Source organism: Lucilia sericata, unplaced genomic scaffold, assembly GCF_015586225.1.
Source record: "Lucilia sericata isolate MDLA Ls3-8-SP2 unplaced genomic scaffold, ASM1558622v1 Contig000032F_arrow, whole genome shotgun sequence".
Lineage (NCBI taxonomy): Eukaryota > Metazoa > Arthropoda > Insecta > Diptera > Calliphoridae > Lucilia > Lucilia sericata.
In genome coordinates, this window is record NW_023994070.1 from 860,571 (window position 1) to 932,659 (window position 72,089).

Sequence of the window (72,089 nt, forward strand, 5' to 3'; positions counted from 1 at the left end):
CTCGTTAGATAATTTAGAAAATAAAAAAACTAATCTCTTACATTTGTTCATAAACGGGAACTCCAACGATGAAAGATCTTTCAGGAAGGAATATCGGGAATAAACAGGATTTTTGAATTCAGGAAAAATGTTATAAGGGATATCTATGTATTTATCACATTTTTTTTCTTTAAATTATTAAAATAAAAAAAAATATTACCAGTATTATAAATTGTTAAGATTAATTCTCTTTTTTTAGTCTTTCTTTGGGTTCACGTAAACTTTTTATCCGGACTGTACTGTTAACAATTTAAGCGACCTTTTAACGGTGGACCGATCACATTGCTCATTTGACACATTTAATTTAAGAGATTTCTGATAATAGATCTCTTTTTTTATTATTTAAATTTTGTAATTATAAGTTTTTTTAATTTTTTTGACATTTTTAAATAAGTGTTTATTTTTTTTTCGATTTTTTTTCTCTTTCTCTATTTAATTGTTTATCTTTTTCCGAATTGACAGTTTATTTATTTTTGACACTTGTTTTTAATTAATTTCTTTTATTTTAAACGTGATTTTTGCATTCACAATATTTTATAACAAAAATAATAAAGTAAGAAAGTAAACTAATTAGCTCACAAATTAGAATTAAAGTATATCAAATTTAAAATTAAATTAACTTAAAAAAATCCTACAAGGCTACGTTAACATGGATAATTTCAACAATTTCTTTTCTGCAGTTTCACAAAAAAAAAAAACCCGGGTGTTAAGTATTTATATATGATTTATATATGATTTAATTTAATTATTCTTCTTTCAGACAAAAGAAAAGTACACTATACACCGGAATTCAATTAATCGGCACAGCACAGTTTTTCTTTTTGTTTTAGGGTGCAATTAGTAAATATAATATGTAAATTCTAAATTTTCAAATAATTTTCTATTTTTCTTTTTGATACAGTTCTATTAAAAATTTTATGGAAATTGCAATAATTACTAATTTTTCCCTTTTTTCTTTTCTGGAAAAACTCACGGCAATATCACAGTTTTATGTACATTAAGGAAAGAATGCCTGTACTATAAAATCCTGTCTCCTGACACGGATTGTTCTTCTATCGATGGCGAAGTACAAAAAACGATCCTCTGCCTATATCACTCCAAATAGATATAATTTTACACCTGTGAAATGTAATAGGATACAAATACCGAAATTAGGTTATCCATTTCTGTTCCTATGCAAGTTAAGGAGTATGTACGGTGGATTTCGAACCAGGTATATTTACCTTTCTTCTCTAAAGGGAAGGGTGTGTGCAACTCCTCTTTTCCTGCTCTGCCAACAAGTGAAATTACACAGTGAAGACGGCAAAAAAATAAATAAATCACATGAAACAAAACTGCTTTTTAAATTATTTGTTCCTTTTTTTTTACTTTGAACCGTAATGCCCCTTTTATACCCATCTTTATGATAAATTCCTGGAAGAGTTATGTTATTACCCATACATACGTACATTTTTCATAAAATCAAAAGCTGCCCACTTCACTACAAATACTCGATAATGCATAAATTTAGTAAACAAACACAGAGTAGTTTTCATGTTCCACATTAATGTTATTAACATTATCGGGTAATGCAGTTTTGTAAAAATTCAAAAAAAAAGAAACACATAATCAAAGTTATCAAAAAAAAAATTAACTAAATCTAACTAAAAGCAAAAAAAAAAATGAATTCGATTTATTCGACATTAATTATATAGGCCTTTGTTTTATCCGGTTAATAATCGGATATTTTGAAATTATTCGATTAATAAAGTAATATAATTGTATGGTTTCCTTTATTAATTCTACTAATAATTCCTGCTAATTAGATCAATATTTTCCACTTCTAAAAGCTAGAGCTGAACTAGATCTAAAATGATTGTTCTCTTTTTTTCCTATATTGTTATTTCATATTTTTCTTCAAAACTGAATTAAATAAATCAAAGTTTTATTCTGCCCAGTATTCTTTTATAATTAAATGAGATAAAAATATAATAAAATATAAGAATAAGGATGTTTACTTCAACCGGTTAATTTTTGGAAAATTAATCGTTTCATTACTCTTTTGAAATAAAGAAGAAATATCCATAAAAGACTGATTTGAGTTGCTACATGCGCCCTTACATTACCCCCCTGCTAAGGTCAGATTTGGCGGTGGTAGAACGGCAAATGTGATACCGCATGTAGCATAAGAAAATAATAGAAATTACAATAGCAGTTCACTGTCGTATGTCCCTAGCGTGATAGACACCAACTAACCGACTCGCAAGATCCTCTAACTCATATTAACAAGTACCAGTTTTCTTCCTTACCCTGGTCTTTACAAACGGTTGAGATAATTTAGCATTGAATCCTTTTTCAAAATTGCTTTGTTTAAAATTTCTTCTATGTATATACCTCTTGTCCTACCTGGTAATTAACCTCTCTAGAACGTAAATTATATGATTTTTCATTTCGATGTTGCTGCTTTACCATATTCATAGCTGCTCTTGCCCGAATCAAATCAAACGAATCCTCTCGATTAAAATTAATTGATCTATCGTCCAACAACTCCAGTTTACGAAGCAATTCATATGATTTACCATTGTTAATCATATGTTGTCCAAAAGCCATATATTAAGGTGAAGTACCTATCGAAGCATGTACAGCTGAACGTAAAGCGCAACTAATACTGCTAAGATACTCATCCCAATTAGTTTGGTCATGTTTTATATATGCCCTTATCGCAGTTAATACTGAACGATTGACGCGCTCAGAAGCATTTGATTGGGGCGAATATATTGCCGTATAAACATGGTTAATGCCGTAATTCTGTAACAATTTATTGAATTGGTTTGATTTGAATGCCGAGCCATTGTCAGATACTATAACTTCGGGAGTACCAAAAGTATGAAAAAGCTCTTGTTCTAGATATTTAACCACAAGGTCAGCGGTAAATTTCTTTATAAGTTTTAAGAAACAAAATTTCTAAAGTGGTCCATTACTATGAAAATTCCTATATTACCTGCTTTAGAAAGTGGGTAAGGGCCTAAAAAGTCTATATAAAGTTTTTGGAAAAATCTGTGGGTTTCAGATGTTTTACCCATTGAAGGTCTCGTAATAAAATTTGGATGTTTAGTACATTTACACGTATCGCAATTGTTAACGTATTCTCTAACATCGTTTAGTAGATTCGGCCAAAAGTAAAACCTTCGAATTCGCTCTAGTGTCTTCGTAATACCGCCGTGAGAAGATAGGTGGATATCATGAGCCTTATGGAGAACTTCCTTGACTAATTCTCTGGGTAACCATAACTTCCAAGCAAGATCGTCCTGCACTTTCTCACCAGAGCAGTGCTCGGTTCTTCTGTATAAGTAACCGTCTATTATTTTTAAGTCGGCAGTTTTATCAATATTTGCCCTAATTCTATCCAATAGTTCTGTATATTGCGTCCCTTGAAAATGTGTAGAATTTAAATCTACGAAAACCCCAGTATCCTCTAACACGGACACCTCGGACAAATCTTCTGTATTGGCTCTCGAAAGCGTATCGGGAACTATGTTAAGACTGCCCTTACGATGTTCTATTTTAAATCTGAATCCCTGAAGTTTTAAAGCCCATCTTGCCAACCGAGAACTTAAATCCGTTTGGGACATAAGCCACTTCAACGACGCATGGTCAGTGACGACAGTGAACTCATGACCTTCTACGTAAGCCCTAAATCTTTTTATGCTCAACATTGCTGCTAAGCATTCTTGTTCGGTTACAGATTAATTACGTTGGGCTTGGTTGAGTTTCTTCGACATAAATTCTATCGGAATCTCTTCACCCTCCGCATTTTTCTGAACCAATACACTTCCTATTCCAGTGCTGCTTGCATCACAATGTATGTAAAAAGGTTTTGAAAAATCGGGACTGTGCAGCACTGGTGTAGTGGTCAAGATGGTCTTTAAGTCCTCAAAAGCCTTTTCAGCTAACTCATTCCAAACAAATTTACGGTGAGACTTCAACAAATCTGTCAAAGGGGCAGTTATCGTAGCATAGTCTCTGATAAACTTCCGATACCAACCGGACATACCCAGAAATCTTCTTAGTTGTTTGACAGGCCTTGGTTGTGGGAAATCTATAATGGCCGAAATTTTCTCAGGGTCTGTACGAATAACACCGTTCCCAACTATATGGCCGAGATAATGAACTTCGCGTACGCAAAAATTTGACTTCTCAACATTTAAAGTCAGTCCAGTGACACGAAATTGACGAGCCAATTCACGCAACACGTGCAAATGCCTCTCAAATGTGTCGGACACAATTAACAAGTCATCCAGATAAACGAACACTTCCGATCTCAATTCTGCAGGTACCACCTTGTCCATTAACCTTGACATGGTTTGGGGCGCATTACAAAGGCCAAAAGGCATGACTTTGTAATGGTACAAGGGGCGTCCTGGAACGGTGAATGCCGTCTTATCTTTCGATGACTTGTCGAGAGGTATTTGCCAAAACGCGTCCTTCAGGTCAAGGCTACAAATGTATTCTGCTTTAGGTAATCTTGATAAAATACCATCTATCATTGGCAGCGGATAAGCATCCTTCAAAGTTACTGAGTTGACCTTCCTACTATCAAGGCATAACCTAACCTTCCCTGGTTTACGAACTAAAACAATTGGTGAGCCATGCACTATCTGACTCCTCTATAACATCCATTTCCAACATTCGATCTAGTTCTGCATATATTAATTTTTCAATCGCCGGAGGAAACTGGGAAATGGCGCTGTTTAATGGGTGCAGCATTTCCTACATTAATAATGTGTGAGATTGCATTAGTTCTTCCCAAGCCTTCTCTAGCAAAAGATGGAAATGAATTTATTACTACTTGCAATTGCCGTGCCTGTGTTTTCTCTAACTGTCTCTTGTCTGGTGATTCACATATTGTCTCTAAAGAAAAATCGGTATTTAGCACTGGGACGAGTCCACTGGGTAACAAGTTAAAAAGTCTCCAAAAGTCGATGCCTAGGTACAAATTTTGCGATAAGTTTGGGATTATGTATAAAGTTATGTCCTTCGTGTCACCGCGAAATGTTATATCGGTTTTTATTGTACCAACCACTTCCTGACACTTACCTTCTGCAGTTTTAAACTATGGACTTAATTCGTTTAAAATTATCATTAGCAGCTATATATTCGCTAGCAGCTTGAGAACCTAAACAACTCACGGAAGCTCCAGTATCCAACAACCCAGAAATTGTCTTGCCAAATAGTTGAACTTCCGCATACGGTCTAATGTCATTTGCTTTATCATACAATGTACTGAGAAGACTACGACGCGTATTATTTACCTCCCTCCAAAAATTACGCATACGTACTGTTGAACGTTTTTGTTTCGCACAAGGTAAGACTCATTAAATAACTCAGAACGTCTAGCGTTATATTCTGCTAATCTAATATGAAATGGTTTCATGTAAGTGGGCGGTGCTGATGACACTAATTTTCCCTCGAACGAGGTGTTTCGAAATGAAATTGGAATTGAACTTTCCGGAGTAAATTAGAGGATTTTTCAAGAGTTTAAGGGTGTTAGAAGGTACCGTAATGGGACTGTTAAGAGAAATAGCAGGTTGTAATGGAACTCTTAAGGTTCCCTTTTCAGAAAAGTTGGGGATTATTTCAGAATGACTTATGTTAGGTTAGATTGATAGGAGGATGTATACTACATCAAATCCGAAGAAATACACCTAGGCCACTATCGGGCCTGTTGTGCGCTCCAATTCAAGAAAAAAAAAAATTATTCACTGAGTGTATTATTTTTCCATGTTCAGAAACTCAGTTTCCTGGACGTAATTCCTAAGAATCTTCCAATCGGTGTTGGTTAAGAATGTTATTTCCGGAATAACATCACTTCCAAGATACTTGGATCTAACTTCGACGAATGCCTGACAATGGCAAAGAAAGTGCTCTGTAACGAACGAAACCGCAAGGGCTTAACTATCAAAGGGCTGCTACCTTTCAACACCGGCCGCGCTCATGGAAAATGGGGTGAATCTTGCCCATATCAAGTCAATTTGCCGTTCGAAACACAATTAAAAATTTAGGTAGCACAATACCAAAATCGACCAAAACAAATAAAACAAAAATAAAAGAAAGAGAAATATAAAATAAACTAAACTAAAATAAAGAAGAGAAGGAAGGAGAAAAGGATAAGAGAGAAGCCTGGTTGAAGAGGGATAGATGTAATTTCCTCCTCTAAATTCTTTACCCACCCAAACCATGCTATCGTATGCAATAGTCTTAGATAGCCCAAAGTTGATCTACCTTCATGATACCTTAACCTTTCGAGAATTTATTAAAACTAAAGCTCTAACAAATCATGTTGTTCTCAATAAAATAGTTTTTATACATTATAAAATTCATTAAAATACCGTTTATTAAAATTATAAATTGAATTTAAAAAAAAATTATTAGTTTCAAATACACGAAAACTTTTAAATTATAACAACCAATATCCAAATGTAAAAAAAAACAAATGTTAGCAATCTAAATTCTAATAAAAAACATGTTAACAACATAAAAACAAAAAATTTACAGATAAAATTCAAAAATTCAAAATTTACTTTATAAAAATCAAAACAAAACGAATCATGATATTAACATGCACATAATCTGTAATAATATTTTTGTTTACCTGTTGTTAACATTTAAAAATCATAGTATGTAAGACTTAATTATAAATATAAAGTACGTATGAGTTATTTAACATTCATTTCAAAGCTATTAAAATTTCATTCATATATAGTTAACATGAGGAATATTAATGTCGCTAACAGTGACTTTCAAACTATATTGTATATGTGTGTAAATTTATTTTCGAAATGTCAAAATTTTAATTATATGAGTTTTCTCCCTTCAATAATGTTAATAACATTGTGTACCAATGGACATCAAACTATTATTCCCTTTATAATTTGAAATTTCAATTTTTTTTCTTTTTTTTTTTTAAATTTATTGATATGTAGGTACTTCAAAAAAACAATGTTATTAACATATTATAACAATGAATTTCAAACTATGTATGTAATTATTTATGTATAAGTTGTGTATTTTAAATTTTCAAAGTTTAGGACTTTTAGTTTGTATTTTGATTTTGGAGTGAAAATTATAATAAAATAAAATGACATTTAACTCACCACATGATTTTCCCACGTAGACTTCAGGCCTGATGTCGATGGAATATGAGCTTGCCAAATGTTGTTATATTAAAATTGTAAATAAATTTTCACCCAATTGCCTTTTGAAAAATGTTAATGAAATGTTAAAATGTTGTATGTATGTATATGAATGTTATTTCGTCATGTTATGAACTTATTGTTTTCCTTTTCCCATACTATGATGACGTAGTATAATGTTTGAATTAGATTCTAACATTGACAGTTAAATATTATAGAAATATTTTACACTATGAAAGAAATTGTTAAAATTTTTAAAATTAAATATAAAAAAAAATGCAATTAAATTAATTAATGAATTTAAGAATTAAAATGTAATTTAATTAAGAAAAGAAAAAATTATGTTCAATATATCTGTACATATATTGATATTGTTAGATCTAGGAGTAATTTGTCGTTTCAGGTAGAGATTTCTGGTTCACAGTTAAACAAAAAAAACTGGAAATGTTGAGATAAAATATATTTGTATAAGTAAGTCCGGTTGTTTATGTTTTCGCAGTGACTTGTATTGAAGATTAGATGAGGAATGTGTTCTATATCCTCCTGACTATAGAGTCAAATAGTCGATGGACAAAAGTTGGTAATTGAATTTCGCTGATGACAGATTCTATCTGTGCGGTTTCTCTTTCCAGGTTTATAATAGCAAAATATGACACTATACTTCTTCCCCAAATGTTAAAATACTCCTGTCAACTGAATTATCCAATCGTTCATATGGGCTATCCCTGTTTCCAAATGAAACACAGGGATCCAAAGAATTTTTGCAAGAGACCCAGGCAGTGATAAATTCCAATAACCAAATAAATTTCGTAAACAGCAAAGGAAAATTAATGCACATTTATTTCAAAAGACGATTGTTATCTTCAAAAAATTATTTGCAAAACACAAGGAATAAACACAATTTTAAAATTTGACAAAACAAACTATTCAACTTTTCACAGAATAATAAAAAAAAATATTCTAATTCTGAATAAAATCTTTGAATCGAATTCCAAAGCCAACATGTTAAATAAAATAAATTTGTTCAAAGTAAGAAATCTACAAAGTGTTGAATCAACAAAAAAAAACATGCCTCACAAAACAGATAAAGTTTGTAAGATATATTCATACAAACTGAATCTGAAAAAGGCAGTCATGATAAACATGATAAACTGAAGAAAAAACTAAAACTGTTCAACACCAAATGTCCTTCGCGTGATAGGTTCCCTTATTCCCAGAATCAAGATCCTGTAGCTCGTAATAAACGTGACCAATTCTGCGCAATACTTTTGCCTTTGTCCCCACAGGTGCAAGTTTCGAATTAAAATATTCCGCTTTCGAACTTTGGTTAAATGTCCGTCTGTATACGTCCTGTCCAACAGTAAAGTCCTTCGTCCTTGATCTTAAATTGTATGTCCGAGCGTTCTTGTCGTATGCCTTTTGCATGTAGTCCTTAATTTTGTCCCTAATAATCGAAAATTCGTCCTGTCTTTCCACACACGAGTCATTGTCTGCCAAAATTTGTAATTTACTCAAAATTTCGTAGTCCTTACCATGAGTTAACATATTCTGTCCGAAAACTATCTGATACGGTGTCCTGCCAACTGTCTGATGTACACTATTTCGCAGTGAACAGTTTATACTGGGTATGTAAACATCCCAATCCCTCTGATTATCTCTCACGTAGCTCCGCAAGGCTTCATTAATTGAGCGGTTGACCCGTTCACTGGCGTTTGATTGTGGGCTATAAACAGCAGTCAAAATATGCTCAATACCGTTTTTACTTAAAAATGCCTCAAATTCTCTACTTCTAAATTGAGAGCCATTGTCAGAGACAATGGTTTCAGGTACACCGTAACAAGAAAAAATTTCAGTCCGTAAATAGTCAATAATGTGTTTTGAAATGAATTTCTTCATTGGTTTCAAAAACGTAAATTTAGAAAAATGGTCCAAAATAATACAAATTCCAATATTTCCTGATTTAGTCCTGGGTAAGGGTCCAATTAAGTCAATGTAGAGTCGTTGAAAAGGTCTTTCAGACGTAACCATCTTACCCAATGGTGGTCTTAATGTCGAAGTCGGAGTCTTAGAAGTCTTGCACAATTCGCAATTTAGAATATAAGTCTTTACGTCAGTCGCAAGTCCTGGCCAAAAGAAAAACCGTCTAACTCGATCTAAAGTCTTGGCAATACCACCATGCGCAGAATTGGGAACATCATGAGCGGAATAAATAACATCTATACGCAATTCTTTAGGCACCAAAAGTTTCCAAGAGTCGGATTCGTCCAACTCTCCTGACGAAAAATTAACCCTTTTATAAATGTATTTATCTATTACCCTGTAATCCGGGAACTCGGAAACAGAAAAATCCTGTCGTAATCTACTGTATTCATCGCTATCAAAAGCAGCTGATTCCAAATCGATAGAAGGTATGTTATTAATCTCAAGAGCCTCAACAAAAATTTCACCTTCGTGAGCACGCGATAAAGTATCCGGTACTACATTGTCCTTTCCGCTACGGTGCTCAATTGAGAAATTGAACCCCTGGAGCTTTAAGGACCACCTAGCCAGCCTACCCGAAAGGTCCCTTTGACCCATAAGCCATTTAAGGCTTGCGAGGTCGGTAACCACCTTAAACTCTTGACCCTCAATATACGCCCTAAATTTCTTGATTGCCATAACCACAGCTAGGCACTCAAGCTCAGTTATTGTGTAATTGCGTTGCGCTTTGTTCAGCTTCTGGGACATATATGCAATGGGTCTCTCTGTCCCTTCATCGTCCTTCTGCGCCAATACTGCTCCTATGCCATATGTGCTTGCATCACATTGTAGAATAAAAAGCTTTTCATAATTAGGATGCACAAGTAGTGGCGCAGACGTCAGTCTAGTCTTTAATTGATTGAATGCCACTTGAGCTTCATCAGTCCACTTGAATGTCCTCTTTTTGGTCAGTAATTCTGTCAATGGGAAAGTTAATGAGGAATAGTCCTGAATGAAACGTCGGTACCAACCTGTCATTCCCAAAAAACGTCGTAAATGTCTAATAGATTGTGGTACCGGAAAGTCCTGTATTGCCCTAACCTTGTCCTCGTCCACTTGTAAGCTACCGTTCCCTATAACATATCCAAGATATTTGACCTTATTCAGAGCAAAACTACTCTTTTTGATGTTAATGGTCAAACCTGCCTTTCTCAATTGAGTTGAAACCTCCATCAGATGTGTCAAATGTTCGTCGAAGTTAGCCGAAACTATTAGAAGGTCGTCTAAGTACACAAAAACATGTGACTTTAATTTGTACGGAATAACAACGTCCATAAGTCTGCACAACGTTTGCGGTGCATTACACAGTCCAAACGGCATTCTTGTAAACTGGTACAATGGCCGATTAGGGACTGTGAAAGCTGTCTTTGGTTTTGAGCTTTCCTCCAGTTTAATTTGCAAAAAGGCATCTTTCAAATCTATTTTTGAAATGCAATAAACTGAAGGAAGTCTCGATAAAAGTCCGTCAATGTTTGGTATGGGGTAAGCGTCCTTTACTGTCACGGAATTTAATTTTCTACTGTCCACACACATCCTTACTTTGTCTGGTTTTACAACTACAACCGTAGGAGAAGACCATGGAGAGCTAGGAGCCTCCTCGATGACACCTAGTGAAATCATTCTGTCCAACTCTGAACAAAGTTTCTTTTCGATGGCATGAGATATAGGGTAATATCTCTGTTTAATTGGCTTTGCCGTACCCGTGTCTATCTGATGTTCAATTAGAGTTGTACACCCTAACCCTTCAGTCTCCGAATTTGGAAATGAGGCAATCACGTTATCCAATTATTGCCTTTGTAAAGGTGTTAATACCAATTTGTCTGGATCAAATTGATCCAATTATATAGCTCCAATTTCTGGAACTGAAATTTTCAAGCCAAACTCTGTCCAAAAATCGTAGCCGCAAATAATATCCTGTTTAATTGTTGGAACTATTAAAAAGTCTATATGTTTCGTCAGTTTCTGAAATGTCACTGTCAATGTTATTGTCCCTAAAATGTTTTGTCTTTGTCCATCTGCAGTCTTGACATTTCCATTGCATTTTCTAAAATTTTCCATATTCTGTACCTCTGAAGCTAACGCGCCGCCAATTACACTCTTATTGGCCCCACTGTCCAATAATGCCAAATATCTACCTTCACCTATTTTCAAATTGACATAAGGTCTGCTGTCATCAACCGGTGAAATGATGGGCGATATCACAACAGAACGAAAAGATCTCAATTTCCTATAAAAATCGCGTATACGCACAGTTGATCGTTTTGGTGTCGTCGCCTTATGAAAATCCCCAAAACTTCGCTCCCGAGCCTTATTGTATTCCAATAATCGCTCATGGTAGGGTCTCATTAGCGGATGTTGGTCTTTATTAATGTTACTGTCAGGTGTAAAAGTGTTAAAGTCTGGGTTGGTAGAAATCACAAATGGTGAATTGTCAACGTCATCAGTCTCGGATGTCCGCTTTAGTTGCGACGGACATCCTTCTGTCCGTTTCCCTGTGGTTTGACAGCACATTTGGGACAAGTCGGTCTATAGGTGTCTTTTGCGCCACAACCGTAGCAAAACACCCGTCGTACGTCTAAACAGTCGTAATAATTATGTCCTGTATTGTCGCAGTTCCAGCACTTCGTTTCAGTACGAAGTGCACAAATGTCAGTTGTCGAAGTTTCTACATTGTCTGTTTCAGTTGTCTCAAAGTCTATTTCCGAAATATGTCCTTTTACCGGTCTTTTGGAGTCATGTCCTCGTATGTCCTTTATAAATTTTTCGTGCCGTTTTACCTCACGACGAAGGTGTGCTACATTCGTTATGTCAATGTGGATCAGTTCGTGTCTTATCTCATTTCTGAGATTACGTACAAGAATTGCACATAAATTAGAGTCGGAAATGGGAGTTTTTAGTCTGTCCGTCATGGCCGAAATGGAGTCATAAAAATCGTCAAAAGTCTCACCCGTACGCTGTTTCCGTCTATGTATGTCCTCCATCACGTCAAAGTCGTTGTAGTCCCCCTTATACTATTCCCGCAAAGCCCTTGTCAATACAAACCAGTCTAGTACGTTGTCCTGTCGGTGGTAACGCCAGTACCAGTCTAAGGCTTTGCCTTCAAAAAGTCCATGAGCATGTTTCGTTAAAAGTTCGAAGTCTCCGTTCAAGTTATTTGTCGTCAGTACATTAATTCTATATATGAAGTCGTCAACAGTCATTTGGTCGTCACATCCGGAAAATTTAACCCTCCAATTGCGAATAATGTTCGATACCTTTTCTCCCACAAAAGGTTCCTGACCATTATTTGTCCTTGGAGAAGAAGTAGACGAAGCCGTGTTATCACGTGGCTGTGAATTTTGAGAATCCACATTACCACCTAAATTCATACCCTGAACTAAAGTTCTAAGTTCATTTCGGATAAAATCCGTCATCTCCCCACGAAATGTAGACAAAGAACTGTTAATCATTTGTCCGATTTGTTGTCTATTAGTGTTACTTTCGGAAGTCGCACGATTATTGTCGGTTTGAGTGTTTCTACCCCTCGGTGGATTACCCGTTCAAGAAGCGGTCTGAGTTGTATTGGACTCCACCGGAATTGTAAAACTACAATTGGCTGGTTCCTCCACACTCAAGTTCTCCATACTTCTAGTAATAGGCATTGTAGAATTTTAATCAAAATCTAATACAAAAAAAAAAAAAACTAATCAAAGAAAATTTCTCTACTCGGTTAAGGAAACAGAAGGTAGTCAACTAATTAAAAAAATAAAACTAAAAAAAATAATAAAAATATACCAAGCTTCACTCAGGAAAACAAGAAAATTGAAAACAAGAATTGATATCAAAATTAGTATACATATAAACAAAACAGTTTAATGTAAAAATCTAAATTTTGATATCGAAAATGTGGAAAATAGTATGTTAAAATACAATCAGGGTAGTGTGAGAGTAAGAATTCAGTATAACCAAAATCAAAAATCTCAACCACACTTCACCTCAAGGTCAAATTTCGAAAACAGAATAAAAAAAAAACACAACTCAAGATAGAAAATAATAATAATAAATCGAAACCAAATTAATATGACAGATAAGTGAGTAAAATTCCAATTGAAAAATGTCCAGAATCTCAAACTTAACGCTGACATAAACAAAAAAAAAAAAAAAAAATACAAGAGAAAAGAAGCTATCATTTTAACAATTTGGTTAAGAATTCCCAAACAGAAAATCTCAAAATCCAAAAATATATCAAAAGGAAAAAGATAGGGAAAAGAATAGAAAAGTTTATAAAATAAATAAAGTCGATAACCCGGAAATTCTAAGATAATAATGTGTGAAAGCATCAGCATAAAAGATGTAAGTAAGAGAATAAAATGTAAATAACATAAATATGTTAACCGATATTTGCTGATGCCCCACGTTGGGCGCCATTTAATTTATGTAACGAACGAAACCGCAAGGGCTTAACTATCAAAGCGCTGCTACCTTTCAACACCGGCCGCGCTCATGGAAAATGGGGTGAATCTTGCCCATATCAAGTCAATTTGCCGTTCGAAACACAATTAAAAATTTAGGTAGCACAATACCAAAATCGACCAAAACAAATAAAACAAAAATAAAAGGAAGAGAAATATAAAATAAACTAAACTAAAATAAAGAAGAGAAGGAAGGAGAAAAGGATAAGAGAGAAGCCTGGTTGAAGAGGGATAGATGTAATTTCCTCCTCTAAATTCTTTACCCACCCAAACCATGCTATCGTATGCAATAGTCTTAGATAGCCCAAAGTTGATCTACCTTCATGATACCTTAACCTTTCGAGAATTCATTAAAACTAAAGCTCTAACAAATCATGTTGTTCTCAATAAAATAGTTTTTATACATTATAAAATTCATTAAAATACCGTTTATTAAAATTATAAATTGAATTTAAAAAAAAATTATTAGTTTCAAATACACGAAAACTTTTAAATTATAACAACCAATATCCAAATGTAAAAAAAAACAAATGTTAGCAATCTAAATTCTAATAAAAAAATGTTAACAACATAAAAACAAAAAATTTACAGATAAAATTCAAATTCTTAAATTTTTCATCAAAATTTACTTTATAAAAATCAAAACAAAACGAATCATGATATTAACATGCACATAATCTGTAATAATATTTTTGTTTACCTGTTGTTAACATTTAAAAATCATAGTATGTAAGACTTAATTATAAATATAAAGTACGTATGAGTTATTTAACATTCATTTCAAAGCTATTAAAATTTCATTCATATATAGTTAACATGAGGAATATTAATGTCGCTAACAGTGACTTTCAAACTATATTGTATATGTGTGTAAATTTATTTTCGAAATGTCAAAATTTTAATTATATGAGTTTTCTCCCTTCAATAATGTTAATAACATTGTGTACCAATGGACATCAAACTATTATTCCCTTTATAATTTGAAATTTCAATTTTTTTTCTTTTTTTTTTAAATTTATTGATATGTAGGTACTTCAAAAAAACAATGTTATTAACATATTATAACAATGAATTTCAAACTATGTATGTAATTATTTATGTATAAGTTGTGTATTTTAAATTTTCAAAGTTTAGGACTTTTAGTTTGTATTTTGATTTTGGAGTGAAAATTATAATAAAATAAAATGACTCACCACATGATTTTCCCACGTAGACTTCAGGCCTGATGTCGATGGAATATGAGCTTGCCAAATGTTGTTATATTAAAATTGTAAATAAATTTTCACCCAATTGCCTTTTGAAAAATGTTAATGAAATGTTAAAATGTTGTATGTATGTATATGAATGTTATTTCGTCATGCTATGAACTTATTGTTTTCCTTTTCCCATACTATGATGACGTAGTATAATGTTTGAATTAGATTCTAACATTGACAGTTAAATATTATAGAAATATTTTACACTATGAAAGAAATTGTTAAAATTTTTAAAATTAAATATAAAAAAAAATGCAATTAAATTAATTAATGAATTTAAGAATTAAAATGTAATTTAATTAAGAAAAGAAAAAATTATGTTCAATATATCTGTACATATATTGATATTGTTAGATCTAGGAGTAATTTGTCGTTTCAGGTAGAGATTTCTGGTTCACAGTTAAACAAAAAAAACTGGAAATGTTGAGATAAAATATATTTGTATAAGTAAGTCCGGTTGTTTATGTTTTCGCAGTGACTTGTATTGAAGATTAGATGAGGAATGTGTTCTATATCCTCCTGACTATAGAGTCAAATAGTCGATGGACAAAAGTTGGTAATTGAATTTCGCTGATGACAGATTCTATCTGTGCGGTTTCTCTTTCCAGGTTTATAATAGCAAAATATGACACTATACTTCTTCCCCAAATGTTAAAATACTCCTGTCAACTGAATTATCCAATCGTTCATATGGGCTATCCCTGTTTCCAAATGAAACACAGGGATCCAAAGAATTTTTGCAAGAGACCCAGGCAGTGATAAATTCCAATAACCAAATAAATTTCGTAAACAGCAAAGGAAAATTAATGCACATTTATTTCAAAAGACGATTGTTATCTTCAAAAAATTATTTGCAAAACACAAGGAATAAACACAATTTTAAAATTTGACAAAACAAACTATTCAACTTTTCACAGAATAATAAAAAAAAATATTCTAATTCTGAATAAAATCTTTGAATCGAATTCCAAAGCCAACATGTTAAATAAAATAAATTTGTTCAAAGTAAGAAATCTACAAAGTGTTGAATCAACAAAAAAAAACATGCCTCACAAAACAGATAAAGTTTGTAAGATATATTCATACAAACTGAATCTGAAAAAGGCAGTCATGATAAACATACTGAAGAAAAAACTAAAACTGTTCAACACCAAATGTCCTTCGCGTGATAGGTTCCCTTATTCCCAGAATCAAGATCCTGTAGCTCGTAATAAACGTGACCAATTCTGCCCAATACTTTTGCCTTTGTCCCCACAGGTGCAAGTTTCGAATTAAAATATTCCGCTTTCGAACTTTGGTTAAATGTCCGTCTGTATACGTCCTGTCCAACAGTAAAGTCCTTCGTCCTTGATCTTAAATTGTATGTCCGAGCGTTCTTGTCGTATGCCTTTTGCATGTAGTCCCTAATTTTGTCCCTAATAATCGAAAATTCGTCCTGTCTTTCCACACACGAGTCATTGTCTGCCAAAATTTGTAATTTACTCAAAATTTCGTAGTCCTTACCATGAGTTAACATATTCTGTCCGAAAACTATCTGATACGGTGTCCTGCCAACTGTCTGATGTACACTATTTCGCAGTGAACAGTTTATACTGGGTATGTAAACATCCCAATCCCTCTGATTATCTCTCACGTAGCTCCGCAAGGCTTCATTAATTGAGCGGTTGACCCGTTCACTGGCGTTTGATTGTGGGCTATAAACAGCAGTCAAAATATGCTCAATACCGTTTTTACTTAAAAATGCCTCAAATTCTCTACTTCTAAATTGAGAGCCATTGTCAGAGGCAATGGTTTCAGGTACACCGTAACAAGAAAAAATTTCAGTCCGTAAATAGTCAATAATGTGTTTTGAAATGAATTTCTTCATTGGTTTCAAAAACGTAAATTTAGAAAAATGGTCCAAAATAATACAAATTCCAATATTTCCTGATTTAGTCCTGGGTAAGGGTCCAATTAAGTCAATGTAGAGTCGTTGAAAAGGTCTTTCAGACGTAACCATCTTACCCAATGGTGGTCTTAATGTCGAAGTCGGAGTCTTAGAAGTCTTGCACAATTCGCAATTTAGAATATAAGTCTTTACGTCAGTCGCAAGTCCTGGCCAAAAGAAAAACCGTCTAACTCGTTCTAAAGTCTTGGCAATACCACCATGCGCAGAATTGGGAACATCATGAGCGGAATAAATAACATCTATACGCAATTCTTTAGGCACCAAAAGTTTCCAAGAGTCGGATTCGTCCAACTCTCCTGACGAAAAATTAACCCTTTTATAAATGTATTTATCTATTACCCTGTAATCCGGGAACTCGGAAACAGAAAAATCCTGTCGTAATCTACTGTATTCATCGCTATCAAAAGCAGCTGATTCCAAATCGATAGAAGGTATGTTATTAATCTCAAGAGCCTCAACAAAAATTTCACCTTCGTGAGCACGCGATAAAGTATCCGGTACTACATTGTCCTTTCCGCTACGGTGCTCAATTGAGAAATTGAACCCCTGGAGCTTTAAGGACCACCTAGCCAGCCTACCCGAAAGGTCCCTTTGACCCATAAGCCATTTAAGGCTTGCGAGGTCGGTAACCACCTTAAACTCTTGACCCTCAATATACGCCCTAAATTTCTTGATTGCCATAACCACAGCTAGGCACTCAAGCTCAGTTATTGTGTAATTGCGTTGCGCTTTGTTCAGCTTCTGGGACATATATGCAATGGGTCTCTCTGTCCCTTCATCGTCCTTCTGCGCCAATACTGCTCCTATGCCATATGTGCTTGCATCACATTGTAGAATAAAAAGCTTTTCATAATTAGGATGCACAAGTAGTGGCGCAGACGTCAGTCTAGTCTTTAATTGATTGAATGCCACTTGAGCTTCATCAGTCCACTTGAATGTCCTCTTTTTGGTCAGTAATTCTGTCAATGGGAAAGTTAATGAGGAATAGTCCTGAATGAAACGTCGGTACCAACCTGTCATTCCCAAAAAACGTCGTAAATGTCTAATAGGTTGTGGTACCGGAAAGTCCTGTATTGCCCTAACCTTGTCCTCGTCCACTTGTAAGCTACCGTTCCCTATAACATATCCAAGATATTTGACCTTATTCAGAGCAAAACTACTCTTTTTGATGTTAATGGTCAAACCTGCCTTTCTCAATTGAGTTGAAACCTCCATCAGATGTGTCAAATGTTCGTCGAAGTTAGCCGAAACTATTAGAAGGTCGTCTAAGTACACAAAAACATGTGACTTTAATTTGTACGGAATAACAACGTCCATAAGTCTGCACAACGTTTGCGGTGCATTACACAGTCCAAACGGCATTCTTGTAAACTGGTACAATGGCCGATTAGGGACTGTGAAAGCTGTCTTTGGTTTTGAGCTTTCCTCCAGTTTAATTTGCAAAAAGGCATCTTTCAAATCTATTTTTGAAATGCAATAAACTGAAGGAAGTCTCGATAAAAGTCCGTCAATGTTTGGTATGGGGTAAGCGTCCTTTACTGTCACGGAATTTAATTTTCTACTGTCCACACACATCCTTACTTTGTCTGGTTTTACAACTACAACCGTAGGAGAAGACCATGGAGAGCTAGGAGCCTCCTCGATGACACCTAGTGAAATCATTCTGTCCAACTCTGAACAAAGTTTCTTTTCGATGGCATGAGATATAGGGTAATATCTCTGTTTAATTGGCTTTGCCGTACCCGTGTCTATCTGATGTTCAATTAGAGTTGTACACCCTAACCCTTCAGTCTCCGAATTTGGAAATGAGGCAATCACGTTATCCAATTATTGCCTTTGTAAAGGTGTTAATACCAATTTGTCTGGATCAAATTGATCCAATTATATAGCTCCAATTTCTGGAACTGAAATTTTCAAGCCAAACTCTGTCCAAAAATCGTAGCCGCAAATAATATCCTGTTTAATTGTTGGAACTATTAAAAAGTCTATATGTTTCGTCAGTTTCTGAAATGTCACTGTCAATGTTATTGTCCCTAAAATGTTTTGTCTTTGTCCATCTGCAGTCTTGACATTTCCATTGCATTTTCTAAAATTTTCCATATTCTGTACCTCTGAAGCTAACGCGCCGCCAATTACACTCTTATTGGCCCCACTGTCCAATAATGCCAAATATCTACCTTCACCTATTTTCAAATTGACATAAGGTCTGCTGTCATCAACCGGTGAAATGATGGGCGATATCACAACAGAACGAAAAGATCTCAATTTCCTATAAAAATCGCGTATACGCACAGTTGATCGTTTTGGTGTCGTCGCCCTATGAAAATCCCCAAAAATCTTTATTAATGTTACTGTCAGGTGTAAAAGTGTTAAAGTCTGGGTTGGTAGAAATCACAAATGGTGAATTGTCAACGTCATCAGTCTCGGATGTCCGCTTTAGTTGCGACGGACATCCTTCTGTCCGTTTCCCTGTGGTTTGACAGCACATTTGGGACAAGTCGGTCTATAGGTGTCTTTTGCGCCACAACCGTAGCAAAACACCCGTCGTACGTCTAAACAGTCGTAATAATTATGTCCTGTCTTGTCGCAGTTCCAGCACTTCGTTTCAGTACGAAGTGCACAAATGTCAGTTGTCGAAGTTTCTACATTGTCTGTTTCAGTTGTCTCAAAGTCTATTTCCGAAATATGTCCTTTTACCGGTCTTTTGGAGTCATGTCCTCGTATGTCCTTTATAAATTTTTCGTGTCGTTTTACCTCACGACGAAGGTGTGCTACATTCGTTATGTCAATGTGGATCAGTTCGTGTCTTATCTCATTTCTGAGATTACGTACAAGAATTGCACATAAATTAGAGTCGGAAATGGGAGTTTTTAGTCTGTCCGTCATGGCCGAAATGGAGTCATAAAAATCGTCAAAAGTCTCACCCGTACGCTGTTTCCGTCTATGTATGTCCTCCATCACGTCAAAGTCGTTGTAGTCCCCCTTATACTATTCCCGCAAAGCCCTTGTCAATACAAACCAGTCTAGTACGTTGTCCTGTCGGTGGTAACGCCAGTACCAGTCTAAGGCTTTGCCTTCAAAAAGTCCATGAGCATGTTTCGTTAAAAGTTCGAAGTCTCCGTTCAAGTTATTTGTCGTCAGTACATTAATTCTATATATGAAGTCGTCAACAGTAATTTGGTCGTCACATCCGGAAAATTTAACCCTCCAATTGCGAATAATGTTCGATACCTTTTCTCCCACAAAAGGTTCCTGACCATTATTTGTCCTTGGAGAAGAAGTAGACGAAGCCGTGTTATCACGTGGCTGTGAATTTTGAGAATCCACATTACCACCTAAATTCATACCCTGAACTAAAGTTCTAAGTTCATTTCGGATAAAATCCGTCATCTCCCCACGAAATGTAGACAAAGAACTGTTAATCATTTGTCCGATTTGTTGTCTATTAGTGTTACTTTCGGAAGTCGCACGATTATTGTCGGTTTGAGTGTTTCTACCCCTCGGTGGATTACCCGTTCGAGAAGCGGCCTGAGTTGTATTGCACTCCACCGGAATTCTAAAACTAATGGCCGATTAGGGACTGTGAAAGCTGTCTTTGGTTTTGAGCTTTCCTCCAGTTTAATTTGCAAAAAGGCATCTTTCAAATCTATTTTTGAAATGCAATAAACTGAAGGAAGTCTCGATAAAAGTCCGTCAATGTTTGGTATGGGGTAAGCGTCCTTTACTGTCACGGAATTTAATTTTCTACTGTCCACACACATCCTTACTTTGTCTGGTTTTACAACTACAACCGTAGGAGAAGACCATGGAGAGCTAGGAGCCTCCTCGATGACACCTAGTGAAATCATTCTGTCCAACTCTGAACAAAGTTTCTTTTCGATGGCATGAGATATAGGGTAATATCTCTGTTTAATTGGCTTTGCCGTACCCGTGTCTATCTGATGTTCAATTAGAGTTGTACACCCTAACCCGTCAGTCTCCGAATTTGGAAATGAGGCAATCACGTTATCCAATTGTTGCCTTTGTAAAGGTGTTAATACCAATTTGTCTGGATCAGATTGATCCAATTCTATAGCTCCAATTTCTGGAACTGAAATTTTCAAGCCAAACTCTGTCCAAAAATCGTAGCCGCAAATAATATCCTGTTTAATTGTTGGAACTATTAAAAAGTCTATATGTTTCGTCAGTTTCTGAAATGTCACTGTCAATGTTATTGTCCCTAAAATGTTTTGTCTTTGTCCATCTGCAGTCTTGACATTTCCATTGCATTTTCTAAAATTTTCCATATTCTGTACCTCTGAAGGTAACGCGCCGCCAATTACACTCTTATTGGCCCCACTGTCCAATAATGCCAAATATCTACCTTCACCTATTTTCAAATTGACATAAGGTCTGCTGTCATCAACCGGTGAAATGATGGGCGATATCACAACAGAACGAAAAGATCTCAATTTCCTATAAAAATCGCGTATACGCACAGTTGATCGTTTTGATGTCGTCGCCTTATGAAAATCCCCAAAAATTAGCTCCCGAGCCTTATTGTATTCCAATAATCGCTCATGGTAGGGTCTCATTAGCGGATGTTGGTCTTTATTAATGTTACTGTCAGGTGTAAAAGTGTTAAAGTCTGGGTTGGTAGAAATCACAAATGGTGAATTGTCAACGTCATCAGTCTCGGATGTCCGCTTTAGTTGCGACGGACATCCTTCTGTCCGTTTCCCTGTGGTTTGACAGCACATTTGGGACAAGTCGGTCTATAGGTGTCTTTTGCGCCACAACCGTAGCAAAACACCCGTCGTACGTCTAAACAGTCGTAATAATTATGTCCTGTCTTGTCGCAGTTCCAGCACTTCGTTTCAGTACGAAGTGCACAAATGTCAGTTGTCGAAGTTTCTACATTGTCTGTTTCAGTTGTCTCAAAGTCTATTTCCGAAATATGTCCTTTTACCGGTCTTTTGGAGTCATGTCCTCGTATGTCCTTTATAAATTTTTCGTGTCGTTTTACCTCACGACGAAGGTGTGCTACATTCGTTATGTCAATGTGGATCAGTTCGTGTCTTATCTCATTTCTGAGATTACGTACAAGAATTGCACATAAATTAGAGTCGGAAATGGGAGTTTTTAGTCTGTCCGTCATGGCCGAAATGGAGTCATAAAAATCGTCAAAAGTCTCACCCGTACGCTGTTTCCGTCTATGTATGTCCTCCATCACGTCAAAGTCGTTGTAGTCCCCCTTATACTGTTCCCGCAAAGCCCTTGTCAATACAAACCAGTCTAGTACGTTGTCCTGTCGGTGGTAACGCCAGTACCAGTCTAAGGCTTTGCCTTCAAAAAGTCCATGAGCATGTTTCGTTAAAAGTTCGAAGTCTCCGTTCAAGTTATTTGTCGTCAGTACATTAATTCTATATATGAAGTCGTCAACAGTCATTTGGTCGTCACATCCGGAAAATTTAACCCTCCAATTGCGAATAATGTTCGATACCTTTTCTCCCACAAAAGGTTCCTGACCATTATTTGTCCTTGGAGAAGAAGTAGACGAAGCCGTGTTATCACGTGGCTGTGAATTTTGAGAATCCACATTACCACCTAAATTCATACCCTGAACTAAAGTTCTAAGTTCATTTCGGATAAAATCCGTCATCTCCCCACGAAATGTAGACAAAGAACTGTTAATCATTTGTCCGATTTGTTGTCTATTAGTGTTACTTTCGGAAGTCGCACGATTATTGTCGGTTTGAGTGTTTCTACCCCTCGGTGGATTACCCGTTCGAGAAGCGGCCTGAGTTGTATTGCACTCCACCGGAATTCTAAAACTAATGGCCGATTAGGGACTGTGAAAGCTGTCTTTGGTTTTGAGCTTTCCTCCAGTTTAATTTGCAAAAAGGCATCTTTCAAATCTATTTTTGAAATGCAATAAACTGAAGGAAGTCTCGATAAAAGTCCGTCAATGTTTGGTATGGGGTAAGCGTCCTTTACTGTCACGGAATTTAATTTTCTACTGTCCACACACATCCTTACTTTGTCTGGTTTTACAACTACAACCGTAGGAGAAGACCATGGAGAGCTAGGAGCCTCCTCGATGACACCTAGTGAAATCATTCTGTCCAACTCTGAACAAAGTTTCTTTTCGATGGCATGAGATATAGGGTAATATCTCTGTTTAATTGGCTTTGCCGTACCCGTGTCTATCTGATGTTCAATTAGAGTTGTACACCCTAACCCGTCAGTCTCCGAATTTGGAAATGAGGCAATCACGTTATCCAATTGTTGCCTTTGTAAAGGTGTTAATACCAATTTGTCTGGATCAGATTGATCCAATTCTATAGCTCCAATTTCTGGAACTGAAATTTTCAAGCCAAACTCTGTCCAAAAATCGTAGCCGCAAATAATATCCTGTTTAATTGTTGGAACTATTAAAAAGTCTATATGTTTCGTCAGTTTCTGAAATGTCACTGTCAATGTTATTGTCCCTAAAATGTTTTGTCTTTGTCCATCTGCAGTCTTGACATTTCCATTGCATTTTCTAAAATTTTCCATATTCTGTACCTCTGAAGCTAACGCGCCGCCAATTACACTCTTATTGGCCCCACTGTCCAATAATGCCAAATATCTACCTTCACCTATTTTCAAATTGACATAAGGTCTGCTGTCATCAACCGGTGAAATGATGGGCGATATCACAACAGAACGAAAAGATCTCAATTTCCTATAAAAATCGCGTATACGCACAGTTGATCGTTTTGGTGTCGTCGCCTTATGAAAATCCCCAAAAATTCGCTCCCGAGCCTTATTGTATTCCAATAATCGCTCATGGTAGGGTCTCATTAGCGGATGTTGGTCTTTATTAATGTTACTGTCAGGTGTAAAAGTGTTAAAGTCTGGGTTGGTAGAAATCACAAATGGTGAATTGTCAACGTCATCAGTCTCGGATGTCCGCTTTAGTTGCGACGGACATCCTTCTGTCCGTTTCCCTGTGGTTTGACAGCACATTTGGGACAAGTCGGTCTATAGGTGTCTTTTGCGCCACAACCGTAGCAAAACACCCGTCGTACGTCTAAACAGTCGTAATAATTATGTCCTGTCTTGTCGCAGTTCCAGCACTTCGTTTCAGTACGAAGTGCACAAATGTCAGTTGTCGAAGTTTCTACATTGTCTGTTTCAGTTGTCTCAAAGTCTATTTCCGAAATATGTCCTTTTACCGGTCTTTTGGAGTCATGTCCTCGTATGTCCTTTATAAATTTTTCGTGTCGTTTTACCTCACGACGAAGGTGTGCTACATTCGTTATGTCAATGTGGATCAGTTCGTGTCTTATCTCATTTCTGAGATTACGTACAAGAATTGCACATAAATTAGAGTCGGAAATGGGAGTTTTTAGTCTGTCCGTCATGGCCGAAATGGAGTCATAAAAATCGTCAAAAGTCTCACCCGTACGCTGTTTCCGTCTATGTATGTCCTCCATCACGTCAAAGTCGTTGTAGTCCCCCTTATACTGTTCCCGCAAAGCCCTTGTCAATACAAACCAGTCTAGTACGTTGTCCTGTCGGTGGTAACGCCAGTACCAGTCTAAGGCTTTGCCTTCAAAAAGTCCATGAGCATGTTTCGTTAAAAGTTCGAAGTCTCCGTTCAAGTTATTTGTCGTCAGTACATTAATTCTATATATGAAGTCGTCAACAGTCATTTGGTCGTCACATCCGGAAAATTTAACCCTCCAATTGCGAATAATGTTCGATACCTTTTCTCCCACAAAAGGTTCCTGACCATTATTTGTCCTTGGAGAAGAAATAGACGAAGCCGTGTTATCACGTGGCTGTGAATTTTGAGAATCCACATTACCACCTAAATTCATACCCTGAACTAAAGTTCTAAGTTCATTTCGGATAAAATCCGTCATCTCCCCACGAAATGTAGACAAAGAACTGTTAATCATTTGTCCGATTTGTTGTCTATTAGTGTTACTTTCGGAAGTCGCACGATTATTGTCGGTTTGAGTGTTTCTACCCCTCGGTGGATTACCCGTTCAAGAAGCGGTCTGAGTTGTATTGGACTCCACCGGAATTGTAAAACTACAATTGGCTGGTTCCTCCACACTCAAGTTCTCCATACTTCTAGTAATAGGCATTGTAGAATTTTAATCAAAATCTAATACAAAAAAAAAAAAAAAACTAATCAAAGAAAATTTCTCTACTCGGTTAAGGAAACAGAAGGTAGTCAACTAATTAAAAAAAATAAAACTAAAAAAAAAATAATAAAAATATACCAAGCTTCACTCAGGAAAACAAGAAAATTGAAAACAAGAATTGATATCAAAATTAGTATACATATAAACAAAACAGTTTAATGTAAAAATCTAAATTTTGATATCGAAAATGTGGAAAATAGTATGTTAAAATACAATCAGGGTAGTGTGAGAGTAAGAATTCAGTATAACCAAAATCAAAAATCTCAACCACACTTCACCTCAAGGTCAAATTTCGAAAACAGAATAAAAAAAAACACAACTCAAGATAGAAAATAATAATAATAAATCGAAACCAAATTAATATGACAGATAAGTGAGTAAAATTCCAATTGAAAAATGTCCAGAATCTCAAACTTAACGCTGACATAAACAAAAAAAAAAAAAAAAAAAAAAAAATACAAGAGAAAAGAAGCTATCATTTTAACAATTTGGTTAAGAATTCCCAAACAGAAAATCTCAAAATCCAAAAATATATCAAAAGGAAAAAGATAGGGAAAAGAATAGAAAAGTTTATAAAATAAATAAAGTCGATAACCCGGAAATTCTAAGATAATAATGTGTGAAAGCATCAGCATAAAAGATGTAAGTAAGAGAATAAAATGTAAATAACATAAATATGTTAACCGATATTTGCTGATGCCCCACGTTGGGCGCCATTTAATTTATGTAACGAACGAAACCGCAAGGGCTTAACTATCAAAGGGCTGCTACCTTTCAACACCGGCCGCGCTCATGGAAAATGGGGTGAATCTTGCCCATATCAAGTCAATTTGCCGTTCGAAACACAATTAAAAATTTAGGTAGCACAATACCAAAATCGACCAAAACAAATAAAACAAAAATAAAAGAAAGAGAAATATAAAATAAACTATACTAAAATAAGAAGAGAAGGAAGGAGAAAAGGATAAGAGAGAAGCCTGGTTGAAGAGGGATAGATGTAATTTCCTCCTCTAAATTCTTTACCCACCCAAACCATGCTATCGTATGCAATAGTCTTAGATAGCCCAAAGTTGATCTACCTTCATGATACCTTAACCTTTCGAGAATTTATTAAAACTAAAGCTCTAACAAATCATGTTGTTCTCAATAAAATAGTTTTTATACATTATAAAATTCATTAAAATACCGTTTATTAAAATTATAAATTGAATTTAAAAAAAAATTATTAGTTTCAAATACACGAAAACTTTTAAATTATAACAACCAATATCCAAATGTAAAAAAAAACAAATGTTAGCAATCTAAATTCTAATAAAAAAATGTTAACAACATAAAAACAAAAAATTTACAGATAAAATTCAAATTCTTAAATTTTTCATCAAAATTTACTTTATAAAAATCAAAACAAAACGAATCATGATATTAACATGCACATAATCTGTAATAATATTTTTGTTTACCTGTTGTTAACATTTAAAAATCATAGTATGTAAGACTTAATTATAAATATAAAGTACGTATGAGTTATTTAACATTCATTTCAAAGCTATTAAAATTTCATTCATATATAGTTAACATGAGGAATATTAATGTCGCTAACAGTGACTTTCAAACTATATTGTATATGTGTGTAAATTTATTTTCGAAATGTCAAAATTTTAATTATATGAGTTTTCTCCCTTCAATAATGTTAATAACATTGTGTACCAATGGACATCAAACTATTATTCCCTTTATAATTTGAAATTTCAATTTTTTTTCTTTTTTTTTAAATTTATTGATATGTAGGTACTTCAAAAAAACAATGTTATTAACATATTATAACAATGAATTTCAAACTATGTATGTAATTATTTATGTATAAGTTGTGTATTTTAAATTTTCAAAGTTTAGGACTTTTAGTTTGTATTTTGATTTTGGAGTGAAAATTATAATAAAATAAAATGACATTTAACTCACCACATGATTTTCCCACGTAGACTTCAGGCCTGATGTCGATGGAATATGAGCTTGCCAAATGTTGTTATATTAAAATTGTAAATAAATTTTCACCCAATTGTCTTTTGAAAAATGTTAATGAAATGTTAAAATGTTGTATGTATGTATATGAATGTTATTTCGTCATGTTATGAACTTATTGTTTTCCTTTTCCCATACTATGATGACGTAGTATAATGTTTGAATTAGATTCTAACATTGACAGTTAAATATTATAGAAATATTTTACACTATGAAAGAAATTGTTAAAATTTTTAAAATTAAATATAAAAAAATGCAGTTAAATTAATTAATGAATTTAAGAATTAAAATGTAATTTAATTAAGAAAAGAAAAAATTATGTTCAATATATCTGTACATATATTGATATTGTCAGATCTAGGAGTAATTTGTCGTTTCAGGTAGAAATTTCTGGTTCACAGTTAAACAAAAAAAAACTGGAAATGTTGAGATAAAATATATTTGTATAAGTAAGTCCGGTTGTTTATGTTTTCGCAGTGACTTGTATTGAAGATTAGATGAGGAATGTGTTCTATATCCTCCTGACTATAGAGTCAAATAGTCGATGGACAAAAGTTGGTAATTGAATTTCGCTGATGACAGATTCTATCTGTGCGGTTTCTCTTTCCAGGTTTATAATAGCAAAATATGACACTATACTTCTTCCCCAAATGTTAAAATACTCCTGTCAACTGAATTATCCAATCGTTCATATGGGCTATCCCTGTTTCCAAATGAAACACAGGGATCCAAAGAATTTTTGCAAGAGACCCAGGCAGTGATAAATTCCAATAACCAAATAAATTTCGTAAACAGCAAAGGAAAATTAATGCACATTTATTTCAAAAGACGATTGTTATCTTCAAAAAATTATTTGCAAAACACAAGGAATAAACACAATTTTAAAATTTGACAAAACAAACTATTCAACTTTTCACAGAATAATAAAAAAAAATATTCTAATTCTGAATAAAATCTTTGAATCGAATTCCAAAGCCAACATGTTAAATAAAATAAATTTGTTCAAAGTAAGAAATCTACAAAGTGTTGAATCAACAAAAAAAAAAAAAACATGCCTCACAGCTCCAGAGTTTCACTGTCCACATGCTCTACATTCGTCTGAATTCGCACGTCCAATTTTGTATAGATGTGCTCGTAATCCTGTGTGTCCACTGAGAATACGTACCATCATACTAACCTCAGACTTGCTCATTTTGAGAAGATTTCTCGTCTTGCTCTCATCAGGGTCACCCCATAGAATCTTTGTGGTTCTACCCACCGTTTCATTATTCCAAGAGGCTTTATGGGATTCTCTCATCCATATTTTTAATTCAGCTTTTGTTGCGTCGAATGGTTTTGCGTTTGTCAGGTTAACTTTAAAGCTTTCTTACAATCCAATACAGTCTTAGATTTCGCACAATTTGCACCTGATATCGCACAAATTGCCTTCTGGCTGTCGGTAAATATATTAAGCCCTGTGGGCGCCATATTTATTCTAATCCAATTTACACATTCCGTTATTGCTCGTACTTCTGCCTGTAAGCTTGTGTTATGATTAGGTAAACGGTGGTATATTTCTGTTTCTGGGTCTTCAATATAGAACCCCAGGCGCACTTTGTCCCATAATTTAGAGCCATCCGTGTAGCAACGGATTCCTACTGGTATTTGCTCTAATCTTCCGCTTGACCAAGACATTCTATCTGGGATTAGCGTTTCAAAGTTTCCGACATATTCAGTGTCTGGTATGCGATCAGGCACGTCCGATGAATGTGTATAACCTTCCAATGTGTCCAGTATACATTGATGACGTGTCCTATAACCGTTTTTGGCCAGTTCGCCTAAAGTAAAGAGCCGTTCGGCTGTAGGCGCCGCCTCATATCTTATATATGTTTCAATGGGTGGAATATCTAGCAACGTTTCCAGAGTCTTGGTTGAAGTAGTACACATGGCACCACTTATACCCAAGCAGCATGTACGCTGAACTCCCTGTAGTAGTTTGATATTACACTTTTTGTCCAAAGCAGTCCACCAGATTATTGAAGCATAAGCTAGAATTGGTCTAATTACACTTTTATAAAGCCAATTTGTCATAGTAGGACTAAGACCCCATTTCATGCCTATGGTTCTCCTATATATCGCCCAGCACCGATGTGCCTTGTTGATCCTATCCTCTATGTGGTGTCTCCATTTTAATTTCCGGTCAAGTATTACACCTAAGTACTTAACTTTGTCTGTCACCGGTATCTTCTTGCCCATGAAGCAAGTTTCAGTATATGTAGAAATTTTTGTCTTTCTTGTGAAAAGACAGATTTCCGTCTTCGCCGGGTTAACATTGAGGCCTCTCGGTTGAGCCCAGCTCAAGGCCGTATTCAGAGCCTCCTCAGCTCTTCTACACAAGTAATTTGGATCCTTTCCCTTTAAAAGTATTACGACATCGTCTGCATAGCAGACAGGTCTAAGTCCTTTCTCGGTTAGGGTCCTTAGGAGGCTATTAATCGTGGTAACCCAGAGTAAAGGTGACAGAATGCCACCCTGTGGTATACCGCGAAATACCTTTTTCCTGATAGTTATATCGTACATCTCGCAGCTTATCCATCTGTTCCTTAGCATGTAGTTGATCCAGTTACGGAGCACCCGGTCAACATAAAACTGGTCTAGGGATTGGATAAAGGTATCAGTGTGCCTGTTATTGAAAGCGCCTTCGATGTCAATGCATACTGCCAGTGTATACAGTTTGCTATCGAAAGATTCACCTATGTAGTGGACAACTTCATTTAAAGCGGTTTCCACCGATCGTCCCTTTACATAAGCATGCTATCGACTATCCGTTCCAAGGTTTTAAGTAGGAAGGACGTAAGACTTATCGGTCGATAGGACTTTGGTGTCGCATAGCTAGGTATAAATATTACCCTTGCATCCTGCCATTTAACTGGGGTATATGCCAATTTTAAGCATGCAGTGAATATCTGTGACAGATGTACGGAAACCAGTCCCGCCTCCATCTGCAAAAGTGCCGGGAAAATTCCATCCGGCCCTGAAGCTTTATAGGGAGCAAAGCTCTTGATTGCCCCTTTAACCATGTCAGTTGTAATAACTATTTCCGTGTTACCCTCCCCTTCCTCCAATATCGGTTCATCTATGTTATTCGATATACCGGGTGGGAAATGAGAATCCATTAGGAGTTTCATTGTCTCCTCCATATCCTCAAGCCTCCTGCCCGTGTCATCGATCATAGATTCCGGTTGGACATGAGTTTTGGATAGGAATTTTTTTATCTTCGATACGTCATTTACGCTATCTACCTGTTCACAGAAAAGTTTCCAGGAGTCTCGTTTGACTTTTCGAACGATTTTCTTATATTCACCAAGTTTATTACGATACTCATCCCAGTATACTGCGGTCTTTTTACGCCGTGCCCGGTTAAATAGTTTGCGAAGAGTCTTCCCAAGGTTCCGGATCTCCCCAGTTACCCAGGGTTTTTCCTGGGCAGATCTCCGCTCTCGCAGAGGGCAGCTGTCCTCGAACGATTCAACCAGGGTACTTGTGAACGTTTCCACTTTGGCATCTATATCCTCTTTATTTCGAAATTGAAAAGTGTCCTGACCTAAACGGTTCTTTAGTAAGGTCCCGAACATTGTCCAATTAGTTTTAGACTTATTCCGAAACTTTATCGGCTTTGGTGGTGGCCTTAGTATTTTGAATCTTATGTACCGATGATCAGAAAAGGAGTGCTCGTCCGAAACTCTCCAATCCTGAATTTCGTTTATAAGCTCTTCTGAACATATAGTTATATCTAATACTTCTTCTCTGATTCTATTGACGAAGGTAGCTTTATTACCTAAGTTCAATGTTATCAAGTCTTTAGTATTAAAGAAATCCATGAGGGCTTGTCCCCTGCGATTGGTGTTTGTACTACCCCAAGCTACATGGTGCGAGTTGGCATCACAACCTATTACAATTTTCTTATTTTTCCTTTGTGCCTCTTCAACCAGTTTCATCAGATCCGACGTTGGTGGTAGTGTCGGAGAATCGAAAGGCAGGTAAATAGATGCAAGGAATATGTTGCCACGACCTTGCTTCAGCACCGTTGCATCCGATGTTGATAATCCTGTTGAGAGGAGAAAACATAAGTTCTTGTGACATAAGAGCGTTGGTAGCTGTCTCGCTCCGATGGAGGTTTATTTGGATAACCTCAATCATGGTCATCCATTAAACTGTCTTCCAGCGAGTTGGTGGTCACCTCCTCGCTCTTTGGATTTGACTCCTCCGGATAGCCTGAAGTGGCTATTAATGCAGTGAGTACTGTTGATGGCACTGCGGTGTCCTTATCAGGCATAGGAATAGCAGTATTTTTAATAGACACATTCCCAATTCTGGAGAGCTATGCTGTTCTGTCTTCTGGCGGGTGAGTGATTTCCTCCTCGCTTTTAGGATTTGACTCCTCAACATTGCTAGTACTTGCTAATAATGCTTTGGGTACTGTCTTAGGTGTTTTAGTGTCCTTGTCGGGGCCGGTTTTGACAGCCCTTTCAATCGGCGCCTTTCCAATTTTGGAAAGGGCAACTACACTTTCTTCTGGCCAATTTTGAATATGACAGATTTAGAGGCGAAGTAAGCCCTACCTTTATTCTTGGCTAGACTAGCCATAGATTTCTGGTCGATACCTATTACAAATAAAGTTCCCTCAGGTTTTTCTTTCCTGTAAAAGACGTCCCATTTTTCCACGGCCAGCTCAGCATTTTGACCACCAAGAATTTCCAGTATACGTTCATTAGCCAGTTTACTGCCCCATCCTTTTATGTAGACAGTGGACTTTAGGAGCACCGGAAGCTCGCTCTTCTTTGCCAGTCCCAGCCTAGCGCCGTCCCAGGGAGGGGGGATACTTTCCACCAAGTTCTTTAGGGTGCTAACACATTGGTGAGATGCCAACCTCATCAACATCACGCCCATGCTGAACTCGCAGCTCTCGCTCTCTATTGGTTTTTTGCCCTTTGAAGCGATTGCATGGTCCACTATCTTATTGTTGACCAGGTCTTCTATTTTACTCTGTTGGTCTATTGGAATTTTGCCTGTCGGATTACCGGCATCGTAAACTGCATAGCAGAGATCGTCGCGGTGCCTACTTCTGGCAACTTTGGCGTAAGATGGCGGCTCTTTTCCTTTTCCTCCGTCTAGCTTCTCCTTCCTCGTTTTTCGGGGCTTCTTTTGAGATTCCCTTACCTTCGAGGTTGATTTCGCCGACGTGTTCGTCTTCGGAATATCTGGCTTGGCGTTGTCACCCTTACTCGCAGGATTCTCACTTGAGATTCCTTTGAGTGAAGTATGGCTTGGCTTCGACTGTGTATTAGAAGACGGGGAGCTCTTTTTCTTCTTAGGTTTATTCTCAGTTGTCAATTCCTCGGGAGACCTGATCCTTTTTGCCTCAGATCTTGTGAGAGAGTCCGATTTTTCCTTTAGAGTGTCGTGGGATTGACTAACTATGATTTCCTGAAGCATCTTTTTCAACTTCCTCCTCTGTGCTCCAGAAAGTCTTTTCTTAGTAATAGGTAGTTTAGCTATGCTATCACTCACCTCTTTCACCATTTGCTCTACTTCATCCTTTTTGGGATTTGCTATAATGGTATTATTATTACTATCATCTGAGGATTCAGAGTGGGAACCCTCACCTAAATTTAAAGGCTGAGGTAGCTTAGAGCTCTCTCCGAGTACATCCTTCTCTTTCACCCCTATATTTTTGCCAGCGGCATGCTGTACACTTGACGCATTGTCCGCCACGGAGGCCAAGGTACCCACCTCCGTAGTAGTATTCTGCTCACGATTGCAGGATGACGACGACACGTGACTCGCGAGTAGATCAACACTTGCCGCCGGTACTGGGTTATTTAGGCCCTGCACCGTAACTTTTATCTTTTTATTTTTATTTTCCATATTTGTTTTTTTTTTTCAGTTTTTTGGTCCGCGGGGAATATAATATTCCCAGGTGGTGGACAATCTGCCCTCCCTCAGCTTAAGTGAAATTAAAGCTGGGAGAGGACAGATGGTCCATCACCACCCCCTATCCGCCACCCGGGGACGCGCTCGGTAGGAAAAAAACTGGAAAACTCCCCCGAGTCAGAATGACTTAATTTAGAGTTTAGTCGGTGCTGGTTGATTGATTCCGTCTGCGTGCACTGGTTGGTGCACTCGACATGAAGTTTTTTGAATTACCATTGCATTGTATGCATTTAGGTTTGTACACATTGGCCAAGCCACAACCATAACAAAACACTTTTCTATCCTCTAGACAATCATGGTAACGGTGCCCAGTTTCCCGAAAATTCCAGTAAACGAGTGATATTGCTGAAATGTCCTCACTATCAGGAAGTAAATTTACATCAAGTTCATGAATTTGTCTTTTGGGTAGTGCCATTTGCTTTGAAATATTCTGCTTTCTACCTATGTCTTGCAAAAAGAATTCTCTACGGCGACAAATATCGCGTAATTCTGATACCGAAGTAATCTTTAAATTTAGAATTTCATGTTGTATTTCAGGTAACAGATTTGTTCTTAAAATATCCTTTCACTTAGAGGTTCTGCGAGCCTATCCGAGATATCAATGACTGCCTCGTAAAAAGAATCAAATGTTTCGTTGTATTTTTGTTTCCTATCCCTAATCATCTCACGCAGATCTATATCGGTTCTAGGGTGTTTATACTGTTTGCGCAATGCCAAACATAATTGGGGCCAATTAATTGATGGTACTGATTGATGATACCTCCAGAACCAATCATTAGCCTTGGCCTCGAATAAAGTGGAAATATGATCACATAGTAAATCAAAATTTCCATTTAGTGTTTGGTTTGTTAGTGCTTCAACACGGTAGAGAAAACTATCGACTGACATTCCACGCGTGTCACCTGAAAAACGTATCTTCCAATTATGTATAATGTGTCCTATTTTATGCGGTCTAAATGTGGATTTATTTGTTAAGTTATGATCCTCTTGGTTTCTATTAAAATTTGTATTAGAATTAGCCGATGGTAACCCAAGTAAACCTTCAAGGCTTTGTTGAGCTAATGCCTGATTTCCACCTGCTGAAAATGATCTCTCTTGCGGCTGGGAATCCCTATTACTACCATTAACATTGTTAATATTACTATTAATAGTAGTAGGAGATAGTGTAGCTATTTGTAACCTACGAAAACCTGCCTCTATATTGGTTTCGATCAGCCGGGTCAATGTCTCGCTCAGGCTAGTAAGCATTTCTGCTTGTTGGGCTCCAACCGCAGCAGTTACCATATTCCGTAATTGATCACGTTGATCTTGTGGGGAACTACCAGATAAGGACATAAGGGGCGGCATTTGTCCGCCATTGCCATCATTTGAAATCGAGGCACTTGATGACCTGTTAGGTTCGAACAGAATTGTTTTCTGAGACTGTGATCTAGTTACCATTGGAGGTGGTACATCTCTGTTACCACTTGGTGTAGCGACTGTTAGCCTCCTATGACAGACCACACAATCAGGTTTAGTTTTGATATTTTTTTGGTAGCACGATTTGTGAAGGGGGTGACCACAAGGTGGTTTATAAAGGTAGATTGAATCACTAATAGGGTGACTGCAGAGAACACAAGTTGGTAAGGTTGCACTTGAGTTAACGTTACCCAAATCTTCTGATGTAGCCATTATAAAAAAAATATATCTCCCAAATTGTAAAGCAAAAGATAACTACTCTAAGGTAAAAAAAATTAATAAAAATTCAAGATGTTCCTAGAAAACCGTTTATTGAACAATTCAAATGTATAATATAAATGAACAATAAGCCATTTGAAAGTAAAAAAAAAAATAATTATTTAACTCATTCGTCTTTCCTTTTCAAACTGAGGACAATCACGAAAAGTCCAATATACATTTCTATGCATACAATGTGAAAAAAATGTTTACATGCCCATAGGGTTAAAATCTCATGATAGTGCATAATATAACCGCTACAAACTTCGCAAATGGTTTCCGATTTTTCTGGAACCTTACTGCCCATTCTGGTATTCTAAATAAGAAAAATAAATATATAAATGCCCCTGAATAAAAAAACTGTATAATAAAAGAGTTTTTCCAGAACTTCTTCAAGCTTTTATAATTTTGTTTTCTCAAATATTGCAGAAAAAAATATCGGTATCAAATAAATATTATTAAGTTAATGTCTGATTCCTTTAACTACTGAGCTATATGTAGGTTTAATTGTCAACAGAAAAAAAGTCGTAAAAAACAGATTTGAAAACTAGTAGAGTTAGTAAAGAAAGGTATTATAGCTTTTGGGATAGGTACTAATTCGACACTAGACAAATAGTCATTCCAAACCCAAAAATAAAACAATCACAGAAGAGAGTGGGGATAAAACCATGGAAAATCTTGCCTAACGGTATGAGTCTAATATTAACCAAACTACATCAATTCCTGTAAGGTTTAATTTCCCAGTGATTATATCATAAACATACATTTATCCATGCATTGAGGAAATGTTGGTTAACATCCAAATCAATTAGACTGTCAATTCCTAACATTACAATACACAAATTTAAAGTAGACAAACTGAAAAATTTATAGTAAGCCGAAAGAAAGAGCCACACACAATAACTAGAATGAAACTCAAATGGTATTAAAAGCTTATAATTGAAAGTGTGGCCCCACGTTGGGCGCCAAAAATTTACTACCTGTAGCATGTAACGTTCAGTAAGTAACACAGCTATCATATGTTAAGGGGATCTAAATTAGCTATAGCATGCAGCTTGGTTCCGGCACCGTTTTCATCGGCAAATGGGTGGATTCGTAGCTCCTGAGACCATCCCGTGATAAGTAAACAATACTACAAGTCGTTAAATTTAGATGTGCATGCTATTTAAATAAAAGTTCAATACAGGAGTAAGGATAAATAGAAAATACGAATTCAAATCTATAAGACTTTTCATGAAAATATCTAAAGTTGACCAAGTTGTGATCGTTGTTGTCAGAAATCCCCTCCCAACCATGATCATGTAATTTCATGCTGTAATTTACATACATGATCCCATACGGTATTACCTACAACCTCAGTAGTCTTGGGAATCAAACACTTATCGGATTCAGAGATTCATTATATTAACAATATTTATTTATTCAATATAATTCCAAGCCAGATTCATTATGTAAACAATAAATTAAATTTTTTTTGTTTCTTTTTATATTTTTATCTTATCTGTGAACTCATTATCAGAAAATAAAAAAAAATATGCAAAAATCACGCCTGTTAAGGTACATATACCTATAATTCACCTTAATTAATCGTAAAAAAACTTAAAAAAAAATAATAACAAAAATAATGTTGGTCTTGACCGGGATTTGAACCAAGGCACATGAATGTTACCACCGATAAACGACATACATACATTCATACATCATATATATTAATACGCAAAGCCAAAACGATTGGGAACATTTTCCGGCTCCATTACTTGACCGATTTTCTTGATTCTTTTTTTGATGAATGCAGATTTGCGAGCCTCACTGCAGAATCTATATATGATCAAAATACACAATCACACAAACATGTGCTTAAATTAAAAAATATAAAACAAAATAAGTAAGCAAAACAACAACACTGTTTTTTTATAAAAGAGAGGTAGGTGTAAAAACATGTTACTTCTCTGTTGATATTTTTATTTTTGTATTTCGCAATGATATTTTTTGTTGTTGTTTTTAAAAAGATTTTTGTAAACTAATATGTATGCAGACGGGCTTAGGCTAAGCGAAAATATGATTTTATTGTTTTTTATTTTTTAAAAGTGTAAAGTGATAAATTGTGAATGTAATAATGATATGTTATTATATTATTGATGTAAGATACAAGAGGATGATGATGTTTGACGTGGGAAAACATTGGTGGGACAACAATTCTACATAAATGTTAGTTTTTATTGATTTTAAAGATTTTAATGATGGACAAAAACAAAGCCTGTTAAAAATTATGTAAGTAGGATAGTTTAGTTGGTTATGTCGGTACATGATACACCGTAATAAATGAATCAGTATATCGCAAATACGTAGGTTTAGCACAGTGAGGATTTGATGATATTCTTCTTTTTTTGTTATTCTTACCAATTAGGAAAAAGGCGGTTATAGAAATAGTAGTGTAAAGTGAAAACTGTAGTTTGTGTAGGCGATGGTTATTGTAAGTTTTATAAAAATAGTAAAATGTTGAAACGGTACAAATACAAATCATGTCTTCTGGGTTGAAGGCTGCCCCTACTTAAGGTGGTATTAGAGTAAAATACATGTCGTCTAATACCATCTTTAGCAATTTATCGTTTATTATTATTTTACTTGCAATTAAACTTACATATATTAATATAAGGCTGGAATTTATAGTTTATTAACGTTTTCTTTCAAACATTTCTTATGAGGTACTTAAATAATTATGAAAAATTAAATAATAACTAAATCATGGACAAACTCTTGAAGTAAAGAGGCGTTAAAGTCTTATTCTCCAGATAAAAGAATCTATCCCTGTTGCAAAATCTCTCTTGCCTATGCACTTCTATGCGAAAGCTAATAGAATGCCTATTAAAAGGTTTTCGCTTAAAGGCCTATAAGTAGTACAACTTCATAGAATATCTACTATTAAATTCGATTAAAATACATTTAAATTTAAGCCAAATAAGTAGTAAGTAAGCTGAAAGAAGTCTTTTTGAGTGTTATAAGGGAGAGTTTATACAACATAAACCTGAAGGATGGACTTTTTATACTAAAGACAGTAAAATTTTTTTATTTCTTACAGAGATAATATATACTATATATACCCCTGTTCGAAAATCCCATTCCGATCTGAAATGGAGTTATTTTGGTAAAGATATTTATTAAAACTTAAAAAAAAACAATAATTTATATTTTTTTATATAATTCCACTTTTGATCGGAATAAAATCCTTTTACAGTCCTGATAGCAATAATTGAAAAATTTAATTTTGAATAAAATTTCTTTAGATCATAATTTGCAATATACTTTTGAAGGACTACTTCAAGTCTACCTTCTGCGGAAATACATAGTTACAAAAGATGAGAACACAGAAGATATGTTGAATTTTGGTTATTAAAATCTATGTCCAGTTTTGAAAAAATGGTAATAGATTTGGATTCTGTGCGCTCCTGAGAATATTAATCTATTTTTGATTTTGTTATCTGTCAGCTAAAAAAACTAAAAACAAATTTGGATAGTTTAGTTGGTCATGTCAACAAATAATAATTTTTCGAATTCAATTGTTACAGCCCTATTGCAAATATTTTTAGGGGTTTGTAATTTTCTGATTCCTCTTAACAACAGTAAAGTAAAGAATTACAATTTCACTTCCAAATAACTATGAAAAATATATTATAAAACTAATTCTTGAGAATGACTTCAGGAGTAATGAATTTGGAATCAGATAAAAGAGACATTCCGCCTATAAATAATCTGTGCTGAAATCATCTCTTTTGTAGGTCTTTTCTTTTTTTTGTTGGGATATAGAGATATAGGTTGAATATTATTACAAGTTACAAAGAAATAGTGCTGGGCAGGTTCGACATTGTTTACGACAAGGGACATGAATGATTGCTGGAGAAATTGGCAGATTGTTAAACATAGGGAAATATCATATTGTAAGGAATGAATACATATATCATATTGTAAGTTTTGCATAGATTTTATGAACATTTATGTAGAGGATAATAAATCGAAATATTTTTGAAAAAGATGTTGCATAAATAATTTTAGAACTTAGATTTTAAACTTCTTTCAGAATTTAACCAAATTTCATCACATTTTCTAAAAGAATACGTTGATCAAAGCAAGTTTTACACTTTGATAATAGCAATAGGAATATTTTTTTTCAGACATTTGAACCATAAAAGTAAGGATTTATTTTGCAGCATAAGTATGCAATCTTTCTTTCAATGGTTCCGGTCGAATTTCGGCCGCGGGGCGAACTCTAGTACATATATAAATGTATTAAATTTTCTTTTATATATGTATATATTATGATTGGATATTCGTTTTATTTCTTCTCTTTAATTAATATTTAAATTAATATATAACTAATAAATAAAAAAAATATATATAAAAAAATTTTCCTTGATGGGATTCGAACCCGGACATAAAAAGTTACGATACCAAAGTTGTATCAAACCATAAGTACAATATTTGCAATAAACATTTAAATTTAAGTATTAATAAAAATAGACATTTTTTTATATTTTCATTTAACTTATATTTTAAAATTTAAATGATTGATTTTCACTTAAATTTAATGTAAATTAAAATCATCAATAAATTATGTGCAAAGATGTGGATAAAATACAACCCCGCAATACAAAAACAACTTCGCCAAAAATACGGCGAATTCAGAATTACCAATCAGAATCTTCCAATTTGCAAAAAAAGAAGAAGCATAACATTTTTATTAATGAAAAAAATAATTAAACATGTTTTAGTCAATAGTTTAATTAATTCTTAATGTTTTACACACTTTTTTTCACTTATTTTAAAGGATTTTTAATTTCTGATTTGATAATGGTAATAGTTTTTTTCTATAAAGAGAAGGAATGAAATTTAGGAAAACTAAAAATAAGTAGTTAACATAACAAAATCTTAACATAAGATCAACATGTTATTAGCAGGAGCACTAATACAAATGATTTCCATTGTGTTAACTTCATTACCATTAGATAGTTTATCTCCTTCCTTTTCTCGTTAGATAATTTAGGAAATAAAAAAACTAATCACTTACATTTGTTCATAAACGGGAACTCCAACGATGAAAGATCTTTCAGGAAGGAATATCGGGAATAAACAGGATTTTTGAATTCAGGAAAAAGGTTATAAGGGATATCTATGTATTTATCACATTTTTTTTTCTTTAAATTATTAAAATAAAAAAAAAAAAATATTACCAGTATTATAAATTGTTAAGATTAATTCTCTTTTTTTAGTCTTTCTTTGGGTTCACGTAAACTTTTTATCCGGACTGTACTGTTAACAATTTAAGCGACCTTTTAACGGTGGACCGATCACATTGCTCATTTGACACATTTAATTTAAGAGATTTCTGATAATAGATCTCTTTTTTTATTATTTAAATTTTGTAATTATAAGTTTTTTTAATTTTTTTGACATTTTTAAATAAGAGTTTATTTTTATTTTCGATTTTTTTTCTCTTTCTCTATTTAATTGTTTATCTTTTTCCGAATTGACAGTTTATCTATTTTTGACACTTGTTTTTAATTAATTTCTTTTATTTTAAACGTGATTTTTGCATTCACAATATTTTATAACAAAAATAATAAAGTAAGAAAGTAAACTAATTAGCTCACAAATTAGAATTAAAGTATATCAAATTTAAAATTAAATTAACTTAAAAAAATCCTACAAGGCTACGTTAACATGGATAATTTCAACAATTTCTTTTCTGCAGTTTCACAAAAAAAACCCGGGTGTTAAGTATTTACATATGATTTATATATGATTTAATTTAATTATTCTTCTTTCAGACAAAAGAAAAGTACACTATACACCGGAATTCAATTAATCGGCACAGCACAGTTTTTCTTTTCGTTTTAGGGTGCAATTAGTAAATATAATATGTAAATTCTAAATTTTCAAATAATTTTCTATTTTTCTTTTTGATACAGTTCTATTAAAAATTTTATGGAAATTGCAATAATTACTAATTTTTCCCTTTTTTCTTTTCTGGAAAAACTCACGGCAATATCACAGTTTTATGTACATTAAGGAAAGAATGCCTGTACTATAAAATCCTGTCTCCTGACACGGATTGTTCTTCTATCGATGGCGAAGTACAAAAAAAACGATCCTCTGCCTACATCACTCCAAATAGATATAATTTTACACCTGTGAAATGCAATAGGATACAAATACCGAAATTAGGTTTTCCATTTGTGTTCCTATGCAAGTTAAGGAGTATGTACGGTGGATTTCGAACCAGGTATATTTACCTTTCTTCTCTAAAGGGAAGGGTGTGTCCAACTCCTCTTTTCCTGCTCTGCCAACAAGTGAAATTACACAGTGAAGCCGGCAAAAAAATAAATAAATCACATGAAACAAAACTGCTTTTTAAATTATTTGTTCCTTTTTTTTACTTGCGTTTACTCGCGACACTGTATGGCACTGGGTGATGGTTATTTTAGAAAGAAAGAAGGACTTTGAACCGTAATGCCCCTTTTATACCCCTCTTTATGATAAATTCCAGGAAGAGTTATGTTATTACCGATACATATGTACATTTTTCATAAAATCAAAAGCTGCCCACTTCACTTTGTTTTATCTGGTTAATAATCGGATATTTTGAAATTATTCGATTAATAAAGTAATATAATTGTATGGTTTCCTTTATTAATTCTACTAATAATTCCTGCTAATTAGATCAATATTTTCCACTTCTAAAAGCTAGAGCTGAACTAGATCTAAAATGATTGTTCTCCTTTTTTCCTATATTGTTATTTCATATTTTTCTTCAAAACTGAATTAAATAAATCAAAGTTTTATTCTGCCCAGTATTCTTTTCTAATTAAATGAGATAAAAGTATAATAAAATATAAGAATAAGGATGTTTACTTCAACCGGTTAATTTTTAGAAAATTAATCGTTTCATTACTCTTTTGAAATAAAGAAGAAATATCCATAAAAGACTGATTTGAGTTGCTACATGCGTCCTTACAACTTGGAATCTATAAAGGGATGCCCGGCCTACATTTCATAATATTTAGTTTTCAAGTTTACAGATAGGCCTCCGAACAAAATTTTCCAAAAACTCTTTTTTGACAAAATCACTCAATTGGGTTTTGGCAAAATTACTAATTTTGTTTTTGATGAAATCACTCATTTTGTTTTTGGTCCCTAAGGGTCATTTTTTTTCTTTGTGCTAAAAATCGAAATATGGGAACTTATAGAGGGAGGTCCTACATTTCCTCATATTCAGTTTTAAAGTTTCAGATATGCCTCCGAACAAAATGTTAAAAATACTATTTTTTGACAAAATCACTCAATTGGTTTTTGGCAAAATTACTAATACCCACCGTCAAAAAAGATTGATTTTGTCATTCCGTGTGTAACACATCGAAATATTGTTCACAGACCCCATAAAGTATATATATTCTGGGACCTCGTAAGATTTTAAGACGATCTAGCTATGTCCGAGAAATTTGGCATAAGTTAGTATCTTAGGAGTCCATTCCACTATTTTTTTGTGGATCGGTCCATAATTGACCATACCCCCATATAAGGTCCCCTCCATAAAATTACTTTAACGCTCATTACCGGCTTAAAAATACGAATATAGCAATGAAATTTCATAGAAGTATGATTTATACGAGTTTTATACGAAAATCTCTCTACCAAATTTTATGTGGATCGGTCCATAATTGACCCTACCCCCCATAAAAGGTTCCCTTCAGAAAATGACTTTAACGCTCATTATTGGCGTAAAAATACGAGTATAACGAAGAATTTTGACAAAAGTATGTATCTTAGGAGCCAAAACATTTCCACCTTATTTTTTGTGGATCGGCCCATAATTGACCCTACCCCCATATAAGGTCCCCTCCATAAAATTACTTTAACACTCATTACTGGCTTAAAAATACGACTATAGCGGTGAAATTTAACACAAGTAAGTTTTATACTAGCCAAAACCTCTCTACCAAATTTTATGTGGATCGGTCCATAATTGACCCTACCCCGATATAAGGTTCCCTTCAGAAAATGACTTTAATGCTCTTTATTGGCTTAAAAATACGAGCACAGCGATAAAATTTTACAGATGTAAATTTTACAGAAACCAAAATCTCTCTACCTAATTTTATGTGGATCGGTCTATAATTGATTCTACATAAGGTCCCCTTCAGAAAATTACTTTAAGGCCCATTACTGACTTCAAAATACGAGTATAGCAATGAAATTCGACTCAAGTAAGTTTGTGGATCGGGCCATAATTGACCCCCCCCCCCACATATAAGGTCCCCATCAGAAAAATAATTTAACGCTCATTACTGGCATAAAAAACGAGTAAAGCGATGAAATTCAATATAAACATGACCTGTATGAACCAAGATCGTTCTACAAAATTTTACGAGGATCGGTCTATAATTGACCCTCCCCCATATAAGGCCCCTTCAGAAAATGATTTCAAAACTAGTTAGTTAGTTAGTTAGTTTGAAAGGAGGATGTATATACATCAAATCCGAAGAAATACACCTAGGCCTCTATCGGGCATGTTGTGCGCTCCTTAACCAGTGCCTCAAGTGGGAATCGAAGTGGGAATCGAATAGCAATAGGAATATTTTTTTTCAGACATTTGAACCATAAAAGTAAGGATTTATTTTGCAGCATAAGTATGCAATCTTTCTTTCAATGGTTCCGGTCGAATTTCGGCCGCGGGGCGAACTCTAGTACATATATAAATGTATTAAATTTTCTTTTATATATGTATATATTATGATTGGATATTCGTTTTATTTCTTCTCTTTAATTAATATTTAAATTAATATATAACTAATAAATAAAAAAAATATATATAAAAAAATTTTCCTTGATGGGATTCGAACCCGGACATAAAAAGTTACGATACCAAAGTTGTATCAAACCATAAGTACAATATTTGCAATAAACATTTAAATTTAAGTATTAATAAAAATAGACATTTTTTTATATTTTCATTTAACTTATATTTTAAAATTTAAATGATTGATTTTCACTTAAATTTAATGTAAATTAAAATCATCAATAAATTATGTGCAAAGATGTGGATAAAATACAACCCCGCAATACAAAAACAACTTCGCCAAAAATACGGCGAATTCAGAATTACCAATCAGAATCTTCCAATTTGCAAAAAAAGAAGAAGCATAACATTTTTATTAATGAAAAAAATAATTAAACATGTTTTAGTCAATAGTTTAATTAATTCTTAATGTTTTACACACTTTTTTTCACTTATTTTAAAGGATTTTTAATTTCTGATTTGATAATGGTAATAGTTTTTTTCTATAAAGAGAAGGAATGAAATTTAGGAAAACTAAAAATAAGTAGTTAACATAACAAAATCTTAACATAAGATCAACATGTTATTAGCAGGAGCACTAATACAAATGATTTCCATTGTGTTAACTTCATTACCATTAGATAGTTTATCTCCTTCCTTTTCTCGTTAGATAATTTAGGAAATAAAAAAACTAATCACTTACATTTGTTCATAAACGGGAACTCCAACGATGAAAGATCTTTCAGGAAGGAATATCGGGAATAAACAGGATTTTTGAATTCAGGAAAAAGGTTATAAGGGATATCTATGTATTTATCACATTTTTTTTTCTTTAAATTATTAAAATAAAAAAAAAAAAATATTACCAGTATTATAAATTGTTAAGATTAATTCTCTTTTTTTTAGTCTTTCTTTGGGTTCACGTAAACTTTTTATCCGGACTGTACTGTTAACAATTTAAGCGACCTTTTAACGGTGGACCGATCACATTGCTCATTTGACACATTTAATTTAAGAGATTTCTGATAATAGATCTCTTTTTTTATTATTTAAATTTTGTAATTATAAGTTTTTTTAATTTTTTTGACATTTTTAAATAAGAGTTTATTTTTATTTTCGATTTTTTTTCTCTTTCTCTATTTAATTGTTTATCTTTTTCCGAATTGACAGTTTATCTATTTTTGACACTTGTTTTTAATTAATTTCTTTTATTTTAAACGTGATTTTTGCATTCACAATATTTTATAACAAAAATAATAAAGTAAGAAAGTAAACTAATTAGCTCACAAATTAGAATTAAAGTATATCAAATTTAAAATTAAATTAACTTAAAAAAATCCTACAAGGCTACGTTAACATGGATAATTTCAACAATTTCTTTTCTGCAGTTTCACAAAAAAAACCCGGGTGTTAAGTATTTACATATGATTTATATATGATTTAATTTAATTATTCTTCTTTCAGACAAAAGAAAAGTACACTATACACCGGAATTCAATTAATCGGCACAGCACAGTTTTTCTTTTCGTTTTAGGGTGCAATTAGTAAATATAATATGTAAATTCTAAATTTTCAAATAATTTTCTATTTTTCTTTTTGATACAGTTCTATTAAAAATTTTATGGAAATTGCAATAATTACTAATTTTTCCCTTTTTTCTTTTCTGGAAAAACTCACGGCAATATCACAGTTTTATGTACATTAAGGAAAGAATGCCTGTACTATAAAATCCTGTCTCCTGACACGGATTGTTCTTCTATCGATGGCGAAGTACAAAAAAAACGATCCTCTGCCTACATCACTCCAAATAGATATAATTTTACACCTGTGAAATGCAATAGGATACAAATACCGAAATTAGGTTTTCCATTTGTGTTCCTATGCAAGTTAAGGAGTATGTACGGTGGATTTCGAACCAGGTATATTTACCTTTCTTCTCTAAAGGGAAGGGTGTGTCCAACTCCTCTTTTCCTGCTCTGCCAACAAGTGAAATTACACAGTGAAGCCGGCAAAAAAATAAATAAATCACATGAAACAAAACTGCTTTTTAAATTATTTGTTCCTTTTTTTACTTGCGTTTACTCGCGACACTGTATGGCACTGGGTGATGGTTATTTTAGAAAGAAAGAAGGACTTTGAACCGTAATGCCCCTTTTATACCCCTCTTTATGATAAATTCCAGGAAGAGTTATGTTATTACCGATACATATGTACATTTTTCATAAAATCAAAAGCTGCCCACTTCACTTTGTTTTATCTGGTTAATAATCGGATATTTTGAAATTATTCGATTAATAAAGTAATATAATTGTATGGTTTCCTTTATTAATTCTACTAATAATTCCTGCTAATTAGATCAATATTTTCCACTTCTAAAAGCTAGAGCTGAACTAGATCTAAAATGATTGTTCTCCTTTTTTCCTATATTGTTATTTCATATTTTTCTTCAAAACTGAATTAAATAAATCAAAGTTTTATTCTGCCCAGTATTCTTTTCTAATTAAATGAGATAAAAGTATAATAAAATATAAGAATAAGGATGTTTACTTCAACCGGTTAATTTTTAGAAAATTAATCGTTTCATTACTCTTTTGAAATAAAGAAGAAATATCCATAAAAGACTGATTTGAGTTGCTACATGCGTCCTTACAACTTGGAATCTATAAAGGGATGCCCGGCCTACATTTCATAATATTTAGTTTTCAAGTTTACAGATAGGCCTCCGAACAAAATTTTCCAAAAACTCTTTTTTGACAAAATCACTCAATTGGGTTTTGGCAAAATTACTAATTTTGTTTTTGATGAAATCACTCATTTTGTTTTTGGTCCCTAAGGGTCATTTTTTTTCTTTGTGCTAAAAATCGAAATATGGGAACTTATAGAGGGAGGTCCTACATTTCCTCATATTCAGTTTTAAAGTTTCAGATATGCCTCCGAACAAAATGTTAAAAATACTATTTTTTGACAAAATCACTCAATTGGTTTTTGGCAAAATTACTAATACCCACCGTCAAAAAAGATTGATTTTGTCATTCCGTGTGTAACACATCGAAATATTGTTCACAGACCCCATAAAGTATATATATTCTGGGACCTCGTAAGATTTTAAGACGATCTAGCTATGTCCGAGAAATTTGGCATAAGTTAGTATCTTAGGAGTCCATTCCACTATTTTTTTGTGGATCGGTCCATAATTGACCATACCCCCATATAAGGTCCCCTCCATAAAATTACTTTAACGCTCATTACCGGCTTAAAAATACGAATATAGCAATGAAATTTCATAGAAGTATGATTTATACGAGTTTTATACGAAAATCTCTCTACCAAATTTTATGTGGATCGGTCCATAATTGACCCTACCCCCCATAAAAGGTTCCCTTCAGAAAATGACTTTAACGCTCATTATTGGCGTAAAAATACGAGTATAACGAAGAATTTTGACAAAAGTATGTATCTTAGGAGCCAAAACATTTCCACCTTATTTTTTGTGGATCGGCCCATAATTGACCCTACCCCCATATAAGGTCCCCTCCATAAAATTACTTTAACACTCATTACTGGCTTAAAAATACGACTATAGCGGTGAAATTTAACACAAGTAAGTTTTATACTAGCCAAAACCTCTCTACCAAATTTTATGTGGATCGGTCCATAATTGACCCTACCCCGATATAAGGTTCCCTTCAGAAAATGACTTTAATGCTCTTTATTGGCTTAAAAATACGAGCACAGCGATAAAATTTTACAGATGTAAATTTTACAGAAACCAAAATCTCTCTACCTAATTTTATGTGGATCGGTCTATAATTGATTCTACATAAGGTCCCCTTCAGAAAATTACTTTAAGGCCCATTACTGACTTCAAAATACGAGTATAGCAATGAAATTCGACTCAAGTAAGTTTGTGGATCGGGCCATAATTGACCCCCCCCCCCCACATATAAGGTCCCCATCAGAAAAATAATTTAACGCTCATTACTGGCATAAAAAACGAGTAAAGCGATGAAATTCAATATAAACATGACCTGTATGAACCAAGATCGTTCTACAAAATTTTACGAGGATCGGTCTATAATTGACCCTCCCCCATATAAGGCCCCTTCAGAAAATGATTTCAAAACTAGTTAGTTAGTTAGTTAGTTTGAAAGGAGGATGTATATACATCAAATCCGAAGAAATACACCTAGGCCTCTATCGGGCATGTTGTGCGCTCCTTAACCAGTGCCTCAAGTGGGAATCGAACCCACCACCTCCGGTCTACCAGACTAGAACACTAACCACTTACCTACCGGAGGCCACTAAGTACTGGCTTGAAAATACTAGTAGATTAATGAAATTCGACATAAACTAGTTTTGTATGAGCTAACATCTCTCTACAAAATGTTGCGGGGGTCGGCCCATAATTGACCCTACCCCCATTTAGAGTCCCCATCAAAAAAATACTTTAACGTTCATTACTGGCTTAAAAATGCGAGTACAGCGATGAAATTCGACACTGATAAGTTCTATAGGAACCGAAATCTCTCTACCAATTTTTACGAGGATCAGTCCATAATTACCCCACCGAAAATGACTACAACGCTCATTACTGCTTGGAAATTACACATAAATATGATTTGTATAAATAAAAATCGTTCTACGAGATTTAGGGATGATCGGTTCATAATTAATCTTACCCCCGATATAAGGTCCCCTTAAGAAAATTACTTTAACTGGCTGAAAATACGAATACCCCAATGCTATTCGACATAAACTAATTTTAAGCTAAAATCTCTCTACCATATTTTATGAGGATCGGTCCATAATTAACCCTAACCCTGTATAAGGTCCCTTTAAGAAAATAACTTTAATGTTCATTACTGGCTTAAAAATATAAGTAGAACTATAAAATTTTAAATAAATGAGGAACTGATATCTTCCTACCGTCAAATCCGAAATCTTCAATGTTAATTGTTGAACCCCCATTAAGAGAACTATTTCAAATATTACCCTGATGTTCACATTAGTATCGATATATAATAATAAAATATTCAAAATATCAGTTTATTTATATGGCAGTGATTTGATGGTGGGTATATAAGATTCGTCATAGCCGAATATAACACTCTTACTTTTTTTTTTTATAAAAGCACTCATTTTAATTTTGACAAAATCACTCAATTTCTTTTTGGACCATACTTTGTGCCAAAAATCAAAATATGGAACCTATACTGGGAGGTCCGGCCTACATTTCTTCATATCTAGTTATCATGTTTTTGGCTAAATTACTCATTTTGTTTTTGGACCCTATGGGTCCAATTTTGTGCCAAAAGTCGAAATATGGGAACCTATAGAGGGGGGTCCGTCCTACATTTCCTCATATTCAGTTTTCAAGTTTACAGGTAGGCCTCCGAACAAAATTTTCAAAAAACAGTTTTTGGCAAAATCACATAATTTATTATTGGACCATAAGGGTCCAATTTTTTTACTTTGTGCAATATTGTGACCTCTAGAGGAAGGTCCAGCCAACATTTGTTCATATAAAGTTATGAAGTTTACAGATAGGGCTCCGAACAAAATTTTCAAAATCTTTTTTCGACAAAATATCTCAATCTGTGCCAAAAATCGAAATACTGTGACCTATAGATGAAGGTCCGGCCTACATATACTCATATTTAGTTATCAAGTTTACAGATTTTACTGTTTTTTGATAAAATCACCCATTTTTTGTCCCTAAGGGTCCAATTTTTACTTTGTGCCAAAAATCGAAATACAGGAAGTTATAGAAGGTAGTCATGCCTACATTTCCTCATATTTAGTTTTAAAGTTTACAGATAGGCCTCCGAACAAAATTTTCAAAAACTTTTTTTGACAAAATCAATCAGTTTGTGCCAAAAATCGGAATACTGTGACCTATAGGAAGGTCCAGCCTACATATTCTCATATTTAGTTATCAAGTTTACAGATTTTACTATTTTTTGATAAAATCACCCATTTTCTTGGTCCCTAAGGGTCCAATTTTTACATTGTGTCAAAAATCAAAATATGTGAACCTATAGAGGGAGGTCCGGCCTACATTTCCTCATATTCAGTTTTCAAGTTAACATATAGGCCTCCGATCAACATTTTAAAAAACAGTTTAGGCAAACTCACTCAATTTGTTTTTGGGCCATAAGGGTGCAATTTGTTCTTTATGCCGAAAATCGAAATATGGGAACCTATAGAGGGATGTCCGGCCTACATTTTCTAATATTTAGTTTTCAAGTTTACATATAGGCTCGGAGGCAAAATTTTCAAAAATCTCTTTTTTGACAAAATCACTCAATTTGTATTTGGACCATAGGGTTCAATCTTTAGTTTGTGCCAAAAATCGAAATATTAGAACCTATAGTGTGAGGTCCGGCCTACATATCCTCATATTTAGTTATCAAGTTTACAGATTTTAGTGTTTTGTATTGAAATCACTCTTTTTTTGGTCCCTAAGGGTCCAATTTTTACTTTGTGTCAATAACCAAATTAAGGAAACCTGTAGAGAGAGGTCCGGCCTACATTTGTTTTTATTTAGTTTTCAAGTTTACCGATAGGCTTCCGAACAAAATTTTCAAAAAACTGTTTTTTGACAAAACATTCAATTTGTTTTTGACCATAAGGGTTAAATATTTTACTTTGTGCCAAAAATCGAAATACTGGGAACCTATAAAGGGAGGCCCGGCCAGCATGTCATAATATTTAGCTTTCAAGTTTACAGATAGACCTCCGAACAAAATTTTCAAAAAACTATTTTTTGACAAAATCACTCAATTAAGTTTTGGCAAAATCACAGATTTTGTTTTTGATAAAATCACTCATTTCGTTTTTGGTCCCTAAGGATTCAATTTTTACTCACTCATTTCGTACTTGGTACCTAAGGGTTCAATTTTTACTTTATGCCAATAATCAAATTTCGGATACCTACATTTTTCCATATCTGTTTTTGATAAAATCAATCATTTCGTATTTGGTCCCTAAGGGTTCAATTTTTAATCTATGTCAATAATCAAATTACGGATACCTATAGAGAGAGGTCCGGCCTACATTTTTCCATTTCTAGTTAATAAGCTTTTGGCGAAATCACTCATTTTGTTTATGAACACTAAAGGTCCAATTGTTGCCTTGTGCCAAAAATCGAAATATGGAAACCTATAGAGGAAGGTCCGGCATACATTTCTCTTATTTAGTTTTCAAGTTTACAGATAGGCCTTCGAACAAAATTTTCAAAAATCTCTTTTGTGACAAAATCACTCAATTTTTATTTGGACCATATTCAATATTTTCTTTGTGCCAAAAATCTAAATGTGGGAACCTATAACGGGAGGTGCTGCTTACATAGTTATCAAGTTTACTGATTTTACTGTTTTTTTTTTTATAAAATCACTAATTTTTTTGGTCCCTAAGGGTCCAATTTTTATACCCTACACCACTTTAGTGGGGAGGGTATATTGGATTTGTGCTGATGTTTGTAACATAAAAAAATATTCGTCCTAGACCCACCTTAAAGTATACCAATCGGCTTAGAATCGTTTTCTGAGTCGATTAAGCTATGTCCGTCCGTCCGTCTGGCTGGCTGTCCATGTAAACCTTGTGCGCAAGGTACAGGTCGCAATTGTCAAGATAATTGGGTGAAATTTGTGCTAAGGGTCCAATTTTGTGCCAAATGTCGAATAGAGGGAGGTCCGACCTACATTTCCTTATATTCACTTTTCAAGTTAACAGGCAGTCCTCCGAACAAAATTTTCAAAAAACTCAAAATCACTCATTTTGTTTTTGGACCATAAAGGTATTTTAGTTTGTGCCAAAAATCGCAATATTGTGACCTATAGAGAAAATTCCGGCCAACATATCCCCATATATAGTTATGAAGTTTACAAATAGGGCTCATTTCGTTTTTGATCGCTACGGGTCCAATTTGACTTTGTGCCGAAAATCAAAATATGGGGACCTATAGAGGGAGGTCTCGCTTTCATTTGCTTATATTCAGTTTTAAAGCCAACAGATAAGCCGCTGAACAAAATTTTCTTCATATTCATATTCAGTTTTCAAGTTAACACGTAGGCCTCCGATCAACATTTTCAAAAACCAGTTTAGGCAAAATCACTCAATTTGCTTTTGGACCGTAGGGGCCAATTTTTACTTTGTGGCGAAAATCGAAATATGGGAACCTTTAGACGGAAGTCCGGCCTATATTTTCTAATATTTAGTTTTCAAGTTTACAGATAGATAGGCTTGCCAGATTTGAAATCAACAAAAAACGTACATCGTAGTTAAAAAAGCAGTACAATTGAATAAAAAAAGTACAATAGTTTATTTGCAAAAAAATTAAATTAAATTGTTCTAAAAACGCTATATTTACATTGGTTGTTACGATTTTTCACAAAAAAACTTATATAAAACTAATTTATGACAATAAAATTAATCCAATTACAAATCATTTTTTTAATATTAATGTGCTATTAATTTATATATTTTCTTTAAAAAGTGTAAAGTTCCCTAAATTTTAGGTTCGTTTGGTTTGTTTACATTTTCAAATATCAACCATTTGTTGTGAACATATGTTTGATATCTTTTTATGGAGAAAAAATGTCCAGTAAAATATAAAAATTCTCTATCTCTAACTGTTACAAAAACGTTACAACTTTTACTCTGTTATTCAAATTTGTCATTCTTCAAACATCCTCAGATACCTAATTTTCGAAAAATTAGCCACCCTACTACGAAAAATAAGAATGGCAGTATAGTTTTTTAAAAAACGTTCCACAGCGGGACTGGATAAAGCTATCGAATAGGTACCTACACGACGGAGCATTATGCATTACATTTTAACATTCAAACATGTCCTTCACATTTGCAGTCTTTTTTATGCCGAAAATTCATTAAAAACTTTCATTACAGTGATATCTTAATCAAAATTTAACAACTTTAAAGCATTTTGAATAAACGCACTATTTCATGCATGACAAATGCATCGAAACCTCTTATAGTTGAATTTGCCTTTCTGAGCTTAGTAAATCCACTTTCAAACTATGTATCTCTGAAGTCCTTAAATAGCGATTCTATAGAATATTTGTATATGGTCATGATTACATCTATAAAATTATGGTAAAATTCAAAAAAGAAGTACAAAAAGAAGTACAAATACTAAAAAGAAGTACATTTGCGTACTTCTTTAGGGGTTATGCAGTTAAAAGTACAATTACAAAAAAGAAGTACGCGTACTGCTGAAAACAGTACGTCTGGCAAGCCTTCAGATGGACCTCCGAACAAAATTTTCAAAAATCTCTTTTTTGACAAAATCACTCAATTTGTATTTGGACCATCAGGGTTCAATATTTTCTTTGTGCCAAAAATCGAAATATGGGAACCTATAGCGGGAGGTCCGGCCTACATAGTTTTCAAGTTTACAGATTTTACTGTTTTTTATAAAATCACAAATTTTTTGGTAACTAAGGGTCCACTTTTTACTTTGTGCCAATAATAAAATTACGGAAAACTATAGAGAGAGGTCCTGTCTACATTTCCTCTTATTTCCTCTTTCTTTTTTGACAAAATCACTCAATTTGTTTTTGAACCATAAGGGTCAAATTTTTTACTTTATGGGAGCTATGACCAATTATGTATATAAAGACACAATTTCAAAATTCTGTATGTATATCATTATTTGGTAATAAATATTATGCATTTAAGTGATTTTCTGCATCGTAAAACTATTTTATAGTGTAATTTATGTACATATATAAGAGCAATATTTGTGCTAAATGTATGGATATCAATATTTTGTTATGAGTTATGTGCGTTTAAGTGATTTTCCGGAGGGAACCTTGTATGGGAGGTATGACCAAAGATGAAACGATGAAATTTGAAATAACAATTCTGTGTACAAAAATCGTATGTATGCCAAATTTTTTATGGGTATCACTATTTGGTAATGAGTTATGTGCCTTTAAGTGTTTTTCTGAAAGGGACCTTGCATGGGAGCTATGATCAATTATGGACTGATAGGAAAACAATTTTACAGTAATATTTCTGTGTATATTAGCAATACTTGTGTCGAACTTTATATGGATATTTTAATTTAGCAATGAGTTATGCGCGTTTAAGTGATTTTCGGGAGGGGCCTTATATGGGAGATATGACCAATTATGAACCGTTTCGAAAAAACTTTCATAGTAATATTTCTGTATATGTGAGCAATACTTGTTCCAAATTTTATATGGATATCTTAATTTAGTAATGAGTTATGTGCGTTTAAGTGATTTTCGGAAGGGTCCTTGTAAGGGAGCTATGACCAATTATGGACCGATAGGAAAAAATTTCATAGTAATATTTCTCTGCATATGAGCAATACTTATTCCAAATTTTATATATATATATATATATCTTAACTTAGTAATGAGTTATGTGCGTTTAAGTGATTTTCGGAAGTGTCCTTATATGGGAGCTATGACCAATTATGGACCGATCGGAAAAAAATTTAATTCTGTATGAAAAAAAAAAATTCATTCTGTATGTGAGAGCAATATTTGTACCAAATTTTATATGGTGTTACACACGGAATGACAAACTTATATATACCCTCTATCACAACTGATTGACAAAATCGCTCAATTGTTTTTGCAAAATTACTAATTTTGTTTTTGATAAAATCTCTCATTTTGTTTTTGATAAAATCACTCATTTAGTTTTTGGTACCTAAGGGTCCAATTTATTCTTTGTGCTAAAAATCGAAATATGGGAACCTATAGAGGGAGGTCCTACATTTCCTCATATTCAGTTTTAAAGTTTTAGATATGCCTCCGAAAAAAATTTTCAAAAAACTCTCTTTTGACAAAATCATTCAATTGGTTTTTGGCAAAATTACTAATTTTGTTTTAGATAAAATCACTCATTTTGATTTTGATAACAATTTCTTTTTGGACCATAAGGGTACTCATTGCTTTAAATACGTAAACAAAAGCCATATGTTTTTTGAAAGCTGAAAATAAAATACATCTTAATAATATAAACTATTCAGTATCTTAATTTAGTAATGATTTATATGCGTTTAAGTGATTTTCGGGATTGGACCTTGTATGGGAGCTATGATCAATTATGGACCGATCGGAAAAAAATTTCACAGTAATATTTCTGTGCATATGTGTAATACTTATTCCAAATTTTATATGGATATCTTAATTTTGTAATGAGTTATGCGCGTTTAAGTGATTTTCGGCAGGGGACCTTGTATGGTAGCTATGTCCAATTATGGACCGATCCACAAAATTTTTTCTCTTAATGAATTCTGTTGATATAAGATTTTAATTTGTTAAATTTTGTGAATATATCAACATTTTGACGGAAGTTATTAACAAAAAACTAATTCTACGGGAATATGTACTTTTGTGTGGGAGGTATATGAAATTATGGACCGATTCTTGCAATTGTCAGCAGGATTTAAGATCTTTTATAGAAACGAGTGTATGATGATTTTCATAAAATTATCTTCCATAGTTTTCGAAAAAATTAAATCAGAATGTGTAAAAAATGCCTATTTTTTTGGAGTTGTTTTAAATTTTGATTCATAACTTTTCCCAATGTGAACCGATTTATTTTCAATAACAAACTGTGCCGGATAATAATGAATATTTTGGTTGAATTTCGTTAATTTCCATTGCTTCGTTTTAACGTGAGCGTGTTTTACACGGACAGAGGGACGGACAGACGGACATAGCTAAATCGACTCAGAATTTCATAAGGACCCAGAATATATATACTTTGTTGGGTCTCAGATGAATATTTCTTTGTGTTACACACGGCATGACACACTTATATATACCCTCTATCACAACTGATTGACAAAATCGCTCAATTGTTTTTGCAAAATTACTAATTTTGTTTTTGATAAAATTACTCATTTTGTTTTGGATAAAATCACTCATTTTGTTTTTGGTACCTAAGGGTCCAATTTATTCTTTGTGCTAAAAATCGAAATATGGGAACCTATAGAGGGAACTCCTACATTTCCTCATATTCAGTTTTAAAGTTTCAGATATGCCTCCGAACAAAATTTTCAAAAAACTGTCTTTTGACAAAATCACTCAATTGATTTTTGGCAAAATTACTAATTTTGTTTTTGATAAAATCACTCATTTTGATTTTGATAACAATTTCTTTTTGGGCCATAAGGGTCAAATTTTTACTTTCTGCCAAAAATCAAAATATGGAACCTATAGTGGGAGGTCCGGCCTACATTTCTTCATATCTAGTTATCTAGTTATCATGTTTTTGGCTAAATTACTCATTTTGTTTTTGGCCTCTAAAGCCTGGTACTTCGTTCAAAGTTGCGAAATATTATGGTTTTTTCATGCGAAAAATTTGATGTGCAACAAATGTAGTCTCGCGATATTTTAAAGTTTGTCGCTTTTATTGCTATAAAGTATGCATCATTGCTTTAAATACGTAAACAAAAGCTATATGTTTTTTGAAAGCTGAAAATAAAATAAATCTTAATAATATAAACTATTCAGTGTTTTTTTTTTATTTAAAATGAATGAAAATATATTATTGACCGCTTGTGCAGTAAATTAAATGTTTTGTTTTTCATTTATTAATGATTTTGTAATTTTTTATTTTTTCGGCTCGAGAAATAATAATTTTGGGAAAAACAATGAAATGTAATCAGCTGTTTGGTTTAATTTCGTGCGAAAGAAGTGCTGCTTATGTTTTTTTCGTAAGTTGGAAAACAAGGTTGCCAGATAAATTTAACAATATTTCTCACAAAAGGAACAGAGCGAAATTATTTCGCAAATATTTCATACCAAATATTTTATATGTAGTTTGACAGCATTTCGCACGAAATTTTGAAGAGAGTACCTAGCTTAAGGGTCCAATTTTGTGCCAAAAGTCGAAATATGGGAACCTATAGAGGGAGGTCCGGCCTACATTTCCTCATATTAAGTTTTTAAGTTTACAGGTAGGCCTCCGAACAAAATTTTCAAAAAATAGTTTTTGGCAAAATCACTCATTTTGTTTTTGGACCATAAGGGTCCAATTTTTTTACTTTGTGCAAAAAATCGCAATATTGTGACCTATGGGGGAAAGTCCAGCCAACATTTTCTCATATATAGTCATGAAGTCCAATATTTTTTTGTGCCGAAAATCGAAATATGGGAACCTATAGTGGGAGGTCCGGCCTACATATCCCCATATTCAGTTTTCATGTTTACGGATAGGTCTTCGAACAAAATTTTCAAAAAACTTTTTTTTACAAAATCACTCAATTTGTTTTTGGACCATAAGGGTCCAATTTTTTACTTAGTGCCAAAAATCGAAATGCTGTGACCTATAGAGGAAGGTCCGGCCTACATATCCTCATATTTAGTTATCAAGTTTACAGATTTTACTGTTTTCGGATAAAATCACTCTTTTTTTGGTCCCTAAGGGTCCAATTTTTTTTTTTTTAATTATGGAAACCTATAGAGAGAGGTCCGGCCTACATTTCTTTTTTTTAACTTTTCAAGTTTACCTATAGGCCTCCGAACAAAATTTGCAAAAGACAGTTTTTTGACAAAATCACTCAATTTGTTTTTGGACCATGAGGGTTAAATTTTTTAACTTTGTGCCAAAAATCGAAAAACTGGGAACCTATAAAGGGAGGCCCGGCCTGCATTTCATAATATTTAGTTTTCAAGTTTACAAATAGGCTTCCGTACAAAATTTTCAAAAAACAATTTTTTGACAAAATCACTCAATTGGGTTATGGCAAAATCATAAATTTTGAATGTACCCCCCGGAATATTGTATAAAGAGCTTCAAACATTCACAAATTCGTTGTTTATGAAGCAAATACCACAAAATTTCGCATAGGTCAGTTTTTTGACTTCTTAAATAGAAAATGACTAAAAAGCTGATTACTGGCTTCAAAATACGAATATAGCGATGAAATTCGGCACACACAAGTTTCATGCAAGCCAATATATCTCCACCAAATTTTACGTGGATCGGTACATAATTGACCCTACCCCCCAAAAAAGGTCCCCTTCAGAAAATGACTTTAACGCTCATTATTGGCTTAAAAATATGAGTACAGCGATAAAATTTTACAGATGTAAGTTTTATACAAACCAAAACCTCTCTACCAAATTTTATGTGGATCGGGCCATAATTGACCATAAACTAGTTTTGTATGAGCTAACATCACTCTACAAAATGTTGCGGGGGTCGGCCCATAATTGACCCTACCCCCATTTAGAGTCCCCATCAGAAAAATACTTTAACGCTCATTACTGGCTTAAAAAATGCGAGTACAGCGATGAAATTCGACACTGATAAGTTCTATAGGAACCGAAATCTCTCTACCAATTTTTACGAGGATCAGTCAATAATTACCCCCCCGAAAATGACTACAACGCTCATTACTGCTTGGAAATTATACATAAATATGATTTGTATAAATAAAAATCGTTCTACGAGATTTAGGGATGATCGGCCCATAATTAATCTTACCCCCCATATAAGGTCCCCTTAAGAAAATAACTTTAAGCTAAAATCTCTCTACCATATTTTATGAGGATCGGTCCATAATTAACCCTAACCCTGTATAAGGTCCCTTTAAGAAAATGACTTTAATGTTCATTACTGGCTTAAAAATATAAGTAGAACTATAAAATTTGAAATAAATAAGGAACTGAAATCTTCCTACCGTCAAATCCGAAATCTTCACTGTCAATTGTTGAACCCCCATCAAGAGAACTATTTCAAATATTACCCTGATGTTCACATTAGTATCGATATATAATAATAAAATATTCAAAATATCAGTTTATTTATATGGCAGTGATTTGATGGTGGGTATATAAGATTCGTCATAGCCGAATATAACACTCTTACTTGTTTTTTTTTTTTTTTTGATAAAATCACTCATTTTGATTTTGACAAAATCACTCAATTTCTTTTTGGACCATACTTTGTGCCAAAAATCAAAATATGGAACCTATACTGGGAGGTCCGGCCTACATTTCTTCATATCTAGTTATCATGTTTTTGGCTAAATTACTCATTTTGTATTTGGACCCTAAGGGTCCAATTTTGTGCCAAAAGTCGAAATATGGGAACCTATAGAGGGAGGTCCGTCCTACATTTCCTCATATTCAGTTTTCAAGTTTACAGGTAGGCCTCCGAACAAAATTTTCAAAAAACAGTTTTTGGCAAAATCACATAATTTATTATTGGACCATAAGGGTCCAATTTTTTTACTTTGTGCAATATTGTGACCTCTAGAGGAAGGACCAGCCAACATTTGTTCATATAAAGTTATGAAGTTCGGAGCCCTATCTGTATTGGAGTTAAGAGCCTTGATTGATGCAAGGCTGTCCAAGTATATATGTATAGTCGAATTTTCGAGATTTAGTTCCCGGATTCTTCTCGCGGCAGTATAGATGGCATATATCTCTGCCTGAAGGACCGTGCAGGTGTCAGGTAGTCGAAGAGACAGTAGAAGATTTAGTTTATCGGAGAAGATTCCCGATCCCGTGCCTCTTTCTGTCTTTGAGCCATCTGTGTAGATTGAGATCACGTCATCCCTTAGGACAGTATTCGCGGCCCAATCATCCCTTGTCGGTATTTTGGTCTTGAATGACCTATTAAAATTCAGTGTAGATAGAATGTAATCTGTTTCCTGCCCCATGATAGGCCTGCCTATCTTTTGTAGGATGGTGCCATGACCAATTCGGTCGTGCTTCAACCCGTTCGACTGTTTAAGTCGTAGAGCAGAAATGCATTTGATGTATATATCAAGGGGAGTTATGTTCAGCATCGTCTCTAGACTAGCCTGAGGGGTGGAACTCAAACAGCCAGTGATTGCAAGACATGCCAATCTTTGTACCTTGTTCAGAATAGAGAGATAAGTCTTGGTATCCACCGCTCTCCACCAAACAAGAGCTCCGTAGGTCAAGATAGGTCTTATGACCGCGGTGTACATCCAGTGCACAATGTATGGTTTAAGACCCCATCTTTTCCCAAAGGTTTCCTTACATATATAGAAGGCACATAATGCCTTCTTCATCTGACTCTCAGCATTACGTTTCCACGTGAGTTTAGAATTAGGATTACGCCAAGATATTTGGCTTCGCTTGAGGTGTTCAAAATGGTACCATCCAAACGCGGAGGTCTGAATTCTGGAATTATGTACCTCCTGGTGAAAAGAACCAGTTCAGTTTTGGCCGGGTTGACACCCAGACCGTTTTCCTTGGCCCATGATAGTAGAACGCTGAGGGCTGATTCCATGAGTTCACTTATTGTGGGAAGAAACTTCCCTTGAATAAGGAGCACGACGTCGTCAGCATATGCGACTTTGAAGCCCATCCTACTGAGTCTGAAAAGGATTTTATACACGACAAGATTCCACAGGAGTGGAGAGATAACACCACCTTGTGGTGTGCCCCTTGTCACGACCTTCCTTGTCTTGCCAGTACCCATATTAGAGTTAATGGCCCTACTCTTAAGCATGTTTTCTGTCCAGTTTTTTATCCGCTGATCGACACCTAGGTCACCCAGTGCATCGACTATTGCGGATATGTTCACGTTGTTAAACGCACCCTCAACGTCCAAGAAAGATGCCATAACATATTCCTTTAGGTCAAGTGCCTTCTCTATGGTTCCGACAACGTCATGTAAGGCTGTCTCCACCGACCTTCCTTTCAGGTATGCGTGTTGTGCTCTACAGAAGTTATCAGGAGAGATGATGCTCCTGACATGGATGTCGACCAATCTTTCCAATGTTTTCAATAAAAACGATGACAGACTGATCGGTCTATAGTCTTTGGCGGTACTATGGTTTACTTTTCCCGCTTTGGGGATAAATACCACTGTAACCTCTCTCCATACTTTAGGAATGTATCCTGTTTCCAGGCTGCTCCTAAATATCATAATTAGCCATGGCATGGTGGTGGTGATCGATTTTTGGAGTAGTGCTGGGAATATGCCATCTGCCCCTGGGGATTTATAGGGCTTGAAGGATGACACCGCCCACGAAATTTTCTCCATACTAACAATGGAACTGACTAATTCACTTATGTGGATTCGAGAAGCTGCGAGGTGCTCCAAAGTGGAGCCTTAATTTTCATCATCTCTGCAACCCGGAAAGTGGTTCCAGAGTTTCGGTGCTACTTTCAGTAAAGTTACCATCCGGTTTCATCAGGAATCCAGGCGTACCGGGGTCTGTTTTTTGATAAAATCACCCATTTTTTTGGTCCCTAAGGGTCCAATTTTTACTTTGTGCCAAAAATCGAAATACAGGAAGTTATAGAAGGTAGTCATGCCTACATTTCCTCATATTTAGTTTTAAAGTTTACAGATAGGCCTCCGAACAAAATATTCAAAAACTTTTTCTGACAAAATCACTCAATTTGTGCCAAAAATCGGAATACTGTGACCTATAGGAAGGTCCGGCCTACATATCCTCATATGTAGTTATCAAGTTTACAGATTTTACTGTTTTTTGATAAAATCACCCATTTTTTTTTGGTCCCTAAGGGTCCAATTTTTACATTGTGTCAAAAATCAAGATATGTGAACCTATAGAGGGAGGTCCGGCCTACATTTCCTCATATTCAGTTTTCAAGTTAACATCAACACTTTAAAAAACAGTTTAGGCAAACTCACTCAATTTGTTTTTGGGCCATAAGGGTCCAATTTGTTCTTTATGCCGAAAATCGAAATATGGGAACCTATAGAGGGATGTCCGGCCTACATTTAAGGATTGTACTGTTTTTTATAAAATCACTCATATTTTGTCCCTAAGTTTCAAATGTTTACTTTGTGCCTATAATCAAACTACGGAAACCTATAGGGAGTGGTCCTCCCTACATTTCCTCTTATTTAGTTTTCAAGTTAACGATAGGCCTCCGAACGAAATTTTCAACAACTCTTTTTTGACAAAATCACTCAATTTGTTTTTGAACCATAAGGGTAAAATTTTTTACTTTGTGCCGAAAATCGAAATATGGGAACCTATAGTGGGAGCTCCGGCCTATATACCCCATATTCAGTTTTCAAGTTTACGGATAGGTCTTCGAACAAAATTTTCCAAAAACTTTTTTTTTACAAAATCTCTCAATTTGTTTTTGGACCACAAGGGTCCAATTTTTTTACTTTGCGCCAAAAATCGATACTTCCAATTTTTTTACTTTGTGCAAAAAATTGCAATACTGTGACGTATAGGGAAAGGTCCAGCCAACATTTTCTCATATATAGTTATGAAGTTTACAGATAGTCCTCCGAACAAAATTTTCAAAAAACAGTTTTGACCAAAACGGTCCAATTTTTACTCTGTGCTTAGCATCGAATAAGGGGAACCTATAGAGGGAGGTCCGGCCTACATTTCCTAGTATTTGGTTTTCATGTTTACAGATAGGGCTCCGAACAATTTTCAAAAATCTCTTTTTTGACAAAATCACTCAATTTGTATAAGGACCATCAGGATTCAATATCTTCTTTGTGCGAAAAATCGAAATATGGAACCTCCCATCCCCATAGGTCCGGCCTACATATTAGTTATCAAATTTACAGATTTTACTGTTTTTTTTATAAAATCACTCATTTTATTGGTCCCTAAGGGCACTGTTGCCAACTTTTTTCCCAAAAATATCGCTAAAGTCGACTGAAGAATAGCTAGAAAATAGCTATAGAAGACATTTTGAAAAATTTAGCGATAAATCGTCAAAATAATATTTATTATATGATTCTGAAAAGAAATAGCTAAAAAAACTAGCTAAATTTTTCAGATTTTTTATATTATTCTAAAAAGTCAGCGATTTATCGCTAAAATCTATATACATACGTAGGAATGGGATAGTGATACAAACACATCTTATAACAAACACATAAGAGAATCTTTTTTTATGTTAAATATTTTCACTTTGGGTTAGGAAAAATGTCAAGTTGAGGTTAATTTCGATATGCGACCCTATACAGATTGCTTTAGAAATGTTGTAAAGATAAATTGAATTTCGAAATGCTGGCCTTTATGGATCGATCCTTTATTTTCGGCATAAGAGTATTATTTATTTTTCCATTACAATACAATTACAAATTATATTCTAACCTAATTTACCGAGCTGGGTGACGATAACCATACGACCGTTGTAGTGTAGCAGACCAGGATCTCTGCTGGGAATCGAACCCACAACCCGCAGACTGACAGGCTAGCACACTACCAACTAGCCTACCGGGGCACCAAAGATTATTATTATACACTCCTTTTGTGGGAAGTTTATCTGCAATATCGATATGCGGCCCTATACGCCTTAGAAATGTTGTAAATTTTTAGGAGTTTATGGATCGATCCTTTCGTCACTTATTTCCAATGTTCACTAATTTTTAGAATTATGGTAAATTTTATTATCATATCACTCATTTACTAAAAGACTAGAATAATTAAATATTCGTTTTTTAATTGAGTACAACAAAATATACCCCTTTTAAAGTTTTTCGTATAACTTTACCTGTACGCACAAATATTTGCTCCTAATTATGTTCTTCAGAATGCATATTTTTATATACATACATATATGTAAATATCGTCATTCGTAGCAACTTATAGCTAAATCATATTTTTCCCCGCAAAATGGGATTAAAAATAGCTAGATTTGACGAGAAAATAGCTAAATTGGCAACACACAGTGGGGCAGAATCGAAATTTTTTGGAAATAAATCTGGCATTTCTAAACGGCTGATCCGATCGGGATGAAATTTGGCGTGAGCGTAGCCAAGGAGTATTCGAGTTTAAGTTTTGAAGATGAACTCTGCAGATGCCCCAGGGACGGCGCTGTGGCGGCTCAAAGTAGGGTACCTACGACATGTAAAATTTTTAAACTCGTGCCATTTTTTGTTTTTCACCCAAATACAAAGATTTTTATATTTTTTGAAAGCGACGAGATCTTGAAAAAACATGCTTGAACATACTACTTATCTCTTAAAATATCCGAGTTACAGACATTTAAAAATTTAGTGATACAAAATTTACCATACCTTGGTCCGCCTTTTTTTGAATACCGGGCGTAATTTTGGACCAAATGGACTCAATTTTTTTTTGTTAGTTAGACAACAAAATTTCCAATAATATGCAAAAAATCAATATCATTTACAGATCCAAAAATATACGTTTTTTAATTTAAAAATTCAAAAAATTTTAGATTTTTGCCGTTTTTTTGCCAAAAATGTGTCTTAACTCTTTTATTAATAAAATAAAATTTTCTTTAAGAACATATAACAATTTTATAGTTTTCTAAAAGGCATCTTTACGCAGAACGCTTTGGCGTAAAAAACTTGTCCTATTTTTTGAAAATGTTGCCACTGCGTCCTTCCGAATATGACCTATTTTTTATCAAAACTTCAGCTTTGGGCGACATGTTCTAAAATCCCAAAGCTGGGATCAGAAAACTGAAAGCAGTTTTGGAAACCTCAATATGTTTTCTATTTACTCCAAAAGTATTTTCCCAGCCCTGAAAGAAATGTGGACCCTATGGGCAAAAAAGTAAGAAATCCCATTTTTGGGATTTTCATTCCTATTTTTGGGATTTTCATTCCTATTTTTGGGAATAGCGGGATGCCCTTTGACCTTTTCAATTTTTTTTTTGAATTTTCTTATTTGAAATGACAAATTTAACGAGCGTTGAAAATTTCATTCAGTTTTGTTCATAAATAAAGATTTTGTCATATATTACATATTTGTTTAATTTCTAAAACTATGATTTATATCAAAATTTTAATAGGGTCGCAGATAGCTACAACAATTTAGTCCATATTTATCACTTATCTTTTTTAGTTAGATATGGAAATTCTCGATTCTTTACAAAAATTTTCAAGCCAATATCTCAATTACATTCAAAAATATGTTCATTTAAACCCGTATCCTTTAATTTCATATTTTAGTATTAAATATGACAGAACATATTTATTTACCTATTTTCTATTTGTTTGCTTATCCTTGTAATTGAAAGGTCCTATTATGCTTAAATTTTCAGAAATTTATAACTATTTTTTAACCTAAATTTTATCGACAGATCATTTCGTTCTGTTTCGTTTATGATCATGTAGGTAAAAATATACAGGTAATGATAATTTCGATTCATTCACTAATAAGAAATATCAATGACTGAATTACAGGTTATAGTAATATAGTCCTAAATGTTAATAGGTAGACAATTCGTAATTTTTTACTTTGGAATACCTGTATCGGAAATGACAAGAATTGGTATATAAGTATACTTCTCAGATTTTAAGTACCATATTTAATAAATCTACAATAAAGATTACATTAAAGTACGAAGAGTTGTGTTCCGTTTTATGGAGTGTATCTTCAAAAGGGCCAGAAAGAATTGAAGACATTTCAAATTATATAAAAACTACATATTGTGGAAAAGTAGACAAAACAGGCATATCAAAAATTGAAAACTTTTTGATGTAAAAAGTAAGTCTGTGGATGGAAATCAAAAGAAATTTCGATTAAAATTTTGTAGTTGGATGGAAACTACTACGGAAATCTCAACTCAACAATCTCAACAATATACCCCTTTTAAAGTTTTTCGTATAACTTTACCTGTACGCACAAATATTTGCTCCTAATTATGTTCTTCAGAACATTCAAAATAAGTATAATACACACAGCTAAAACTCAAATAATTTACATTGAATGCATATTTTTATATACATACATATATGTAAATATCGTCATTCGTAGCAACTTATAGCTAAATCATATTTTCCCCGCAAAATGGGCTTAAAAATCGCTAGATTTGACGAGAAAATAGCTAAATTGGCAACATGTTGCCAATTTTGGAGCAAATATTTGTGCGTACAGGTAAAGTTATACGAAAAACTTTAAAAGGGGTATATTTTGTTGTACTCAATTAAAAAATGAATATTTAATTATTCTAGTCTTTTAGTAAATGAGTGACGAAAGGATCGATCCATAAACTCCTAAAAATTTACAACATTTCTAAGGCGTATAGGTCTGCTACACTACAACGGTCGTATGGTTATCGTCACCCTGCTCGGTAAATTAGGTTAGAATATAATTTGTAATTGTATTGTAATGGAAAAATAAATAATACTCTTATGCCGAAAATAAAGAATCGATCCATAAAGGCCAGCATTTCGAAATTCAATTTATCTTTACAACATTTCTAAAGCAATCTGTATAGGGTCGCATACCGAAATTAACCTCAACTTGACATTTTTCCTAACCCAAAGTGAAAATATTTAACATAAAAAAAGATTCTCTTATGTGTTTGTTATAAGATGTGTTTGTATCACTATCCCATTCCTACGTATGTATATAGATTTTAGCAATAAATCGCTGACTTTTTAGACCTATTAAGACAACATCACAGTTATGAATTTTCCTTAGTTGGTCTTCTGAAAAGTCTGACACAATTTTTGATGCTGTGTTTTCGAGCAAAGATGATATATCAATACAAGCTTCCACATCATTAACAGCAATAGGTGATGGTAGGATAGTTTGTTTTTTTCCTGGATCGCCTTGTATGATGGTAATATATTGTGCCCTTTTTCATGCAGAGCTTTCCTTAATATTTGGTACTTATTTCGACTGAGACCCAGTTCCTACATAAGCGCTATTGCTTCCTCTTCAGTAGAATTTGATTGTGATGTTGGAGTTGGTATACTTTCCACAATTCGCTTAAGTCGTTTTGGTGATGCATTAGGAAGAATAGTTGCAATATGTACGGCATCCATAGGTTGGTTTTCCTTTTTCAGCATTTCGTTAAATGTATCAGCAATTTCCTCATTTGAGATTGAAAAAAGTTTTTGTGCCACCCTCTTTTTTTACCTTGAACATAAGTCTTCGTATGACTAGCAAGGCGCTCCTGTTGATGTGTTGTAAGTTGAGATTTCCGTAGTAGTTTCCATCCAACTACAAAATTTTAATCGAAATTTCTTTTGATTTCCATCCACAGACTTACTTTTTACATCAAAAATAAGTCTTCGTATGACTTGCAAGGCGCTCCTGTTGATGTGTTGTAAGTTGAGATTTCCGTAGTAGTTTCCATCCAACTACAAAATTTTAATCGAAATTTCTTTTGATTTCCATCCACAGACTTACTTTTTACATCAAAAAGTTTTCAATTTTTGATATGCCTGTTTTGTCTACTTTTCCACAATATGTAGTTTTTATATAATTTGAAATGTCTTCAATTCTTTCTGGCCCTTTTGAAGATACACTCCATAAAACGGAACACAACTCTTCGTACTTTAATGTAATCTTTATTGTAGATTTATTAAATATGGTACTTAAAATCTGAGAAGTATACTTATATACCAATTCTTGTCATTTCCGATACAGGTATTCCAAAGTAAAAAATTACGAATTGTCTACCTATTAACATTTAGGACTATATTACTATAACCTGTAATTCAGTCATTGATATTTCTTATTAGTGAATGAATCGAAATTATCATTACCTGTATATTTTTACCTACATGATCATAAACGAAACAGAACGAAATGATCTGTCGATAAAATTTAGGTTAAAAAATAGTTATAAATTTCTGAAAATTTAAGCATAATAGGACCTTTCAATTATAAGGATAAGCAAACAAATAGAAAATAGGTAAATAAATATGTTCTGTCATATTTAATACTAAAATATGAAAAATATGAAATTAAAGGATACAGGTTTAAATGAACATTTTTGAAAATTTTTGTAAAGAATCGAGAATTTCCATATCTAACTAAAAAAGATATTAAGGGATAAATATGGACTAAATTGTTGTAGCTATGTGCGACCCTATTAAAATTTTGATATAAATCATAGTTTTAGAAATTAAACAAATATGTAATATATGACAAAATCTTTATTTATGAACAAAACTCAATGAAATTTTCAACGCTCGTTAAATTTGTCATTTCAAATAAGAAAATGCAAAAAAAAATTGAAAAGGTCAGAGGGCATCCCGCAATTCCCAAAAATAGAAATGAAAATCCCAAAAATGGGATTTTTACTTTTTTGCCCATAGGGTTAACACGACACCATTCAGAGATTTTTATAAAGTCGTGATTAAGCTATTCATTCATATTGCGCCTCATTGCCCCAATCTCTAGAGGGCTTGGCCTATAATTGAGAAATAGGGTAGGCAAAGAACGGAGTCTTGCGATACCCCTGAATTAATTTGATCTCGTTTGATGAGATCCTATCTGTAACAACTCGTATAGTGCGATCCCTGAGAAAGCTCGAAATAAATCGAGAGAAGTTATTACCGACACCAAATGCAATTAGTTTTGATACAAGTGCACCATGCCACACTCTATCAAACGCCTTTGAAATATTTAGAGCCACCACTTTACTTTCGCCAAAATGGTGAATGGAATGACACCATTTCTCAGAAAGGAGTATAGTTATCAAGTTTACAGATAGGGGTCCGAACAAAATTTTCAAAAAACTGTTCTTTGATAAAATCACTCAAAGGGTTCAATTTTTACTTTATGCCAATAATCAAATTAGGGATACCTATAGAGTCAGGTCCGGCCTACATTTTCCCATATCTAGTTAATAAGTTTTTGGCGAAATCACTCATTTTGTTTTTGAACACTAAAGGTCCAATTTTTGCTATGCGCCAAAAATCGAAATATGGAAACCTGTAGAGGCAGGTCCGGCCAACATTTCCTCATATACAGTTATCAAAATTATAGATAGGGCTCCGAACAAAATTTTCAAAAAACTGTTCTTTAATAAAATCACTCATTTTGTTTTTTGACCAAAAGGGTCCAATTTTACTTTGTGCCAAAAATCGAAATATTAGAACCTATAGTGTGAGGCCCGGCCTACATATCCTCATATTTAGTTATCAAGTTTACAGATTAATAAAATCACTAATTTTTTTGGTCCCTAAGGGTCCAATTTTTACATTGTGCCAAAAATCAAAATACGGGAACCTATTGAGGGAGGTCCGGCCTACATTTTCTCATATTCAGTTTTCAACTTAACATATAGGCCTCCGATCAACATGTTCAAAAAACAAAATCACTCAATTTGTTTTTGGACCATAAGGGTCCAATTTTTACTTTGTGCCGAAAATCGAAATATGGGAACCTATAGAGGGAGGTCCGGCCTACATATCCTCATATTTATTTATCAAGTTTACAGATTTTACTGTTTTTTGATAAGATCACTCTTTTTTGGTCCCTAAGAGTGCAATTTTTTACTTTGTGCCTATGATCAAATTACGGAAACCTATAGAGAGTGGTCCGGCCTACATTTCGTTTTATTTCGTTTTCAAGTTTACCGATAGACCTCCGAACAAAATTTTCAAATCTTTCACAAAAGTAGAAACATCTTGCAAATTTCTAAAAAGTCAACTAAATATTGATATATTTCACAAAAGTAGAAATATGGTGCAAATTTTTAAAAAGTCAGGACTTTTTTCTGAAAAGTCAACTGTATATTGAAATATTTCACAAAATCTTGCAATGTACTGAACAGTTGATTTTCTAGAAAGAAAAGTAGAAATATCTTGCAAATTTCTAGAAAGTCAACTGAATAGAGACATATTTCACAAAGTCTTCGAATTTTGTCAACGATTTGTTGTAGAAAGTCACCCAAATAGTGAAATAGTTCACAAAAGCTTGCAATTTACTGAATATAAACTCTAGAAACAGTCTTACATCCAGTTGCAAATTTAAAAAATACAAAGATTTCTCAAAATATCTATACAAAGTTGAAATATTTTGCAAAATTTCTAAAAAGTCAACTGAATAGTGAAATATTTTACAAAAGTAGAAACATCCAGCAAATTTCTAAAAAGACAACATCACTTAATTTCTTTTTGAACCGTAAGGGTTAAATTTTTTACTTTGTGCCAAAAATCTTAATACTGGGAACTAGGGATGCCAATCCCGAAATCCCGATCCCGAAAATCCCGGGATTTTTCGGGATTAGAAAATCCCGAATCCCGGGATTTGCAAAATAAATCCCGGGATTTTTTCGGGATTAGGATATCCCGGGATTTATTACTAAAAAATTTTTTTTAATTCTTTTTTGAGCCATAATTTCATTCAATTCGCTTCAAAATTACGATCTTTGTTTATTTTTGACTTATTCAGCACAGCTATTCTTGTACATTTTGAACCTTTTATTTTTTAAAGTGGTATGATACCAAATATAGTACATACAAATTTATTTTTTCATTTCGTCGTAGACCCAAAAAGTATACACATTCTTTGTCTATAGTAGACATAAATTTGGACCAAAATTAACACAAGAAATCCTAAAAGCACCTCCTCTGAAAACCAATTTGATGCTAATATTAATGTATTGACCAATCAGCTATTTAATGAGATTCATGTTTAAAATAGAATCGATTTGAATCTACAAAAATAATACAAAAATTGTGTAATATTCAATTTCTGCGGCTTTTCATACAAATTATCATATTTTTTAAATTGATTCTCTTAAATGGAAAGTATTTTGTTGTCTGCGTAGTATTTTGAAATAATAAACCATTCCTCGATTGAAATTAATCATACCTTTTCAAATCTATTGATTTCAAATTGTTCGAATTCCATCACATACCGGAATATTTATTTATTTTATTTCGGCACAGTCAAATATAAAATAAATTTTTAAATGATATCTAGAATGTTTTGCTTTACAACCCAGCAAAAAAAGAACTTCCAAAGAAGCGAAAAAGAAGTAGAATTTACTCCATGGAAGTACTGAAAAATAACTGAAGAAGTGATGATTTTAACACAGGCTTGTCATAGGAGGGATGTCCTTTTTATTTGATTCCAAATTTACTACTTCTGAAGTCATTCTCAAGAAGTAATTTTTATGATCCTTTTTTGCAAGTTATTCGAAAGTGAAATTGTATTATTATAGAATACAACTAATTTGCCTTAAATAATTTTAAAACTATAAAGGGTAATAGATACATATAATAAAACAGAAGCCGAAAAGTAAAATGTTTTATCTCCCAAGAATGTAAGAACAAAAAAATATCTTCAGCTTTGAAAAAATATAATTATTTTCCAATCTTCGGAAGTCTTTAAACATCACTTCCTCAGAAGGTTAAAAAATTCACTTAGTGCTACTTTTAAAGTGGTGATAAATGGTATACTTTTGGAAGTACTTCGTTTTAATTTTGCTGGAATGCTTTCTATAAATCTGAGTGATAACAGTAAAGGTAAATTAAATTGTTCTGAATGTAGATAACATGTTTCAAAGAAAAGGTTCATTTATGATCTAACCTGATATTCGAAGGATTGAACGTTATATTTATTATAACCTATTGGTCCTACACCCACCTTAAAGTATACCGATCGAATCAGAATCGCTTTCTGAGTCGTCGTTTGACATTAGCCCCCATTAAAAAATATCTTAAACGTCCAAAAATTTACTCATAACCATTAGTATCGCGATGACATTCAGCATAACTAACCTTTATATAAAATTACATGCCTCTTCCCAAATGTTTGAGGATCGGCCCATATTTGACCCTAGCTCCCATATAAAGCCTCTTTTAGAAATTTAGTTTTTCATCAATAAATTGCTTAAATACATCGGAATTAAGGTAAAATTCAACAAATTTTTTATGAAAAATAAATAATTTATCTTCTGTCGATTAATTTTCACAAGATTAAACAATTTTCTTCACAAACATGAAGATTTCAGATTTTCATGTATAAAATAATTAAATTTATGTAATCCCGTAAAATCCCGAAAAATCCCGGGATTCCGAAAAATCCCGGGATCCCGAAATATCCCGGGATCCCGGGATTGCAATTTTCAAAATCCCGAATCCCGGGATCTGTAAAAGCCAGTCCCGTTTGGCATCCCTACTGGGAACCTATAAAAGAATAATATTTAGTTTTCAAGTTTACAGATAGGCCTCCGAACAAAATTTTGACAAAAGCACTCAATTGGGTTTTGGCAAAATCACAAATTTTGTTTTTGATAAAATCACTCATTTCGTTTTTGGTCCCTAAGGGTTCAATTTTTACTTTATGCCAATAATTAAACAGCCTACATTTTTCCATATCTAGTTAATAAGGCTTTATCGAAATCACTCATTTTGTTTTTGAACACTAAAGGTCCAATTTTTGCTTTGTGCCAAAAATCGAAATATGTAAACTTGTAGAGGAAGGTTCGGCCTACATTTCTCTAATTTAGTTATCAAGTTTACAGATAGGCCTTCGAACAAAATTTTCAAAAAACAGTTTTGGCAAAATCACTCAATTTGTATTTGGACCATTAGGGTTCAATATTTTCAATGTGGAACTAGGAAAACAGGTTGTGGGAAGGAGAATAGAGGGAGTAGTGTTTGTGGACATTTGATTTAAATCTTCTTATATCGAAAGTGGCAGGGAATACCTCTGCAGGAAGATTACTAGTTTTGATACAATTGCACCATGCCACACTCTATCAAACGCCTTTGAAATATCTAGAGCCACCACTTTACTTGCGCCAAAATGGTGAAT